This window comes from Colletotrichum navitas, assembly GCF_030913465.1.
Source record: "Colletotrichum navitas strain CBS 125086 chromosome Unknown LY79scaffold_6, whole genome shotgun sequence".
In the NCBI taxonomy this organism is placed as follows: domain Eukaryota; kingdom Fungi; phylum Ascomycota; class Sordariomycetes; order Glomerellales; family Glomerellaceae; genus Colletotrichum; species Colletotrichum navitas.
Window position 1 is genome coordinate 534,796 of NW_026850552.1, and position 53,225 is coordinate 588,020.

The window sequence follows — 53,225 nt, forward strand, 5'->3', positions numbered from 1 at the left end:
CGCTTGCTGTATGCATGTATGACAGGCAGGCTTTCTGCAACGACATTCCTTGAAAGAGAGAGAGAGAGACACACACACACACACACGGCATTTCGTTTCCATCCCGCATTCCTGCCTCCCACCTTTGTGTTATAAACAAGCCCACTGATTGCATTGACTCCATGACGGAGGAATGTGGGCAAGACTTTCCTAATCTCCATTTACCTACGGAGTACCTAGTTCCGCCTTGTTTCATGCTTGACTAAGAAATGGTTTGCGGTCTTTGTCCGGTACGCACTGGCACGAGATTTCGTCCGTTTTGTGACCGCTGACCACGTTGCCGAGGCCCCTTACCTTACCCGCCCCGAATACCACGCTGCCCAAGAGGCAAGCAACTTGGCAACATTCTCTGGCCGGCAAGCGTGTGACGTTCGAGAACGGTCCTTCCTCCCCGCTCGGGAAATCCTGCTACCTAATTTTTTTTTTCCCCATGTCTGAATCCCCTCCCTCCCCCCTCCTTCTCCCTCCCTCTTTCGGATGCCTGTTCGGCACCTGTTCGGTAACTGGTCTCTGGACCTAGCAGGAACCCCGATGCCGAGGAAGGCTTGCTTGTGAGTGGCTCAGGTGTCCAACCTTTGTTTGTTCTTCTTCCAAGTTTCCCTGCACCCCGCAGCAACCCCCACTTCGCACTCCGTCATTTCTTTTACCGTCCATCAAAGCCGGCATTCATTGTCTTCCCCGCGTTGTCTATTGACCCCAGACAGAGGCCATCATAGGTAGCCACTCAAAGGCGTTATACTAGGCCAGTTTGAGTGCGATCGACGTCTTCTACCTCTCCTCCCCAGTCCTTTCCCCGGAGTTATGCCGCCTCCACAGCAAGGGCCCATCCTCGATCCACGTGCACGACATGAGGATACAACCATAACCCTACGACTAGGTTACTTACTTGGGCTGGACTCGGAGAGCGAGCAACTGTCCCTGCGTCCTCATTCGATATCCCGTACGGTGGTGTATCCCATTGTAGAAGAGTACCATTCAACAGATGTCGGCCCGATGCACTCTGGTTGTCATAGTGCCTAGCATCTTGGCGGTCTTTTGGTCACGGATTTGTAAAGGCACTCTTGGAGGCAGCGTTCGTGATGAAGACATCGCGGTATAAGAAGGCTCCCGGCGACGGCCGTCACGGCAGCTCTCAGCATATGCCTACCGTCTCACACCAGCCACACTCTGATCAAGACTTCCGTTTCAAACAGTATCTTTCTACGGTTCTGACCATGGTCTTTGTTGCCTATGCGCTGGCGACATGCCTTTGCCTCTCTGCTCCGGCGTGGTCTGCGGCTCTGAGGCTTAGGGATGCCGCTCCGGTCGTCCAAGTCAAAAATGGATCCTACTCCGGTATCCACAACGCAGAGTTCAACCAAGACTACTTTCTCGGGATGCCGTACGCAAAGGTGCGTAAACTTTAACTAAGAGCAAACCTAAATCCGGTGACCACACGCTAATACTTAGCCGTACGGTGCTAAAGACTGCTGAGCGATTCCGTATCTCTGAGGGCCTGGACGCAACATGGAACGACACTCGCCCCGCCACGCAGTACCCCAAGCACTGCATCGGCTACGGTGGGGACATGATCGGCTACGAGTCCTCCGAGGACTGTCTGTACCTCAACGTCATTCGCCCGGCCGGCGTAAGCCCGGACGCGAAACTGCCCGTGGCAGTCTGGATCCATGGAGGCGGTCTGGTATGCCATCACCTGCCCTTCATCCTTTGCCGATACGCTGGCTAACACGAGAAAAGACCATGGGAGGTTCGGCCGACAAGCGCTACAACCTCTCCTTCATCGTCGATAATAGTGTCAAGCAGGGCACCCCGCTCATCGGGGTCAGCCTCAACTACCGCCTCTCCGTCTTTGGGTTTCCCGGCGGCAAGCAGGCCCTCGAGGCCGGCGCCACGAACCTCGGCTTCCGAGACCAGCGCCTGGCGCTGCACTGGGTTAACGAGAATATTGCGAGCTTCGGCGGCGCGCCGGACAAGGTCACCATCTTTGGCGAGAGCTCCGGCGCCGAGAGCGTTGCGAACCAAGTGTTGGCATATAACGGTAAGTTGCCGATGATCCGCGCGGAAAGAAAAAAGGCTGACACAATTAAAGGACGCGACGACGGCCTCTTTAGAGCGGTGGCCGCCGAGTCCGGCTTTGGAGGCGTCATCCCCCGCGGGTTTGGCGGCTTCAATTCGACCACGTTCCAGACGAACTTTGACCAGCTTGTCGGCAACATTACCTCGTGCGCCTCCACCGCCGGCACTCCCGAGTCCTTCGAGTGCCTGCGCACAGCGCCACTGGAGGAAATCAACGCCGTGCTCAACGCGACGGGAGCCCCCTTCTCTTTTACCCCCGTCAAGGATGGTGACTTCATCGCCGACTTCGCCACCAATCAGCTCGCCCGCGGAGACTTTGTCAAGGTCCCCATCCTCATCGGAGCCAATTCCGACGAAGGTACCTCCTTCGGGCCGGGTAGGGGTCCCAAAGGCCCGGTCAACACGGACGAGGACATGGCGTACGCTGTGGCCAACATCATCCCGTCGCAGGCCAGCGAAACGACGGGGAAGACCATCGATGAGCTCGTCAAAGAGGCCTTGGCGCTGTACCCCAATGACCAGGCCGTCGGCATCCCAAGCCTCGAGATGTGGCCGCACATCATCCAGCCCGGCGAAGACATTGCGGTTGCGCTGGGCCTACAGCAGCGCCGCGCTGCGGCCTTCTTTGGAGACGTGTATGCCTAAGTCGTCTGCTCTCTGTTTACCCTGTTCAATTGTTGACTGACTTTGTGAAAGATACATGGGGTTTCTGAGACGCAGAGCCAACACCGTTTGGGCGGAGAACGGCGTGCCGTCCTTCGCCTACCGCTTCGACATCAGGACGAACGGATTTCCAGAATATGTTGGCTCCACCCACTTTTCGGAGGTAAGCTTTCCCTTCAGCTCGCCCACTTCTTTTCATGGCGTTCCTCACGAGGCTGACACACGCCCCCTTCGTTCAGGTCTCCTTCGTCTTCGACAACGTCAACGGCCTAGGCTACGCCACGAACCCCTTTGGCGGAAACGACACGACGTATACGACTAAGGCTGTTGCAATGGCAAAGACCATTTCGACCGCGTGGGTCAACTTCTTCGTGTCCCTCGACCCCAACGGCGCGCCGGGCCTGGGCGAGTGGCCCGTCTACGACACTAAGAATGAGGCCGGGGTGGGAAGCGACATGGTCTTCGGCATCGACGGCCCCTTCGTGGAGACGGACGACTGGCGCAAGGAGGGCATGGACTGGATGATGGAGCACGCGCTGGACATCTTTGGGAACTGAGGGAAACGATTGCGTGATGACACCGCCGGCGGCGGCGGCGACGTTTTTCTTACACGGTATATATTTAACTACAGTTTCGAAACATAAACAAGCACACATGAATACATAACTCACTGGAGATCTTGAGATCCTGTCGGGTAGTCCAGCGAAGGGATGCTCCTCTAGAGGAGCGGGACCCCGTGCTAGCTAATCTGTCTGCTGTTGAGATTGGCCAGCGGTTCAAGTGTACGTTACAGAGCAAGAGCGCGCAAGCGGGCATCCTGTTCAAATGCCATGACACACTCTCCTCGCCGACTCGTCACCACGAGCCGGTGAGAATGTTTTCGCTTTAGTGTTTATTGCAATTTACATACAGGGTTATCAAGGCTCTATTTACACTGTTGCTCCTTATTCCACAACCTCTACCCTTCCCATAATAGGACTTGCGTTCCCAATGTCGCATGTCTGCCTCGCCCCTCCTGTATACGTGCGGCACTTCAAGGCGCCCCTCCGACAACCGCCGGGTGTCCTGCTGCATGGCCTCCTGCTCCCTTCACATACAGCAGCGGTGACCTGCTGGGTCCATCATATGGCGGCGCCAATGTACGGGTCTTCTGAATGTGCCCGCAACTCCATGTTTCCCTCGCCACGGTGCGTGATCACTACCAAGATTGAATGCCGGCCCCCAATTACGAGATCTAATCTCGATACATGTTTATTGAACCCGAAGTACCTATTGCCAAGCATTTTTTAGTAGGTGCGTCGTACTCCATCGCCGCAAACTGTCTCAAAGGCCGTTGGCGAGTGTAAGACCGGAGGAGACGGCCCAAAGACCCCCGCCTATTGCTGAAAACGTGCGGGCGGGCCAACCCGAATGCGAGCGGCGGCGGCCAAGTCCAAATCCAGACCCTCGATCCGGTGCTGACCCCCGAAAGGCCTACCAGTATTTCCGGTTGCCCCCCCCCCACCCTTCCTCGCCTGGGGGGTCGGGGTTCCCCGACGTGAGCAAGATTACTAATTACCTACCTACCCGATCGAGCTAAAACCCATCGTGAAGTACACGCCGAAGGAGTCATCCTGTTCCATCGGCAAGGTCTTTCGCCAAAGAGGGCTATTGTAAGCTGGGTTTGCTTAGCTAATCAGCGCAGGTGCTCGCTCTGTGAATCCTCGCGCGCCGAAGGATCACCATGACGGCGGAACGAGACTCCTCGGTCCACGGCATGATATGTACCTCGAACTGACCAAGCCTCATCAGCAAAGACCATCCACACCGACACAGCCGGAGATTTCGTGGAGGGAAGAAAAGAAAGAGGGAAAAGGAGAATGATGCAAAACAATAGTAACAAGACGCCCCCCCGCCAAACATGTCCTCCTTCCCACCCCCCATCATCCCGAGAGCCCTTCGGCCCGGCGCCAAGATCGCCTTCCTCTCCCCCTCGGGGCGCATAGACCCCGGAGTCATCGCCCCGCTAGCCCGCGCCGAGACCCTCCTGCGCTCTCTGGGCTACGCCGTAACGAACATCTACTCTGAGGTGGGGGAGCGGGCCCGGGGCGGCGGCGTCGACGCCTCCATCCGCAACCGCCTCGCCGAGCTCCGCACCGCCTTCGCCGACCCCACCGTCGACATGATCTTCTGCACCGTCGGCGGCTCCACCATGACCCAGCTCATCCCGTACCTCGTCGAGGACGTGGCCCTGCACGCCCTCGTCCGCGCGAACCCCAAGATCGTCGTGGGCTACTCCGACATCACCGTCCTGCACTGGTGCCTCCGCGCCCTCACGGGCCTCCGGACCTTTTACGGGCCCTGCGCGGCCCTGGAGCTCGGCGGCGAAGTCGACGCCGCCGCCTTCACCCCGGCCTCCGTCTCCTCCTTCTCCCCGTCCGTCTCCGTCCCAGAGGACCCGGCCGAAGGCGACGCCTACGTCCACGAGTTCCATCTCGCGACCCTCCTCCAAGCCATCTCGCACCCCGGACGGCCCCTCGGCCCCGTCCCCCGCTCCCGGTTCTACGCCCCCCTGATCCCCTCGTACTTCTTCCCCCCGCCGTCGCCCCCGCCGACCAACACGCGCGCCCTCCTCCCCTCCCCGGCCTGGACCTGGCTGCGCCCCGGCCGCGCCGAGGGCCGCCTCTTTGGCGGGTGCCTCACCGTTGTCTCCCGCATCCAGGGCATCCCGCGCATCACCCCCGACTGGCGCGGCAGGATCCTCTTCCTCGAGTCCGCCACGGGGGAAGGCGACCAGACCGAGGGGAACCCGCTGGGCAGGGTGCAGCAGGCCGTTGCGGACCTCGCGGCGCGCGGCGTGTTCGACGAGCTCGCCGGGCTGGTCGTCGGGCGGCCGTACGGCTACAATACGGAAAAAGAGAGGGTCCGCTACGCGGCCGCGTTTCGGGGCCTCCTTTGCCACGGCCGGCTAGCGGATCGTAAGTTTCCCATTCTGATGAATGTCGATGTCAGCCACACCTCGCCCAAGGTGACATTGCCGATGGACGTGCTGGCGGTGTTGGACTCGGATAAGGACGAGTTTGCCATCACGGAGGCTGCCGTGCTCTAGGAGCAGCAAGTGTTGTGAATCAGGGACCAAAGTTTGATAACCTTCAGCAAGAGGGAACGAGTTAGGGTATACAGGTGGCCGGCTAGCCTTTGGGTATTATTTGTATTACATGTTTATAGCATATCTCACCTAGGCATACTCATGCCCATCTGATTGCTTCCCGACTTTCCCGATATTTCCCAGTCATGATCGTGTTCTTCATGTGAGAGAAGAAAAAAAAAAAGAAAGAAAGAAAGAAAAAAGAAAGCGGGGGAATACCCCTTTCCTCAGTAGCGATCGACTACCTTTGTACCCCGCCATCCAGATCAGGCACAAAAAAACACTCTCGAGGAAATGACTCCAAACGCTTCGCTGATGCAATTTTCTGGGGGTTACCCGGTATGTATGTGTGTAAGATGAATGCGACCGTGTGCTGTTGTAGAAGTATAAAACTGTCGAGGCACTTGCTGTGTGCCTCATGCCGAGTCGTCCATTCTTGTCACCACAACTACTGGCAGATCGACGCTATGTAATGGTGCTTGATGTGGGCCCTGCAGCCGCGCATCGATAGATTCGTAGTGGTCAACGCCAAGAGGAGACTTCTGCGCCTAGTAGAAACCGTCATTGGTGTTGCTCCTGGAGCTGGGTGTCGACTGAGCCGAGGTGCTAGCATCACTAGGCGTGGGCGGCTCCACGACTTGGCTGCGAATCGTCATGATCCATTCGTGCTGCAGGAGCTCAACGGCGGATGCGCGCTGCTTGGGGTCCCTGGTGAAGCACCTCTTCAAGAAGTCGATCCCCTGGGGACTGAGCTGGTCGGGCGACGGCATCTGGGGAGGGTTGCCTTGCGCAATGTTGTACATGATGGCCCACTCGTTGTCCAAATTGGCCCAAGGACGGCGACCGGTTGCCATCTCAAGAATGACACAGCCCAGAGACCAGATGTCGACTGAACCGGCCCTGCCAGGATTCTCGCCCTTGATGACTTCGGGAGACATGTACATTGGTGTTCCCGTCATGGACTTGTTTGGCTTTGTGGAGGAGAGATCCTGCACGAGGGTCTTGCCTTGTCTGGCAATGACTTTGGCGGCCCCAAAGTCGACGTACTTGATGATACCGTTATGGTCGAGGAGAATGTCTGCTAACGGTTAACATGAAATCATCGATTCTAGAAGGTGGGCACTCACTCTCAGGTTTAATGTCGCGGTGGGCGATACCGCTCTCGTGGAGGTAAGCGAGACCCTCTAGCAGCTGCAACGCATAAACCATGATGACTTGCTCGTCCTCGATACGGCCGTGCTCCAGCAGGTTCGCCAAAGACCCGCCCTGACAGAACTCCATGAAAATATAGACTCTATCGCGGTGGACTTCGATACCATAGTAGGAGACGACGTTGGGATGGTCGAGGACCTCCAAGACACCCATTTCGTCCTTGATCTGCTCGGCAATGGTAGGGATCAGCTTCGGGTCCTGTAGACGGATTTCCTTGACGGCCATCAGGTGGCCAGAGTCCAGGTTCATGGCGGCGTAAACATTGCCAAAAGTACCGCCACCAACGAAATGGCCCTGTTGCCAGCGCATCGTGATGTTTGTAGCCGAGGACGAGAGGTAGGCCAGGGACCGGTCGACCTCGTTGTTTCCCTCGAGCACGCGGCCGAGCGCTTGTCTCTCGGCCTCCTTGGCCCTCCTAATCTCGTCGACCTTCTCGAGCTCCTCCAAACGCTGCTCCGTGATGTACTTGGACGCCTCGTGGTCGTCAAGCATCCGATTTTTATCGAGACGCTTGAACTGGCCGACCAGGGCCTCGATGCGCTCCTTCTCCGCCTGCGCCGCCAGGTTGGATCTCGCCCCCATAATATCAAAGTGCGAGATGAGAAGGGCCATGCAGCCGGCTACCTTGGCCCGAAGTCTGGCATACTCCTCTTCGCCCAGAGCCAGGATGTGCCGTCCTCTGGTCATGCCCATGGCAAACTCCAGAGCCAGGACCGCCCAACGGAACGTCTTTCGATCCGATGCGACACAGTCGTCGCAGATGAAGCTGACCCAGTCCAATGCAAGCTTGGTAAGCTTGAGGTTGTTCATTTGTTTCCGGTTGCTGTCCATGACAAGCAGCGAGCGCTGGCCGAACTCCGTCGCGAAGACGAAGCAGGTCTGGATGAGCTCCTGGACCTGTCTGCCCTCGGTCTGTTTGCGGATGATCTCTACGCTATCCATAAAGTTGTTGGACAGCTTGTATGCAACGCGCCTGATCTCCATAAGTCGCGTGTTGACTTTGTGCAAGTTGGATCTCTGTTCAACCACCAGATCCACGTGCATGTCGACGGCATCGATAAAAGCCCTCCTGGCGTTAACAAGCCGCTCTTGGGCGCCCACAGCGACCAGTCTCATGTGGCCCTTCTTCAGGTCGACATTCCGTTCCCGAACTGAGAGCTAGACCACATCGCCAAACCAGTGAGGGCTGCTCTCGGGACGTAGAATCAAGAGATATGGGTCGCTGGGGTCCTCTGCGAACTGCTCGGGCGAGCTGAGACCCAAGATGGACTGGATCGCGTCGTGTCTGTCCATCAGAGAGGGCGACGCCATGATGAAAATGCCCTCCTGCTCGTAGAGATCTGTGAAGACCTGGAAGTGGCCCGACACGATGAGCCTGTCGTAGAACTCTTGCAGCTTCTCCGGCGCGAATGCAATACTGAAGTCGGACGCGTTTTCGTAGTTTTCGCTCAACATCTTGGAGAAACGCTGCAGCATTCTTTGTCTCACCCGGACGGAATCCAAACACTGCTTGTACCTCTTACTCATCTCGGCGGTGCTCTCTCTCGGCTTGACCTGAAGCTCCTTTTCAAAGGTAACGCTCAGACGGTTGATGGCCTTGAAAGTCAGTGAACTGAACTGCTCAGCGACCTCGACGTCTCCGCCCAGAAGGTGGCTGCCGATTTCGTTGGCAAAGTCCCATTCCGCAAACAAGAGCTCGGCCTCCTTGAAGGTATTTTTATTGCCGCTCAACTTCCAATTGAGCATTTTGAAATAGTATTTGAGGGCGTCCAGCACAACCTGGTCAAAGGACTCGTCGATGCAGGGCGGAAGCTCCCAGCCGGGTTCCGGTTGCGTGACGGCAAGGCATTCCAGTTTGATGCGGATGGCCAGCTTCAAGAGCAACTGGAACTGACTGATCATCTGGTCTTGCATCATGGGATTTTGCTGTGCAGACTCCTTGACCTTCTTAGCGTAGGCGAGGCGTACTTTGATAATCTCTTCAATCAGCCGAGATGGGAAACTGATGAGCGTCAGAAGCTCCTCGATATACGGTGGAAGATGCCGCTTTTGGAAAGCGGCGAAGTTGCGAATGAGCGTCTCCTTGGATTTGTTGATGACGGTCGAGATGCCGGGCAGCATGCCCTTGTGAGCATCCTTGTTCTTCTCGTCGTCGAACTCCTCGTCGTAGAGCGACTTCAGGCCGTCCTCCTTCATCAGTCGGTCGAGGAACGACGATTCATCGCCGATGCCGTTGCCAACGGGCGAACGCTGTCGTGTTCGCGTGAAGTCCAGCTCTTCGTTGCCGACCCACTTCTTGAGAATGGCGAGCTCCGTGTTGATAAGCTCGTTGGTATTGTACCAGGCAATGATGGACTCGGATGCTTCCTGGAAGAGCGGGGAGCTGGCTGACTGGTGCTTTGCCGCCAACGAGGTCCATGAGGGGTACAAGCCCTCGGCCTTGTCGAGCTTCTTGACCACGTCCTTGACCTGTTCGTACGGCGGCTTCCCGGCCTCGCTCTCACCCTTGACTGAGAAGTTGATGATTTCGTCCAGGGTTCGGTCCAGCGTTGCGCGTGCCTCTTCCACCATTCGCCTTTGCACCGGGAGATGTCTCCCGCACACCTTTGAGCGAATACCCAGCCATAGTTCTGCCTTTTGTCCACTCTTACCAACTGCTTGCTCATTTGCGCCGATCAAGCGCTTCTTTTCCTGCTTGACAACGTCTCCGGTCAGGACAGCCTCCAACATGCCGTGCCACTCGAGGCGTTCCCGGTTGGAGGGGTCTTTCAGGTCTTCGTCGCTCGGCTGCAGTTCGTCATTGCCGTAAAACATGATGGTCTCCTGGTCGTATCTGTCGTCGAAATGACCCTCGGACGAGGGCGTCTCGCCTTCCGAGTCGGAGTCGCCAGCCTGGACCAGGCCATTTACACCGCTTACGTATCCGCCGTCGAAAGGGTATCCGTCGTTGTGGTCCTGGCGCAGCCTCTGGACGTAGGCCTTCTCCTGCTGACGGAATCTCTCGCTCGGACGAGGGCGGCCTCTAGACGATGCCCGAACGGACTCGACAAAAGAGGGGGCGGGCTGCGGCCTGCGGTGGGCGGCGGGGGCGTAGGTGTTGGAGGGCGTTCTCGCCGGGGCGTTGGGACGTTGAACCTTGGTGGCGGCAGTGCCGTTGGCGTAGGTAACATCGCCGTCGCTGACATTGCTTCGCAGACTGCGCGTGGTGCCGCCGTTGGCTGTGGCAGCCTGGACTAAGTTCGACATGGAGCCGGCGATGTGGCCTTCGGAGTATCTGGTAAGGGAACCGACCTCATCCTGGCGCTCGAGTGCGTGAGGGTCGTCCGGGTGGGAATCGGCAGACGAGGCAGAGTTGTCCGAGTCGACGGCAACGGGTAGGGGGCGGTGAGGCATGATCTTGTCCTGGCGCAGTTCGTCGTCTCCGTTGGAGAATCTCACGGCGCGAGGGGAGAGCTCGGTGGACATGATGCGAGGGCCAGCCTGTATAGGTATCGATTCGGATTCGTGCTAGAGGCGGGTCCCTGTCCTGTGCTGTCGTGTGGTGGTAGCGATGGTGGTCCACGGGCGTGGTCAGCCGTTCGCGCCGCGCTCTACCGCTTCAGCGCTGCAGCTGCTTGTGGATCCTCTGTCCAATCAAAAAAAAAGAGGGACGGGACACAGCAGCATGCAGAGGTGAACGGGGGGGCGTCGGGAAGGCGACGGAGGGCCTCAGTGCAATACGAGTCAACTGTTTGGGGTGCGAATGGAACGGAAATTAGGATGACAAGAGGCAACCGTATCCGCGACGGTTGAGTAGTTGGGAACTTGAGATGGATGGAGGGGGCTAGACCGGCTCGATTGGCGAATTGGGGCGGTTAACCGTAGCCCTCGGTGTGGGCGGGAAAGTGGGAGGAACGAGAATGGGAGCAGAAGGAGGGAAAAGTCCACTAGAGTAAGAAGAGAAAAAAAAAAGATCAAGAAAAAAAGAAAAAAGAAAAAGACGATGCAGTCGGAGCACCCGCCGTCGGAATGAGCTCGACGTGAAATTTGATATGGAGAGGACGGAGCGAACGAGGATGGAGCGCAACAGCGTCTGGACGGTGCTGGCGGGCGGGGATTGGCTAAAGATTCAACATGGGGAGAAGGACCCAGCAGCTGGTAGCACAAGGATGTTGATGCGGCGGCGGGTAGCCAGCTAGCGGGGACGAAAACCCCCCGAGGAGAAAGCAGCGCTAGCAGCGCGACCGAGAAGAATAGGTATTCGTATAGTAACCGCGGTACCTACCTAGGTAACGGTAGGTAGAGCAGGGGTAACTGTTTACAGCGTTCCAAAGGGGACAGTGCAATTGGGCCGCAGTGCAGATTGTAATCAGTGTATCCGTATGTATGCATGCAAACCCGTGGAAGCACTCGCTCTCTTCATCGAAGCCGAGTCGAGTAGGTAGTTAGTTGGAGCACCCTCTCTAGCCACCTTTGGGAAGAGCAATCGGATCGAAGAGACTATGGCACTACCTACGAATACTTACTGTACCCAGGTAGGTAGGTAGGTTTGGTACCAATGGTGGTTCAGAGTGTGGCTGCGTGGCACATACCCCCTTGCGGAACCATGCGATCCTCCTCCTTCCATGTGTGGCCGTGGCCATCGAGCCGTGGGCTGTGCGATCGAGAACAAAAAAGCCCCGACTCCATGTCCCCAAAAGAACGACATCTGACAGGTCCGCCACGCTGCCAGAACTACGGACTACCTAACTACCTTCGTGCCTGGTGCACACCCAGAGTTGTGTGGCGAGTGCCCACGTAAACCCCCCACCACGGCGCGATCCCCGTCGCATCCTACCTAGTGCACACTAATTGCTCCGTACGCCTCGACGTGGCGCGCCGCTCGTTGTACTCCGTAGTTCTTATTTTTTTTTTATTTTTTTTATTGCTTCCCTCGCTGGCGGGACGGACTCCCGGCTTGGGCCGTGCCTTGGGTAGTCAGTCGATAACACGACTGGAATAACCAGCCGGCACGCAGCCCTGTCACGTCCGTGTCTTGCGTCTCGCGTCTGGTGAGCTGTGTGGGCGAGAGCAGGAGCTACGAATACGCCTACAGCCGTGCTTGGCTGTTCCCCCTCCCTCCCATACCTGATGCCAATCTGACGCTATGCGGTCCATCGAACAAAATCCGGTCGCCAATCTTATGCCACTGAGTGAGGGGCTGCGGCATGGGCTTGTTGAGACGGAGAGGGAAGGACCTGCTTGACTGTGAAATTGAGACTAATTTGCGCCTACGCAGCTGGAAACACGTCCGGCCGAATTGTTAAGCTTTTGTGTGTGTCGCGCATCCTGCAGTGGCTGCCAGTGGCTGCGAGCTAGCTCCTCTCGTGGGAAGGGAGTCTGAGGTGAATCATCCATCAATCTGCCGTGCTAATCTCCTCAGGTAGATGGTTGCTCATTACACTGCCAATGCGCCCTCAACCAAATGACACTGTGTCATGATCGTGCAAAGTAAACGACAGAAGCATAATGATAATGGTAATGGCGAATACTAGTGACCTGGTGGTAGTAGTTCTTGCAATAGACCACTCGCTTATAATGTGGACTGACTGAGTGAGATGAGACCGCAGGCCATGGGGTAGGAGAGACCCTTAAGCCTTGAGCTACTGCCAGAGGCCTGGAACCGACGTGCTTGGAAAGGCAGGCATGTCGTTAGAGGTACTACAGGTAGGTCCGCGATGGAAAAATGACCGCGCCTGCGCGGCTAGGAGACCGCAATCGCTGGATGTGAGCCGTTCCGGCACTTCAACACCATCCCGCGGATGTCATACCGAGCACTCGGGTCCTGGACCGAGAGCACGAACCCCAATTCGCCAATCAGGGAGCTGGAAGCTTGGTCCGCATCGGACCCGCACCCTTCTTATCGAATGCCGATACCTTATCGGTCAAGGGAAAGCTTCCCCCGTCCCTCGGATGTCCATCCTCCCCCGCGCTTCGACACTCTAATCTTTCTCTTTTTACTTTCTTCATAGGGAGACTGCTCTTTCTTCCCTTCTGAACCACAAGAACACATCTCAATTCACTCCGGAAAGATGACACGATCTCGATTGGTAGCAGCCGCGAGGACGGCTCGGCCGCTCTTTACTTCGCCCGCCCACCAGGGCCGGTCCCTCGCCGGACTGACGGCATCCTCCACCACGGCCCCGGCCCGGAGAACGGCGACCGCAACGGTACGCCAACCAGCACAGTACCGTCTCTATTCCTCCTCCTCCTCCTCCGCCGCCGATTCCCGCAAGAACTGGAAGGAGAAGCTCGCCGCCTTCTCCAAGCAGGACAAGACGCCGCTGTACGACTTCCACATCGCCCACGGCGGCAAGATGGTCATCTTCGGCGGCCACCACATGCCGGTGCAGTATGCCGGCCTCTCCCTCACCGAATCCCACCACTTCACTCGCACCCACGCCTCCCTCTTCGACGTCAGTCACATGGTGCAGCACCGCTTCACCGGCCCGCGCGCCGCTGCCTTCCTCGAGACCGTTACCCCTTCGAGCGTTGCCGATATGGACGTCAACACCAGCAAGCTCAGCACCTTCCTGTGGCCGGGCACGGGCGGTATCGTCGACGACACCATGATCACGCGCCTCGGTGAGGAGGAGTTCGCCGTCGTTTCCAACGCGGGCACCCGGGAGAAGATCTTCAAGTACCTCACCGAGCAGACGGCGGGGCTGCAGAACCCCGAGGGCAAGGAGTTCTGGTGGGAGGTCCTCGAGGGCTACGGGCTGATTGCCCTGCAGGGCCCCCAGAGCGCCGAGATTCTCCAGGAAGTCGTAGACCCGGCCGACGGCGTAGACTTGACGAGCCTGCACTTTGGCAACACTGCTTTCGCCCGGCTGAGGTACCAGGTCGACGGCCAGTGGAAGTCGACATCGGACAAGGCCATGATCAGCCGCGGAGGTTACACCGGCGAGGACGGCTTCGAGATCTCGTTCAAGTCGACCAATGGCGAGGCGGACCCGCTGGCGCGGACGCTGCTCCAGGTCGGCGGGCCCGAGAGGCTTCAGCTTGCGGGCCTCGGCGCGAGAGACAGTCTGCGCCTTGAGGCCGGTATGTGCTTGTATGGCCACGACATTGATGACACGACGACGCCGGTGGAGGGTAGCCTGTCGTGGATCATCCCCAAGGAGCGGAGGACCAAGGGCGGCTTTCACGGCGCAGAGGTCATTAACAAGCAGATCGTGCCCAAGAGCAAGGGCGGCACAGGCATTGAGAGGCGGCGCGTGGGTTTTGTGGTGAGCGGCGCGCCCGCCCGCGAGGGCGCCGACATTTTCACCAAGGACGGCGAGAAGGTCGGTGTCATCACCAGTGGCTCTCCCAGCCCCACGTTGGGCAAGAACATTGCCATGGGCTACGTCAAGGAGGGTCTGCACAAGTCGGGCACAGAGTTGGACGTGGTGGTGAGAGGGAAGAAGAGGGCGGCGACGGTGGCCAAGATGCCATTTGTCCCCAGCAAGTACTTCAAGGGGCCGACTCCGGCGCCGGCGTGATGGCTGGCGGGGGCTGTATCAAGAGAAAATTGAAAAGATATCCCGGCAGTTCCAGTTCCAGTTCCAGCGCCAACCCTACCCTCGTCTCATCCTCCTCCTCCGCGTGCGGCAGGCAACATTATCCGACGTAGAGCACTGCCATGGGCCTGCGCCATTCAGAAATAGATTCGCATCTGATAAGATTGATGTCGGGTAGAGTTTCACGCCCACAATGCGTGGTCTGAGACATGTAGCCACTTCTTCATGGGAGGCCATCACGGAAGCGCAAAGCGATGACGACCCTCAAACGAGCGGCTTGATGATCTAGCAGCGATAACCTGGAGTGCGGCAAACATGGGAGAGGTTGACCGGCAGCGTATGTTTCACAGGATCGTGTTGCGTTTGAATGTGAAGGAGAGGGAAAAAAAGGGAAAGTAGGAACGAGCGCAGAAATCTTGTGGTGTTTGGCGAATGGAGCCAGTGCGCTAGATCGGATCCGGATTAGTTTCGGGTCGCTTGGCTGAAGTGGGGCATTCTGGAACTGGACTTTGGAGGCATCTGAGCCGAGTTTCGTTGTGCTTCGACAACTCTTTCCCCCGGTTACACTTGCCCTGCCGTTTAGTCAGAATCCTAAACTCAAACTTCAATGCGCGGTTAGTGGCCGTGAGCGGACTCGGTATTCTTCGCTGAGAGAGATTGTGTGTTTTGCCAAGCTAGCCAGGACGTCCAATGGTTCCAGAATCGGCTCGTTCACGTCGATCTAACTGGTTGTTGTTACACTGACAGGCAGGACAGGACCCCTAAAAAGGGATCGGACGTGCTGGCCAGTCAACTGACCAACTGAGGGGAGCGCACCGCACGGCAGCTCTGGCAAGGCGGGCTCATGTGACGTGTTTTGATAGGCCTTCCGTCGAACTTTGTCATCCTGCTAGCTTTATTCTGTCGACGTTCCAGAAGGGTTCGGCCAGCACACCAGCAAAGAGCAAGGTTGACTGGCTGGTGGGCATGACGTCAGAAATGCCCGCTGAGAGATCGACACCAGCCGATGGTATGAGAACGAGTATCGAGAGCATGAAGACATGCCTTGGCGCTTCCAGGCGGGAAAAATGAGAAGAAACAAGAGCAATCCATGCATGTATCGTGTACCGGAATCACGCGGACCCTACGACGGGAACGGCCAAGCCAAGCAACGGTCTGAAGTAAGCGCCGGATTGACTCGTGCCAACCAGCCTGCGGCGATTCTGAATTTCCGTGCAAACCAACGATCACGCTGCCGATACCCATCTGACGACCTCCAGGCCTGCATGGCGACAAGAGGGGATGAGATGAGCCACGGGGGCCGGTCAGCGGCCTTGATACGGCCAGCAGAATACCCGACAGGCTCGCGTGCGGTGCTACTATCGAGGGGAAGACTGCCCAGGCTCACGGGGTTGGCTGTCTCAGCCATGGAATGGAGTGCCAGTGGGTGTCGTAGGAGAAACACACGTGTTGGAGTCCAACAGCTCGATTGGCTCGCGCTGGACGCTTTCAGCCTTGTGGACCGTCCTTCGTGTTGGTGGGTGTTGAATGTGAATACGACGGGGGGCAGCGAGTTGTGTCCAGTCAGGGTTTCATTTCTGACTGTGTGTATGGACCTTGATGGTCTTTCTGTGCGTTGTTTCCAGCGACCTGCACGAGGACTGCGCGAGGGGGACTGTTCCCCCTTTTCGACATGCATCTCTGGAGGAGATTGTACACACTGTCCTGCATTAAATAGAGCAGACGACGGCGCTCACGCTGTCTCGGTGTTCAAACAATACGCCTGTGATGCGTTCCTTCACTCCTTCCACGCAGGTCCAACCACACAAGTCAGCAGCAGCATCCGAAGGATTGGACGCCACCGGAATTGATCACTTCCCACTTCGGCCGCCAACTTAAGAAAGGGCTAGGTATCGAAGCAGCTGGCGGGCAGCGGGAGGATCACTCCTTAGGTTCAACTGGTTTTTGGTAGGTGTAGGGTTTCCCACCACCACTACCTATTGCCTTCGCAGAAATAGGGCAGCTGGGTTATTCCCAACAGCTGTGACTGTGACGTGGGCCCCGGTCGGATGCTCCCTCCCTCTTTCTAACCACGGCATCCGAGAGAGTGACCCCGGCATCTACAGCTCCCCGGACCCCTGTTGACCACCTCGTCCAGTCCTGGAATCCTGGAACGTGGGGGAAAAGAGAAAAAAAAGAACGCAAAGTCACGCTTACGTAGAAGTCAAGCCAGTTCCTGCCGGGCTCATTAACCCAGTCCGCGCCGCGCATCACGCTTCCATTTATTTCCTACGGGAGCAAAGCTCTGGACCGGGAAATCGTGATTCAATAACCTCGAATCGGCCCCTATCGTCATTCATTCAACACGCTGCCACTCATTCCCAAGCTTCCTGTCGCGCGACGGTTCGCTTTTTTTATACAATCCCTTCACCGTCACAATCAAAAAACACCCGCCTGTCGTGCCCTGCGTCCAAGCTACGGCATCATTGGATCCTGCGTCCTCAGCTCCCAGCAATGCGGTCTTTACCCGCAATGGTGGGCTTGCTGCCGCTGCACCTCGCCCTGCTTCAGCAGTTCCTGCATGCCGTCCTTGCGACACCTGTCGCCAGCGGGCAGCAGATAGTTCTCGGCCCCGAGGCTGGAGACGCAGTTGCCGTTGCTCCAGAAAGCTCCCGTCGTTTACACGGGAAGTTTCTACACATCACAGGTATGTTCAAATCCTACCGGAAGGCACCCCACGGCGGCGCGACCGTCGTGGCTGCAGTCCCCATGTTCAGGGGCACTCGGCCATCGCTGTAGACCTTTGGATTTGGCAGGGGCTAATAAACGCGCATCTTAGACTTTCACCCTGACCAGTTCTACAAAACCCATTCCTCTACCGAAGAAGGTCTCGCCTGCCACCGAGGTGATGGATCCGCCGGCTACTACGGCGCGGAAACCTCCGACTGCGATGCACCGAGCTCCCTTGTGAATGCCACTTTCGACTGGATCGCCGCCAATATCGTAGACGATATCGATTTCGTCATCTGGACCGGTGACACTGCACGTCATGACAGTGACGAGGAAATCCCTCGTAGTCCTGCGCAGGTGCTCGGTACCAACCGGTTTGTTGCCGACAAGTTTGCCGAGACCTTTGGCGACCCGAAAGACTCTACGCGCATGGCCGTTCCCGTAATCCCTACATTTGGAAACAACGACATCCTTCCGCACAACATTCTCTTGCCGGGACCCAACAAGTGGCTGGGATACTATGCCGAGATCTGGAAGCGCTTCATCCCCGAAGAGCAACGCCACTCATTCGAGTACGGTGGCTGGTTCTATGTCGAGGTGATCCCCAAGAAGCTGGCAGTCTTCAGTCTCAACACGCTGTACTTCTTTGACCGAAACGCCGGTATCGATGACTGCCTGCAACCTTCCGAGCCGGGCTTCAAGCAGCTGGAATGGCTTCGCGTGCAGCTAGGATTCCTACGTGAGCGCGGCATGAAGGCTATCCTCATGGGCCATGTGCCGCCTGCTCGGACGGACAGCAAGAAGAACTGGGACGAGACATGCTGGCAAAAGTATAATCTTTGGATGCAGCAGTACCGCGATGTGGTTGTGGGTTCGCTCTACGGCCACATGAACATCGACCACTTCATCGTGCACGACACCAAGGAGATCAACATCAACATTCTGGGCGGGTACGCAATTGATGACGATGTCGGACGTGAAGCACTTGAGGACGAACTTGGGATCCAATCGGCACAGGATTACCTGACAGAGCTGCGACAAGGCTGGGCGAAGCTTCCTCCTGTCGACGTCAATGCGCTGGAGGAGGATGAGTCGTACGAGTTGGAAGCACAGAGCAAGAAGGGCAACAAGGACAAGAAGAAGAAAAAGAAGCCTGGAAAGGGCTTGGGCGGCAAGTATGCGGAGCGATACCACCTATCTTTCGTCGGCCCCAGCATCGTGCCCAACTACTTCCCCACGCTCCGTATCATGGAGTACAACATCTCCGGCTTGGAGGACGCAGCAGTCTGGACAGACTCCTCCACCAAGGCGGCGCCGTCAGTGCTACTCTCGGCCGACGACGATCACATCCACGAGGACCTGAAGCACGACATAGACGCCGCCCGGAAGAAAAAGAAGGAAGGCAAGAAAGGGAAAAAGGAAAAGAAGCCGACGCCCAAGGACCCCAACCTGGTCATCCCGCAACCGCCACCTGCAGGCACCGGCCCTGGCCCGGCCTATGCGCCCCAGCCCCTGACCTTCCTTGGATACACCCAGTACTTCGCAAACCTGACCTATCTCAACAACGACATGACGCAAGAGACCAAGGATGTGTCTGGGACAAGGTGGCGGGACGGCATTCACAAAGACAAGGACCCCAAGTCCAAAAAGCCAAAACCGCATCCCTTCGCGTTCGAGGTTGAGTACAGCACCTTCACGGACAAGATCTACAAGCTGTCGGATCTGACGGTACGGAGCTACGTCGAGCTGGCGAACCGCCTCGCCAAAGAGAATGCCAAGGGCAAGGCACTTGCTGAAGACTTTGAAGAAGAAGAAGAAGAAGAAGACGAAGACGAAAAAGAAGAGTTGGACAATCAGAAAGGCACATTAGACTTGGAGGAAGAGGACGACGATGGGGACGAAGAAGTCGTAGATGATGAAGATGGTATAGAAGCAGAGAAAAAGAAGAAGAACGGCGGCAAGAAAGGCAAGAAGGGGAAGAAGAAGAAGAAGAAGCACAACAAGGTCTGGCTGCATTTCCTCAAGCACGCGTTCGTCAGGACTGTGCCCCAGAAGAAGCTCAAGAAGTTTTAGAGCATTGCTGGCCTAGAGAGCTGCGGGAGGTTGGGGGAGGCTTTCGTCAGGGGTCATTGCCTGCATCTGGCATCGGGTTGCGTGTTTGTTGTCTCGTGTATTCTTGCATGACTTGATGAAGGCACATTGGCGTTTTGTGGGGAAAGGGGCATTGTATCAAAGGGTAGCGAAACTGATCATCATCTTTCTTGTTTTATGTTTGGTCTCCTTTCTATTATTTTCTTTGCACATTTCGAGCCGAGCCGAGTTGCTAGTCGACCAGGCAGGCCTTGCTGTAGCATTTGCAAACCTAAAAATCTGCTTGTTTCCCGAGACGTTTTCTTCTTCAGTCTCGGTGGCGGGGTCAGGACCAAGGGCACACAGTAAACATGCATACATAATCTCGCTAGCTTCGATAGGGGGAACGCATCGATGGAGTGCAAAAAAAAAAGAAGCATTTACTGTCATTTCATATCTTTTGTTCTACCACCGATTCCCCCCACTTCCGTACCGTCCTGCCGCTCGGTTTTGGTGCGCCGAGAGCCGAGCTTCGGCGAGCAGGCACAAGACCTCTCTCTAGGCTCCGGTACGTACAGCAGAGGCCGGCTCAATCGCTGTCGCTCTCCGCCGCCGCCGGGGAATCGGAGAAGCCGTTCCACTCCTCCTCGGATCCGGCCGCGTCGCCGCCCTCACCCTCGCCCTCGTCCTCGTCCTTGATATCGAGCGCGCCGGAAATGTCCCAGCGGTCTCCCTTGGCCGCGCGGCCGACGTACTTGACGAACCGCAGTGTGCCGCTGTCGCGCAGCACAAGCGTCAGCTTGTTCCACGCCGCGGCCTGGAAGAAGAGGATGTTGTCATCGTCGCCGCTCGACTTGTAGACGGCGGCGTCCTCGTCTTCGTCGCCGTCGTCGCCCGCCATGTACACCTCGTGTCCGCCGACCTCGAGCTCCTCCTCTGGCTCGGGCTCGGGCTCGTGCTTGCGCTTGGCTTTGGTCTTGCCCTTGTCCTTATCCTTGCCCTTGCTACGCTTCTTGCCCTTCCCATTCGGCTTCTCTTCGGCTTCTTCTTCTTGCTCTTGGTCTTCCTCCTCCTGCTCTTCGGGACTTCCCCCTTCCTCGTCCTCGTCGCCCCAGCCCTTGGATGGTGTGATGCCGAGGTTGAACTCCAGGCGCGGCTTGCCCTCGTGGCCCGTCGCAAGGGTGTAGTCCTGACCCCGGCGGAAGCGGCGAGCGAGGAACTCGTGGCTCTCGACAATGGTGCCCGTCGCGACCTGCAGCCACTCGCGGAACTGGCGTGACGGGAGGAGGTGGTCCAGCAGCTCCGTCAGCGGGTTCTCCTCCTGCGAGCTGCGCAGCTCGTCGGCGGCCGCGGGCTGCTGGTACAGGAAGCGGTGCTTGTGAGGCGGGCGGGCGACGTGCCACGCCGACTCCTTCTCGATGGCCGTGCTGGCCGCGGGCAGGGGCGCCTTGTCCTGCGACTCGATGTACTCCCGCAGCCGGGCGGAAAACTTCTTGGACAAGATATTGGAGAGCGTGATGCTCGAGTTCTCCTCAAAGTGTTCCGAGATCTGCTCGAGCGTGTCCGGGGTGAGGTACGTCGGCGCTATGTACTTGAGCAAGAACTCGAGGCCGGCCTCGTCGAAGCCTTCCAGGCTTGCCCTAGGTTTTTCGACCTTGACGGGCCTCGCGGGCGGGGTATCGTGCTGGTCCGGGTTGCCCTGAAGCTGCATAAGGCCCGAGTTCCTGACCTGCTTCTCCTCTGCGCCCTCGACATAGCCGTCCTCGCCGACCTGTGGAATGTGGAACCAGCCGGAGATGGCCATCCGGATGCGCCCGCCGTCGCGCTCGAGCTGCTCCTTGGTCTCGGCGTGGTACACCTCCTCAACGTCGTGGAAGGACTCGCCCGGCTGCACAGCGAAGAAGGACAGCTGGTTCCACGCGGGCGGGATGACCTTGGTGTGGTCCGGCGCCGGCGTCTTGGCGATCTCGCCGTCCTTGCCCTTGCGCTCGTCGACGGGGAACAGCCGCAGGGCGCCGCCCCACTCGGGCTTCCATGGCGTGTCCGGGTCTGTGAGGTAGAGGATGTAGCTGACCTTGCGGCTGCCGATGACGTCGTCGTGGCAAAGGAGATAGCAGCCGGGGGTGTAAACATTGATGGCCATGTCGGTCTTGCGGCCGCTCAGGGGCCCGCATCCGGTAATGTGGGAGACATAGTTGCGGAAGGTTTCCGAGTAAATGGCGTCGCGCAGGGAGAGGAGCGAGGGCAGCTTGGCGAGGGCGTCGTCGTCGAGACCATCAAGGTTGGCGAGATCCCCCGACTGGTGGATCTTGTAGATGTCAGTCTCCTTGGGGGTGAAGGAGACGTTTTCACGGATCTCGTCGCGGACGGAGCGCAGGAGGTCGTCGTTGACGAGGCCGTTGATGACCGAGTGCTTGTAGGGGCTCGAGGTGGCGTACTGGTGCGTGTACGAGTCGAGAACCTTCTTGTCGAAGAGGCCCTTGCGGAACCTCGACTTTGCGACGTCGGGCGAGAGAGCTGTTGGCGTCGGTGTTAGTGGACGGGTGGGCGGGCACGGCAAGCAAGCAACATCGCACTGGGGAGGACCGGGGAGAGGGCTGCTAACTCGTCTTGAGTTTCTTCTTGGACGCCTTTTTGTCGTCAATCCGAGAGTCGGCCTTGCGCTTCATCTTGGGCGGTTTCAATTGCAGCCTCTGGAGGGAAACCGGCTTACTGCGAGAAGGAAAGGGAAGAAAAACAAGGGGGAAAATCTGGTTTGGCAGCCTCCAGGTTCATGAGCAGCATCTGCTCTCGGGACCCGAACGTGGGCTGAGGTCCCACATAATTTTTTTCCCAGCTGTGTTCGCGCCAAATCGTCCCATGGGCGGCGGTGGCCCCTGCAGTGTGCTCCTCCGGCCTCCACGTTCAGCATGGCGTCTGGTCTCCCTCTCTCTCCCTCACACCGCCGCCGCCGTCAACTTGCGTCCGTCGGTGTGCGCAAACACCTCCGGATTTTGGTCGCTCCTATCAATTGTGCGGCCTATTTGTCTTCATTGGCAGCAAAAACCTAGGGGGGTTGCGAATCCGAGGACGCTTCTCGGCTCTGAGACGTGTTCAGGGACTTGCATGACATATCAAGCGCCGTTGCGAACCGCCAACCTGGCTGGCGAGCGACCAATGCCGTCGTGCAGACGGTCTGTATCCGCCATGCGCTTATTCATTCCAGGCGCCCGAGGTTACATGTGCGCACTTTGAAGCAATGCACCAACCGGATGGGCATGCGTCGGGTTTTGTTCTCAGTTCTGGCCAGTGTTTTGTTGGTCCGTTCTCCCACCGGCCGCCTCTGCAACCCTTAATGTGGCCGCATGCCTGGGCCCCGGTCTTGCCCACAGTCTTCCCAGCGCGGCAGCGGACGCGGACCCCTCGGACGAGCTATCACCGACCGCCGACCCCGCGCCCCACATTTCTCGCGCCCCTCCATCCCCGCTGCAGGAGCAGTGTTGCCCCTCGCAGAACGTCATGCATCCCGTGAATGAATGCCGTCTGAATTTGCGGGTTTCCAGTAGAAACTAGGACGCGGGCAGCTTGTTTCTCTCGTTCTTCCCTCAACACTCGAAAACCCCTGCCTAAAGCCTCGTATCGTACGTCTTACCGAGCCGCAAGACCTACACCATGTCTGCTCAACTAGACATCGCGGCCACTAGGGCCAAGTTCCCGGCTCTAGCTCAGGATCAAGTCTTCTTCGACAACGCAGGCGGAAGCCAGACACTGGGCACCGTTATTGACTCGTGCGTCTTTTTGTCATTGTAATCCGAGTGCAACACCTCGCTTACACTCGCCAGCATCCGGGACTATCTGTCTCAGACCAACGTTCAGCTGGGCGCCTCATACAGGGTCGGCCAGCAGGCAACGGCCGCGTACAGCGAGGGCTACCAGGCCGGCGCAAAATACATCAATGCATCCCCTGATGAAGTCGGTAGGAACCAATACTTCAACGTCACACCTGAGGTGAACGGCTCACTGACATCAGCGTCAGTCTTCGGGGCTTCTACGACCCAGCTTTTCCGTAACCTTTCTCATGCCCTCGCTTTTGATAAAGGTGACGAAATCATCGTTTCCGCAGTCGACCATGAGGCCAATATTGCTTCCTGGCTCGACCTCGCCTCGCGCCAAGACCTCAACGTGAAATGGTGGAAGCCCGCCGGCGCGCCTAACCCGAAACTCACTGTCGAGAACCTCGAGCCCCTGCTCTCGGAAAAGACCCGTCTCGTGGCCTTCACACACGCCAGCAACATCCTCGGTACGATCCACGACGTTGCTGCCATCACCGCCACCGTCCACAAGGAGACGCCAAAGGGCCTCGTGTGCGTTGACGGTGTGGCCTACGCCCCGCACCGGCCCCTGGACGTACAGGCACTCGGCGTCGACTTTTACGCATTCAGCTTTTATAAAGTCTATGGCCCGCACACGGCGATGCTGTACGCCAGCCGCGCCGCGCAGGACTGGCATATGCGCTCGCTGGGCCACTTCTTCAACCCGTCCGGCTCGCTCGAGGGTAAGCTTGGGCTCGCCGGGGGCAGCTACGAGCTCGTCTCGGCCGTGCCGCGGGTGCTGGAGTACCTCGGCACGCCCGATTCTGAGGGGTGGAAGTACAAGGTTGAGCAGGAGAGGCTGCTGCAGTTGACGCTGCTCCAGTACCTCAATGGTCGCGACGATGTGACGGTGTACGGCGAGACGGATGCCGGAACGGAGTGCCGAGTACCAACCATCAGCTTCAGGGTGAAGGGGTGGGGCGCCAGGGAGCTTGTCGCAGCTGTGGAAAAGGACACCGACTTCGGCTTCCGATGGGGCCACTTTTACTCCTACCGCCTCGTCAAGGAAATCCTGGGCCTCGACCCCGCGGATGGGATTGTGAGAGTCAGCATGGTGCATTACAATAGCCGTAAGCCAGCAAGACCCACCCTCCCCCCTCTTCTCGAACTCACGGGTGATACTGATTCTTTCCAGTTAATGAAATCAAGAGCTTCGTGGCAGCCTTGGACGAGGTACTGCGAAAAAAGGAGTAACATCGTAAAATACGTTAGATTAGGATTAGAAAGGTCAATAACTCCAGCCTGCCATTGGAAGGTTGCTGTCCGTCTGATATCTATGTACGCTAAATATAAAAAACCCAGGGCTCCATTGCTTTTCCCTTATAACAAGAACAAACAAGAACTGCAACTACGCAAGGAAAAAAGGTCATAAAAACATGGCCGTAAACAGGGCGTCTGAAGGCGTCTGAAGGCGTGCCTCAGAGCTTGCCGTTCTTCTTATCGACGGCTTCCCTCAGAATCGAGATGACTGCTGCGGGGTCCTGTGCGCCAAAAACAGCGCTACCCGCGACGATCACGTTGGCACCCGCATCAGCGGCCTGGTGGACGGTGGACCCCGTCAGTCCGCCGTCGACCTCAATGTTGAGCTCAGGGTACTTTTCGCGCAGGGCCTGGACCTTGGGCAGCTGCGAGGCCATGAACTTCTGACCGCCGAATCCGGGTTCGACCGTCATGATAAGAACCATCTGTGGAGATGCCCCTGTCAGTCTAATGCGTGTTCGCGCAGACCCCGTTTTCCGCTGTAACAGGACCTCGTAAAACCCGACTATGGGATGGGAAAACACTCACGTCTGGCCTCTCGAGAGGATCTTCGCTCTCAAGGAGCTCCCACACCACGTCGACGGACGTTGCAGGCTTAATGGCAACACCAGCCAGCATACCTTGTTCGTGAATAAAGCGAGTAAGCGCGCGGGGGTTCGTCTTTCCGTTGGATTGGACCTCTGGGTTATCGGAGTCGGAGGAGAAGGCGGCCTCGTAGTGAAAGCAATACAGGTTTGCCCCGGCGTCCTTCATGCCTTTTACCCATTTCTTGGGCTGGACCGGCGACATGCGTTAGCCGGACTGCATTTCTGTGCAGGACAGCGCACAACTGGGTATGTTGCCACCCAATTGCGTTTGCTAGGAGGGGGGTGGGTATTCTTACCTCGGAAACCATCATGTGGCAATCGAAAGTGCCCTTGCCCCATGCCTCGATGGGCTTATCAACATGGCCTCTAATCTTAGCGACAACGCCAGGCCCCCATGAAATGTTGGGAACAAAGTGGCCGTCCCTAAAGTGACAGGATGATTAGCTTGAAGTCTTTGGAAAAGTGAGAGCGTCGGTTCTGCGACCAGCTCTCTCTGTATCTCTCTCTCTCTCTCTTATAGGAGAGAGAAAGAGCTGGTCGCAAGATGCTCGTGTGCTTATTTTTCATGGCGGCGGGGTATATGTACATAATGTCGACGTGAAGCCAATCAGCTCCTTGCTCAATGGTTTTGGAGCATTCATGGCCAAAGTTGCCAAAGTCGGCCGCGAGAATCGAGGGTGCTACAATTGCCTTGGGTGCCATTTTGTCAGCCGCGAGCAGGTGGTTTGTGGTAAAGAGTAGAGAGTTGGGAGTAGAAGGGAGGGGAAGAGGGAGGTGTGCGTGGGTGCGGGTTATGTCGCGGGTGTGTCTGGTTTTTGTTCGTGGGCAGACAACAGCGGCACCGCCCTTCGGCGTTTGTGAAAGGGTTGGAGGGTACACGATCGGACATGCGGCCGGAAGCTGTGGTAAGCTATGGACCCTGAACCACGAGAGCTCTCTCTCGGTGGGGTTTCTGTTGGGATCCTCCCACACTGGAGATTCTAGAATCACTAACCATTGAGGGGGTTTACGTTTGGGTGTGGGGTGACGCCACCCCCACCGAGCAGTGGGCACGTACCGCCCGTATGTTAAGCTCCGGAGTATGAATACATTAGATATTTTAGGTGCCTTTCTGGGTATGTATCTGTATGCCCCCACTTTTCCCATTGTGCCGGCGGAAAACGAGATAGGTATGGAGCCGACCCCCTGACGTTACAAGAGTGTCATGATGCGCCTCGGGTGATTTTCTGCCACGAGGGCTTGCTCGTCAGACGGTCACACACATGCCGTAGGTCTCTGTCGCGCATCACCTTGTTGGCAATACCGGGCCACCAAGACTTGTCTGGATGAGGTTTTGTGGAACAGCCGAGGTAGATACATAATGGTTTTTAGGCCGAGAGCGTTGGCCGATTAAACAACATGCAAGGGGAGAGGGGAAAAAAAGACTCCCGGTCCACTCTAAACTGCCTGAGCAATGCTTGTCCCCGTTTATACATACAAAACAGCCCCTCACGAGGCACCGATAGCCATACTAGTCGCCATAGAAACACTTTCAGTTCTCAAAGCTGTACTTAAGCCAGCCGCCCAGTGCCTTCAAACTCTCCCATCGGACGTTCTCGTCGGCTTCTCCCATTAGCTCCATGATTCTTGTTTTCAGACCGAGCTTCTCCAACTGATATCGCTTTTCGGGCACCTCCTTAACCAATGCCCCAACGTCGTTGCAAGCAATTGCCAAGACGGCCTTGTCGTTATCCCACGGCTTCTTCATGATCTCGGCTAGCTTACGCGTGATTGCTCCATTCTCGTACTCCAGGATCTTGCGCGCATTTTCAGCCCAGAACACCTGGCTTCTGTGAGGCGGTGACCAGCGAAGGTGGCCGGACTCGACCTCGGCAACGTATTCGTCGAATGTGGTCTTTGTCTTGGTGTACTCCTCAAGGAGGTCCTTCAGTTGCTGGGCGTCCTCGAGTAGGTCAGGGTCGGTCAAGTGGCGGCCGCTTAGGTTCACAAGGAGCGAGGGCAGTCGCGCAAGCACCGCCGTAGGGAGCAGAGATTTCTGGTTGTTGCTGAGTAGGTTGAAGAGCGTCGAAACAACCAACCTAGTCGTCTTTTCCTTCGGGGACAGACGTAGGAGCTGGGTGTACAGCAGAACAATGTCGTATTCGCTGTCACAGAGTTAGCTTTCAAATAATCTGCAAATGGGCTTGGACGTACTCGTTCAATTCGTCGCCGATTTGTTCGGCCTCAAAGCTCATTTGCCAAATCACCAGCAGAACATGGTACAGCAACTGCAGACCAACACCACCGCCGAGCGAACCCTCAAAGCCTGGCGCTCTTGTGGGCGCAGTGCCACTCCATATGCTTGCCGACGAGCTGCCGTTACTTCCAATACCGGCCGCTGTTCTGAGAATCTCAATCAGAGGCGCAATTGTCTCACTCCTTTGGTTCCAGAACTGCTGCCTAGAGGCATGCCCGTAGAGGATGGAAGAGTACTCCTGGACGGCAATGTCCTGGAGACCAGCATCGGAGCTCTTCGCGAGGCCAGATAAGTACGAGAGAAGTACGGGGATGGCATTCTTGGTTGCCTGCGACTCGTCTCCCGCGAGCGACATGAGCTTGGTCAAAGCCGTCGAGGTGAGCAGTGGGATCGGATCCTCGGTATTGTTGGAGTGGGCGAGCAAGGGTAGGAAGTGTTTGTAGGGGTCGCTGCTCTTGAAGATGGCCTTGGAGAGCGATGGTACACCTATAGGTTGGAGATAGTGGCATTAGTTGGCGGTTTCAAAACAACGGCTAAACCTCAACGTCGATACGTATCAACCAGAGGCGCGAGGCGAAAGAGTAAAGGGTATCACAGGAATTGTCCCCAAAGCGATGAATTTGGCTAGGAGAAAGGTGCAGGACATACTGGGCAAGAGGTCGGCCAGGAGGACGAGAATGTACTGAACGATTTTGGCTTGCTTCCCCGCAGACTCGAGCACGGAGGGCTTCCCCGGTTCGCCCACAAAGAGGGAGCGGTAGCCGTCGAGGTCTCCTTCTACAATTTCCTTCCTCGCTTCGGGGTTCTTCGCCTTGTCGACGGCACGGATGCGGGCCAGGTGGTCCTCAGTGATGGTGCCTGCTCGAACAGCGCCATCCCAGGGGATTGGCCGCTGGCGGATGTTGTCCTGCAGCGAGCCCAGATACGTGGGGGTATCGAGCGACATGGCGGGCGAGTCGAGGGAATGTAGAGACCCAGGCGACTTCGATTTGAGATGGACCTGCGTCACCAACGGTTGTGCTGTTGAGAATTCGGAAAGAGGGGATGGATTCGACGTGCTGAGGGTCGCAGGTGGTTCGCGGCTGCAAACTGTCTGTGACGAACGTAATGCTCTCAAGCCGCAGCCGCAGCCGCGCCTGCCCAGTTTTTGGGGCAGTTCCCTGCTCCAAGTCACTGTGTCAGGTTGAAGGCACTTGATTGGCTTGGGGTCCAGTTCTCCATTAGCCACAAGCCGAAGCTTTGTGTGCCCCACCACAGCTTGCCTGTGGCCAATGAAGACGACCTGCTGCCAATGTGATTGTGGCGGTGCGCTCGGACCATTTTACCTTCCTTCACTCGAACCGATTCAAGAAGCTTGGCCCGCCGTCTCTGCTAGGTAGGTCCTCCGTACTCGAAACAGCATAGCGGCGACCCATTCTGCCCCAGCCTCCAACCACTCGATTTTCTCGATCAGTAGTTGTCGACGATACTCGGTTCGCGATATGGAGCCAGAGCTGGCTGCTCCTCATCCATTTGCTCTGCACGAATTACCCGTATTCGAAACCGATTGCTAGCCTACGCCATATGCAAGGCACGAGTCCCTTGAATATCATATGACGGAGGGCGTCGTTAGCCAGGGCATCACCGTCACTCTGTGATGGGTCTTGGGCTCCTAGCCTGCCGGCATGGCTTCCGTCGGTCGGCCATGTCAAAAGTTGCGGAACCCACGGACTGGTACCTGCTGAGATGTTATCACGACGTCGTGTAAAGAATTAAGACAGTCGAAGCGCGACAGCTGTCATCGCGTCCAGAGTTCAAGACTAGTCTCATTGCCAGGATGCAAATGAGCACGATCTCATTGAAGAAGCTTCATGATGGGATGGCCAAGCGTAGGTGACCAATGACTATGCAAGAGATCCGAAAGCGTAAAGAAAGTACACGGAGACAAGGCAAACAAGCATACCTACATACACACGCTCTCTCCCCTTTCCTCTCTCTCTCTCTCTCTCTCTCTTTACTTCATACGGATACACTAGCTAGGTCGAGTAGCCTAAACAGGCTTTCTCTGCCTATCGATTGTCGTCCAGTGGACAGACCGACCCCTGCAGGTAAACATGTGGAAACGAGGCGCTCTGGGCCGGGCCAGTCACAAAAGCGAAAGTGACCCGTCTGCCAACTCACACAGGCATCCCCCCGCACCGGGCCAGTCACAACGCTTTGTCTTCCGGGTGTCTTGGTCTCCCGGTACAGGGAACCACCTCTCGGCGCCCGATCTTCAGGAACCAGAGCAGAAAACCGTAGCAACAGTGATGGAATCGCGCAATCGAGACGTATCTTCAGAGTCCCCTTGTCAAAGATTGGCCAGCTAGCAGGCTTCCAAGTGAAGCTAGATCCCTGCGAAACATTGCATTAATCGAGGTAGTACTGTGGGATTGTCTGTGTGGGTGCGTCTGTACCTGTGTAGTGACAGCGGCAGCAAAATTAAGAGGTTGGACTCGGACGAAGAGGGGAGGTTGGGAACCGACCCGCGAGGGGAGGGGAAAAGACCAAAAAAAAAAAGACTGCCTCTCTGCCCAAACCAAGTAATACGACACTTCCGCTTCGTCCGCACTCTCTCTCTCTCTCTTAAACCAAACCTGCCTGCAGATTTCGTTATTTCTTCCGATTTCTTGGTTCTTCTCTCCCTACCCATCTATCTACACCCAAGGACATCACCCCAACAACTCGGTCATTGCCGACACCTACACTAACAGGCTAGGTCGGCCAGCACACGCACACTCATACGACTATTACCGCCTGACACTCGTCTTTATTTTTCCCGCTGACCATTAATACCTCATTGTTTTTGCTACAACACGAAACCGCATTCCTCTTGCTCCTTCTCTTTATCACTAGGAGACGCTCGCGAGGCTACGAGACAGTTCGTTCCACGGCATCTTCCCATTCATTGAGCTGACCCACCAGACAAGTGTGGGCGAGAGCTCACTTACAATCCCCACCTCGCCGTACTTTCGGCTTCCTCACGTTCATGGATCTCGATATGAGCCGGCGCAAGCACTCGGTTGCAGCCCCTCTGGTCGTCGCCGGTTTCCTGCTGCTGGCGTCCGCACCCACACTGGTTTCCGCCCACCCTTACCCTCTGCAAAATGTGGCCAACAACCTATTTTATGAACTTGGAGACAAGTTCATGAAGCGCGACTGCGTCCAGCGTTGCGGTGTTGACTCTCAATACTGCTGTGGCTCTGGCGAACAGTGCTACACAGTCGACAATATCGCTGGCTGCAGCACCATCAACGGTGGTGGGGGCTATGGCATCTTCACCACAACCTGGACCGAGACCAATACCTTCACCAGCACTATCACAACAGATTGGCCTGCGACAACAAACGTCGGAGGAGGGGGAGCTGGAGGCACGTGTGTCCCACAGCACGAAGGAGAGACAGCATGCGGCAGCATTTGCTGCGCCGTCTATCAGTACTGTGCCTACGCAGGGCAATGCGCCCAGCGAGCTGGCTGGGGTGGAGGTATCACCACCGTTACCTCTGGAGGCGTAACAATCACTACTCAATTCTCGGCCCCCTATCGCATCACAAGCACGGCAGCCACAGGCACCTTTGCATCGGCAACCGCGACTGGAACTGGAACCGTTGTGCCCGTGACCAACGAGGGTACTGGCGGAGGTTTGAGCGGCGGCGCAATCGCGGGTATTGTTATCGGCACTCTCGCTGGCCTTGGTCTGCTCATGCTGCTCTGCTTTTGCTGCATCGCCCGTGGTCTCTGGGGCCTCATCTTCGGCGGCAAGAAGAAGAAGGAGCACAGCCGTGAGCGGATCGAGGTCGTCGAAGAAAGATACTCACGCCACGGCAGTCGTATGCCCTCGGCCCACTCCCACCGCCCCTCGCATGCCGGCTGGTTCGCGGGCGGCAGCCGTCCTGCACCCGCTGCGCGCCGCAATGAGGAGAAGAAGGAGGGCGCCAAGTGGTTGGGCCTGGGTGCCGCCGCCGCGACGTTGCTGGCGCTGCTGAACGTTAAGAAGGACAAGCCAGCGCGCAAGCCGCGGTCGAGCTACACGGATTCGTACTACTCGTACACGGGGACAAGTCCCAGTGAGTCTTCATCGGATTCTCGGACTCGATCGGATCTGACGTCCTACCTAGGCAGTTCCAGCTCGGGTGGAAGAACTCACCGAACCGGTCAAACACGCGGTACCCGCACGACACGACACTCACGGAGGTAGCGAAGCATCCTTCTCTTGGAGGTCTTCCCGGCCTCAAAATATTGCATAGGTATTCGGCCGCTTTCTTTATAAGGCCCTGCCGAAGCCCAGAACATGCTTCGACACGTATATAAATTGGTATTATTGTCTTTTCTTGCTGTTCTTTCTATTGGCGTTAAGGAGATGGTCGATATGAATCTACGTCTTGATTCCTGACGACTCGGGAGACGGGACACAACGCCGTACGAGAGACGAAGAGTGGAATTCGGCGACGATGAGAGAACGAAAGGTTGATTGAATGAGAAAAATGACAATGTTGGGGGTGGACAAGGTCAAAAAGGAGGAGCTACCTAGCTTGGAGACGGCAATGATGAGGAGTGTCTTGAGGAGGTGGAACATCTCTTTGCATACTGAGCGTTTTCCTACCTTTTCTTGTTATTTTTTCCTATGGTGTGGCTCTCTCTCGTCTTGGAAAGCATTACACAGCACAGCCCAGCCTCCCCGCATAGCATGTACGATGTCCAGAATGTTTTGATGGCATAGACGAAATTTTGGTAGGCAGACTCTCGGAAGCAGTTTCCAGAAGCGCCTGTAACGCAAGGAATGAAATAAACATCTCTAGTCAGGTCAATCATGTTCTCGAATTGTGAAGTAGGTAATATTGGCTCAAGCTTGCTCATGGCACGGCTCTCCTGCGGCCCAAGTCTGTTGGATGAACCAAAAGTCGGGATGAACGTACCGCGCCCGCGAAACCGGTGCGGTGCGGTGCGACCTGCTGTTCGCCCGTGTGCATGGAACAAACTGTATTTCCATGCACGTACTGTCTGCGCTTGCTGCTGTGCCCATCCCTGCTGGGAATAGTTTGAGGATTCGACGAAAGCGGCTCTGCTGCCCGGCAGGCCTCCTGACTCTCTGTACGGTCCGAGTCTCTTTAGTAGGCCTTTGACGCATCAGTGGCTATAACAACCGGACATCAAGGATCATGATCACAAAAACCAATGTTGTAGTGAGGGCCATTGCCGAGTCAGTTGGACGAGATTCGCTGATACCGATGCACACCACATTCAATCTTCCCTCTATAAGCCCACTAAGCTGATCACATAATCATGTTGCTAGGTGCGGGAGATGGTCTTTTCTTGTTCATTTCTTTACGCTTACGTGGGTATCAGTTCACCATGAAATGTCTTCAGGCAGGTAATGGCTATCGTAAAGTGTTGAAGGGGGTAATATCCGCTCGGCGAAAGGGAGCTGGTAACGTCTTGCTTGACTTTTTGATGTGATTCGTACGGTAACCCTTGGGCTACACGATGCAAAAAATGGAACCCCGGCCACGCCTGTGTTGAGACCCAGAACCCAGTTGCTCTTTTGGATAGTCCTCGGAAAAAAACATGACCATTTGACTTTTGTTTGGATTTCCCCGCTCCCCTCCATGCCCAGCTTCCTTACATCAAGAATCCTTAATTTCTCGGGATTCCGGAGATGCATTTAAGCGTCCTCCTCGATGTTGCCCTTCTCGGAGACGTACATGCCGTCCAAGAACTTACGGATATCCTTGTTGCGGACCTTGCAGATCTGCTGAATATCGGCGGCAGACTGGGAGACAGCCTCAAGAGAGTTGCCAGTGAGGACGAGCTCATCCTTCTGAGCAGTGGAGACGGCAACGTCAACACCCTCGCGCATGACGACGCGGCGGACGAGCTTCTCGCCGATGAAGTTGCTGAGATACGTCAGTCGCCTGTTACATTCATGTTGTTACACCAACAGGGCGAACATACCGGATCTCGACCTCCCACAGACCAGTCTCGGAGTTCTTGTCCAGGTTGACGTTGATGGGGAAATGGGCATAGACGTAGCGCATCTTGTACTTGAAGCCCTTGGTGACACCGACGATCAGGTTGTTGATGAGGGTGCGGACAGTACGGAGGGTGGCAACGTTCTTTCTTGAGCCGTGGTGGATCTCAATGTTGATGGTGCCCTTGACCGGCTGGGAGAAGTTGACGGCCAAGTGGGACAGGTCCTTCACGAGCTTGCCTGCAGACGGTGTCAGCCAACTCAGATTCGAGAGTCTCTCGCCGTGAGGCGCATAGCACTTGGTATCGAGGTACCGCCAGTCACGACCCTAGGAGGGAGCGCAATGACTGGAAAGGAGGGGAGACGTTGTACTTACCACGGGGGCCCTCGACAGTGACGACGCGGGACTTGATGTGAACCTTGACTGTTGGAGAATCCAAGTCAGCATGCATTCAATTGCCTGCCACTACTGCTCCTTTCGAGCTCATCCACAGTCTAAAACTTTTCAACCCAAAAACCCATGCCGCGTCGTCCGCCTCGAGCGCTCGCTGGTCCCCCAGTCTGCCCATGGTTTACAACCTCAGACCGAGGTCATCGGTACCGAAACAAAGAGACAGAGGGAGGCCGAGGCCCGAAAAGCGAATGGCGACACGAGGTGTTATAGTATCCCAAAGTTCAGAATTCGGCGGAGCTCGCAGGGGGCCGCATCGTGATTGACGAGTGGGGTGGGATTTCTCGGTGTATTGTGTGCTTAATCGCTGCGTGTCTTTCGAAGACGACGCTGACGACGTCGGCTTTTCTTTTCACGTACCATCCTGAGGGACCGTCAGGCTCTCCTGGGAGTGAATGTATCTCATATTGACGTCGGGGGGGAGAGGAGGGTTGTCGACTGGGCGATCTACTGGGCGACGGGTCTGTTTCGTTGGGCGATGGACAACTTTTTCTCAAAGGCCAAAGGACGAACTTTTCGAGCTCGCTCGAGTTGCGATTGGGAGCCCAGCGGTGCGCCGAATGATGGGGGCTCGCAAGCCCTGTGTGGTCTGTGCGTACTTTTAGTGTCGAAAGCGGTAGGCGGTGGAAAGGGTTGCTAAACCACCATTTTGGCTCTGACTCGGTAAAGCCACATCACTCCTGCAACCAGCCACAGGGTGGCTAGTACAAGGATGCCTATCTCACGTGTAAACTCTAGCCAATGAGAGGGGCCATTCCTGATAGCTCCAATTGTCCGCCCACCTTGATTGATAGCTGGCTCGGCGCAATCCAGCAAGCAGCGTAGAGAGATATACGTCAGCCACGAAGCTCTCCAACTCCCCTGACTTCGGTGCCAACCGCTCTAATATACGCCCCCATCACCAGCCTCCAGCCCACGACCGGACACTTCGCAGCTGGAACGACGTCCATTCCTTTTCTCCGAACCAGTACGAACACCTTTCGCGCGCGAGATCCGGGCATCCCCGCATAAGCCAAGATGTCGTACTTCTTCTCGACTCCCGTCGACATCGACATCGTGTTGGAAGACGCTGATGAGCGGTCTATGGTGGACGTCAAGCTCGATAAAAACCGCCGCGAAAAGGCGCCGCTGTATATGGATGGCGAGAGCGTCAAGGGCGCCGTTACCATCAGACCTAAGGACGGCAAGCGGCTAGAGCATACGGGCATCAAAGTCCAGTTCATTGGCACGATAGGTAAGTTGTTGAACCACTACCATCTTCGCGTAACCAAGTCGAAGGCCCCCTACCCTCCCACCTGACACTGACCACAACGCTCAGAAATGTTCTTCGACCGCGGAAACCACTACGAATTCCTTTCGCTTGTCCAGGAGCTCGCCGCCCCTGGCGAGCTGCAACACCCGCAGACGTTCGACTTCAATTTCAAAAACGTCGAGAAGCAGTACGAGTCGTACAATGGCATCAACGTCAAGCTGCGTTACTTTGTCCGCGTCACCGTGTCCCGCCGCATGGCCGACGTCATCCGCGAAAAGGACATCTGGGTCTACTCGTACCGCATACCCCCGGAGATGAACTCATCCATCAAGATGGACGTTGGTATCGAGGACTGCCTGCACATCGAGTTCGAGTACTCCAAGTCAAAGTATCACCTCAAGGACGTGATAGTCGGTCGCATATACTTCTTGCTGGTCCGCCTCAAGATCAAGCACATGGAGCTGTCCATCATCCGGAGAGAAACGACGGGCGCGGCACCGAACCAATATAACGAGAGTGAGACGCTGGTGCGGTTCGAGGTAGGCTCTCCGGTTCGGCCTTCTAGGATGCGCTGCATGCTGACTGTTCGGGCAGATTATGGACGGCTCGCCTTCGAGAGGAGAGACCATTCCCATCCGCCTCTTCCTTGGCGGCTTCGACCTGACCCCGACCTTCCGGGATGTGAACAAGAAGTTCTCGACCCGATACTACCTCAGTCTGGTGCTCATCGACGAAGGTCAGGAACCCTCCCCTCCCTGCCGACGCTGCCCATTTCATCTTGTCAGACCATGCTAACAACAAGACGGGTCAGACGCACGGAGGTATTTCAAGCAATCGGAAATCATCCTCTATCGCCAGGCCCCGGACGCGGTCGCCGGTCCCAACATGATTATGGCTGCCGCCCCGGAGAACCCCAAGCTCATGGGCCCTCCTCCCCTTCAGGCATAGAGACCTCTGAAAGTGGATGGTGTGGTTTATAAGTAATGTGCCGTGCTTCTTGTTGTTGATGATGATACAGGGGTTCTGGGGAGCTGTCATGATAGGTAGTCTTCGTCCAGTCGGTTACGCGCAGTTTTAGCATAAGGTCACGGCGTTTTGGGGTAAAGACAGAGCTGGGTCTGCTGCACTGATACGAAAAATATGAAATTTATTCTGCCCTTCCACTGCGAAACCTATAAGCAAACAAAAGCCAAAGCCCAATCCATGCAGTTCGTAAGGTATCTGGTGTCCAGGATCATTCTTTGTGTCCGGGATCATGTCAATTACTTGTACAGCTCTTTTCCTTTTCGTTCTTTTCTTGTCTTTCGTTGGTATCCTCACCTGGCAGGCTCCTTGACGCTACTACAAAATATCCATGACATCGTCGGCCTCAAAACCGAACTGGTTGTTCTGAATGGCGGCGATCCTGTCCAGCTCGTCTTGGTACTGCTTCCGCAAGTCGGTCAATGTAACGACCTTGCGTTTGCCTTGGAAGTTCGTCGTCTCTCTTGCATTGGGCGGGGGCAGCTCCTCCGAAAAGATCCACGCCTGCTTGGCGTCGACGCAGCTCAGGGCGTTGATGAGTAACAGGTACTGCTTGGTCACGGGCGTGTCAAGAATATCCTCGCCTATCAATTTGTCGCCCTCGCCAGCATGCTGTAGTTTCTGGATACGGTCGAGCAGCACGGTGGCGGCCCCGCGGTAGTCGTTGTGCTTGATCCTCCACGAGTAGAGAATCTGGTGGTACGGGATGCCGCTGAGGACATCCATTGTTGATTTGCACCTCTGGGCCAGGATCTCGTCAATCGAGTCCTGCAGGCCGGGGAACGGCAGTGACATGAGTTCGCTGTTGTGGTAGGATTCACACATCTTGTCAATCAGCTTGCGGAGGGACGAGAGCTGCATAGCCTTGTCCTTCATGGCCAGAAGACTTGCGTGGGCGACGTCGAAGCGTGAGAGCACCGTCGCTGCGTTGAATTGGCGGCTGAGCATCTCGCTCCTGACTAGCGCAGCTTCGGGGCTGGCGTGAGAATATTGAATGGCAAGACCAGCAAACTCGATGACGAAGGAGTAGGCCTTGACTTTCTCGAAGAGAGCTACGATATGGCAGTGGTACCGAGCTGGTCCCTTGTTGAGCAGGTTCCATTCGGTGTCATCTAGGAGGCCACTGCTGTGTCGGTCGACATCGACATCCTTGACGCCTGTATCTCATGTCAGCAAGGCTTTAAGGTACAGGGAAGGTCGGACTTACTCATACCAATCGCCGCTTTGCGGAAATGGAAGGCGGCTTGGGCAAAGTCCTTCAGAGCGAGGAAGACGCGGCCCTGGATGTAGATGGCGAAAGGCGTCTGGACACAATAAGGTGTGAGCTCCAGAGCAAGGTCAGCTCGCTCTCTTCTAATGAGGGAGCACTGAATTAGAGTCGGCGACACTTCGACGTCGCTGTTGGAGGCACAGAGATCTGTGACGATATCCGTTATGCTCGCTGCGAGGGGTTCGTTTCGATTGTCACCGAAACCGAGAAGGTGACCCACGTTGCCTTCCAGCGCAGTGACCGTCTGATACTCATCGCCTGATCGCTTGGAGGCACTAGGCGAACCAGAGAATGAACCATTGCGCTCGTGCTTGTTGCCGAGGGGAACAGTGATCTCGGTCTTGGATAGCCAGCGGAGCAGCTCTAACCGGCGAAGGGACTCAAGGAATTGTCTGAATACGGTGCCAACGTCGAGTCGCTTGGAGAGCATGTCTTCTTCCTGCTCCCAGTCGAACTCCATGTGCACCAACAACAAAATCTGGCTAAAGATGACCGTCCATTGCAGGTCAATCGTCTCTTGAACAGCCTTGACGATCAGTTTTCTTCCAAAATCCGTCAGAGGTTGACGGGCTTTGCGGCTTCCGGACTCGTCTGTGGCCGCAATCAAGCTAGATAAGCTCTCGTACAGAGCCATCGTGACGCCGATGTAGTTCTGTCCCAGGCTCTCAATGACCTGGGCGCAGTCTTCTTCGCTTACAGTGCGCCACAGAGCAGTGGTGTCGAACAGATATTGGATTCTTTCGTAATCCGTCCTAGGCGTCTCTTCGAATATTTCCGGTCGCAGTGCAGCCGTACAGACTTGTTGGATGCTGTCGGAAATTGCATCGAGGAAGCCAACTCCTGTAGCCACAAGGTTCGCCACCCTTTCGGTGCCCTCCTCCGGTCGCGAGAGGTTGTAATACAGCCGCTCTAGCGAGCTACATTCTCTGACGGCAGATATGACGTCTGCACATACAACCCATGTCATATCGGAGTCCGCGTCAAGGACCAGAGAGACCGCTTCGCCACGCTGCTTGTCCAATTCGATGAGAAGGCGGTAGAACCTCCGCCATTGGGTCTCGCTGCTGGCTCGAAACTGCTCGTAATCCATGCCACCAGCCGAGTTCCGGTCCAAAGATGCTGTGGAGGCGAGTATGGAGCAGATTGACTCTGCCAAACCCTTTTGGCTTTTCGAGCTTCCGCTCTCCTTCTGTGAGTAAAGTCCCTTTTCGTAGATGGACAGAGCTGTTTCAAGGGTAGCCTTTGTGAAGCGGCCAGGCGCAAGGATAAGTTCCAACCACTTTTCGGTCGGATCGGTGGGGTCCGACGGCCCAGAAGTTGGTGCTGTTGGGTAGCTGGTATCAATGTGAACCGACACCCACCCACTTTCCCAAGACTCGGCGATGCTGTCCCTGTTGAGGTCAAGCTCCTGAACCCTGTACGTCATGTTGTTCTTCCACAGCGTCCACAACTGGATCCCGCCATCGGCAAGATTTGAGAGAACAAAGTCCGCCAAGGTCCAGACATCTGACAGAGAGGGCGACGAAGGGACAAGCGTTGTGTCTGGAAAAGCGTCTTCTACGTAGACGGTGTCACTATCGCGGGCCTTGATGTTCCAGAACTTGAACTCTCCAGCTCCAATGGGCGAATATGTAGCACATATACGGTTGCCTGTGCCGTCACCAACCACCTGCAGAAGGTTTGCTTGCGTCGGCTCAATCTGCCACTTGCCGACCTCCTGAGGGTTGCGGTCGGCGTTGAGAATGTCTCCAGTGAATAGTATCTGACCGGTTCGCAAGTTCCAGATGCGCATGCGGTGGTCGAGACAGACTGTAAAGAGAAATGCCGCATCATCGAGGCCGAGATCCGTCACCTGTATCGACGTCGCTGCGCTTGCATCCATGTGAATGTTACGGTATCGGATGGTGTGGTTCTGTTTGAAGGGAAGGTAGCTGCGAATGCCTTGAGCCCAGCCTTGCGAGTTATAGATGGTCTCTTTCCATGGGTTGTTCGTCGCTAAAAAGTGTCAATCACGAGCTCGATTGTAGGGGAAAACGAAAACTTACAATCATGGGTCTTATTCCGGTCCAACCGCACCAGCCCTCCGTCGTGTAAAGATATGACGACCTGGTCGGTGCTCGCAGCGACCATGCGGTGCGGGTGCTTGAAACCGAAAACCTTTGGCTGGTAGACCTTGCAAGCGTCACCCGGGCCGGCCTCGATTGCGGAGCGCTTCCTGAAGAAGTCGGGTCGTAGGGTGAAGGAGTATAGGGAGTTGGACTCGTCGAGCACGAACATGGACAGCGCATCGTGTTCTCGGGGATCGGCGAAGGCCACGCATGACGACTGAATCGGCACTGTGAATCTGAAGTTGAGGATGAGAGGTGCATCGACGACCTTCTCCTGGCGGCAGGTGTCGACAACACGGAGGCTCAGGACCAGGCCGTCCTCCAGCAATCTCCACAGGAAACTGCGCGGTGCGGCGTGCCATTTGCGGTGGTAGACCGACGAGGCAGACGCCAAGCTCTTGAGACGAAAGGTAACCTCATCTTCGCTAACGTTTTTGTCGCCGTTCGTGAGCTTGCGGTCCGCGCCCCTGCCGTTCGACGTCAGCGAGGGGACACGGATATTGACGATGGACGAGGCGGAGGCCGGTTCGAGATTGAGACGAGTCTCTCGGTAGAGGTATTGCGTGTCTATGGAATCCATTGCGATTTCAACCCTGTCCTGTGGAAAGCCTCTAATGCCGTCGAAGAAAGGGAAGAGGCCGCAGGAATGGCGGGTCAGGCTCGGCGCATTAAGCAATATTGCGACAGCAAAAGGTCGTCGCGATTCGAGTTGATGGAATTTCCAGTTGAAGACTCCAACGCGCTGGTGGGGCTAATCCCAATACAGCAACCAGCTTGATACAGTGCCAATAAGCAGTGTTTCTAACTTGCACGGTGTGTTTGTTGGCGTGGGAACAATAGCCAAGAATCGTTCACGTCGCCGATGCCTTGGGCATTTTAGGTATTGACGGGTCAAATCCATCGAGTTTTTCCGTCTCAAGCTCATTCTTTTTCTGTCTATTAAATGTCAAAGGCCTAGTTTGCTTCCGTCGAAGGAGAAATGCCACAACTCCATCATAAAACCTGCCGTCCAACGCCAGCACTAATGCATGTCATCTTTCCCAACCAGGGCGTATCAAAGCTCACTCATATGCGCATAACACCGTTACAGCCACTCTCGACAAGTCACGCATCATTTCACACCGCCTAATCCTTCTCCAGGTCTTTGGGACTAGGGTCGCCAATGCCGTCTTCGTTGATCGCAAACAGACAGTCGCTCTCGGGCAAGCATGGACTGTCGTAGATCTTGGCGATACGGGTCTCGGCACGCCCCTTTCTCAAGCTGATTCGTGTCGTGCTAGCGTGAGCAATGATGTTACCGCCAACTGGCTTCTTCGGGTCGGGGTTGAACATAGCACTAGGTCCGCCATCGACCTGAGCAACGACCTGGTTCGTGATGACGACAGCGATACCAAACTCGTCAGCGAGACGCTGTAGTGTACGCATAAACTTGGCAAGATGGGTCTGCCTCGAGGACAGTTCACCTCTGCCCAAGAAGTCGGTTCTGTAAAGTGCCGTAGCAGAGTCGACAATGAGCAGGGAGAACCGCGTCTCGCACATCATGGCGCCAGCCTGCTGGAGGAGCTGAAGCTGATGATCAGAGTTATACGCACGCGCATAGGCCACGTTGTCCAGTACTTCCTCTCCGGAGAGACCAAATCGGTTGGCGACGGCAAGCAGACGAACAGGCCGGAACGTGCCCTCGGTGTCGATATACAAGCACTTGCCCTCGCCACCCCCCATGTCGAAGGGTAACTGGCATGTCACCGCAAGCGTATGACAGATCTGACTCTTTCCCGTGCGAAACTCTCCAAAAAGCTCGGTCACCGACCCGGTTTCGATACCACCGGCAAGAAGGGTGTCGAGCTGTTTCGAGCCCGTTGTAATAGAGATGAGCTCACTGCGTCGTTGATGCATCTCAGTGGCGGTCGTGAAGCCCATCGGAACAAGTTTCGAGGCTGCACAAAGGATAAGAAAAGTTCAAGAAAATTGGAGTAGTCAGGCTTACCTTCGGCAAGGATCTTGGTGGCCTTCTGCTCGGAAATGCCCTTGATCTGCTCAAGCATTCGGCGCGGGGTATACGCGACCGACTCTACCGTGTTGAAGCCTCCATCGACCACCATTTGAATATCACGCTTCGTCAAGCCTGCGACTCCCTAAGACGACGCCGCATCAGCATTTTCCGTTCAAGGGGGCGATTCGCAGGATATTGTACCTCAAGTGCAGAGAGTGGCGTTGGCGCGCCGGGCCCAGTTCCGACGCCCTCGTCGCCATTGTGGCTTTCCTCGTAGCCGTCCGGTTCGGCCATTGCTCTTCCAGGTGTGGTAAAATGTGTCACTGCCTGGTTTATGCGTGAGGAATGGCTGCGACCCGTCAAGAGTAAGGTGGTGCATGCGGACAGGAGAATATCGATGGGGGGAGGCGAGCGGATTCTTAAGACGCGTCGGCCAGGACCGTGGGGTGGCGATGTGCGGAGGAGAAAACACGCCAAGTCACGTGCTGCAATTAAGTGTTTTGCTTGCCCCGCTGTGTGCCTGGAGTTAGCGTCCTACCAGGGGGGGCCGGCCCCCTTGGCTTTTGCTTACGATTACCGAATCCATGTGGTTCATCTCACGTCGGTAAAGCGAACGAGCTTTTATTACTGATATACGCAAACCAGCAACTTTTTTGGTTAATGAAGATCCCTTTTCGGAAAATCTGGAGCTTTCTTACTTCATTTTTGTTTTGCTTTTTACATTTACTTCGCCTAGCTCCCATCTACCACTCTTTCATCCCGGCTCGTCAGGTCGGCGCAGGTTTGTAAACTTGGGACAGCTTTCTTTTTCCGACTTTCAAAGCACCACCGTCTTCGGGGGACTCGGAGAATTCCAGCTCAGCATCTCTTGGTATATCGCAATTCATACGGGGGAAAACTAAAAACTATTAAAAAAATGCGGTGTGATGAATGATTGATTAATTCGCTAGCTACAAACACAAGAGAACTGGGATCCCAAGACATTTCAACTTAGCATCGCAATGCGAAAAGAGAAAGAACCGCTGTACAATTGGCCATGCAGAAACAGAATCGTCAATGATGCTTCTTCCTCGAAGCGCAATCCCCGTTCGTCGTCTTGCCGATGTTGTTACAATTGTTCGTTGTGTGGTCACAACATTGTCGTGGTTGTCAGACTCGTACGTGCGGTTTAGTTGACTTGGATGCGGCGGGCCTCATGCTTGGGCGCCTTGGGGACGCGGATCGAGAGGATGCCGTCCTTGAAGCTCGCCGAGACGGAGTCCTGCGAAATCTGGCCGGGGAAGTTGAAGACGCGGCTGAATTCGCCGACACTGCGCTCCGAGACCCAGTACTTGGCGTTGTCGACCGGCTCCTTCTTGCCGGACTTCTCGATGGAGTTGTTCTTGTTACCATCTTGCTCATTCTCGTCTTCGACGGTGGGCTGGCGGGACTTCTCGTTGCCTTCGGTGATGGCGCCGCTCATCTCGGCACCGTTGCCCTGGAGGAATCCCGCCGGGGGAGTGCCGGCGGTGTACGATCTCTCGACGCGGCCGCGGATGTGGAGGGTGTGAGGGTCGGTAAACTCAATCGAGACATCGTTCTTGTTCATGCCTGGGAGCTCGCCATACAGCTCGTACGCGTCCTCGACTTCGCGAACATCGAACTTTGGCTGGAAGTTGGGGATGTGGTTGCGGTGGGTGCCGCGGGCGCCGCCGTTGCTGCCCGAACCGGTGGTTCGGGAGTAGTTGTCAAAGTCCTCGAGAAGGCGGAAGAGAGGGGTGAAGGAAGCGTCGGAGGGGGTGTTGTAGAAGTTGCGAGGGAAGAAAGCCATTTTGACGTTGTTCGTTAGAAGGTTGTAGTGTATACGCGACTGTGTCGTGATTTTTTTTAGATGTAGGGGAAGAGTTCGCAAGAGCGATATGTGTTTTGAAGTATTGAGCGGTGTCGAATTGCTTTTCTTGTTGTCTTTGTTTGTTCTGATCTGGTGAGGAGAGAAAGGCCTAGACGAGAGGGGATCAAGACGGTCGATTTATACACTGAGGGTCGGCACTGATGTGACTTCCTCAGAGCTCAGGAATCATCGCTGGTGGGTCCAGAAACGGGATGCGAGGTGCTTCGAGAAACACCTCGTACATTGCAGAAGGAACGCCATCCGTCTGGAGCCTGGTTCTGGAGCGATTCTGGCAAGCAGATGCGTTGGTGATGAAGCCGTCGCGATGCTTCTAGGAACTTCGGGGCTCGGAAGTCGCTGGACGCTTCTAGCACCTTCCACTGTTACGACACCAGCAACGGCCGTCTCTCACCAGTAGACCAAACACATACACTTACAGGAAACATTTGGAAACTCAAGTCCAGTGTCATTGCATCAAGCCCAGTCACAAGATTCAATCATCGCATCATTTTGACATCACTAAAGCACCCCATGGCATGACCTTCGAATGCCGTCGAAGAGCTTTGCATGGTCAAAGCCTTTTTTGGACGGGCATGTTCTCCTTCCATTCTCACTCGCTTAATTTTTAGAGTTCCGGGCCCCGAACTGGGGTCGAGGGTGCCCCCGCAACCACCGTAGCGACGCGTCCAGCCAATCAAGCTCCTACCCCGGCGTCGTCAAGTGGACAAATGGATGGATGGTCCGTGTCCATTCCAACCGCCCCACTAGCCCGGCCGGCTTTCCAGAGTGCTCTAGGTACTGCCCCTCCCCTTGAAATCCAATGGCCAGGTCTAGGCGCTTTGGTTTCGGCACCTAACACCACTCTCCCCCTCAATTAACCTCCTTATCTCCCTAGAGCATGTTTACACCATTTGCAAACGTTTTCATGATGTCCGTGTATCATGCACGCGTCTGCGCCGAGAAAACACGGGGCAGAGAAGTACTTGTGTGTCCGCTATGGGCTCAGTAATCTGGGTCTCCCCAGAGGGCTTCCTATCTTCGACCTCAGGAGATTTCGCTTCCGGGAAGACGGGCAGGGGACGAGAGACCTCGCTGTAATACGAAAGTAGGCCCCTCGGTAATCAGTTTGACGGCTACGGCCAACAAGATGGAGAGCCGAATGCACCATAGGGCCTTCGAGGGATTTCTAATATTGCCTGCCGCTCGAATGGGGAACCAGTCCAGCATGCTCGGTAGCCCATTGTGGTGTAAAGACGATACACCCTTGCGCTCAGCTCCCCTCATGGTTACACGCCGCTTTTCCAGTCAGTTCTAGTCACAGCGGATGGCTCTCTGTAACAATCTCACTATCAAAAGACGCTCTTAAAGTTTGGTTTTCCTTTCCATTTCTCTTCGTCAGCGACAACAACTCACAAACAAGCCTGTAAATTAATGAGCAACGTACCGTTACCGCAGCGAAACCGCCCGCGCAAGGCATTGCCCCTGATTAATTAAGGTTCAGAGCTGAGCTGTGATCATCAAACAAGGTTCATCCCTTCCGAGGGTTAAGCCACAGTTGTGGAGGTCGCCACAACAAAGGTGCCACAGTCGATCGACGACATGCCTTGGACTCACGGTTCGCAATGGAGGCGCCTGATTCAACTGGTTCCCAAACGTCTTCGCCTGTATCAGCAGATCTGTGTAAAGACTGGCTGGTAAGTCCGGAACCGGTAGAAAACACGCGCTAAGCCAAACAACGCCCCCGCACTTTTTGCATTATGAAAGGTGTAGATGGAGCTCTCACACAGAATTACAATCAGATTAGGTACGGTGAGAACCAATGTCCAGATAGCCATATATGAGTATCGATTGCCATAGCCTCTACGCGCCCATTACCCAAGTAATATGAACAACCCTTTCTCAACCTTCAAGAGCCGAACCCAGATAAGCCTGATAACCAGGAGAAAATGCTTCAGAGTCGTATCACCCGCATAACGAGATCATCTTGATTCGGCTTATTGCTGGTACTGTGGCCTCATGGGGGGGTAGCCTGCAATCATGGCCATACCGGGGCGCATGGCAGCCGGCCCAGATCCAGGCCCGGGACTTTGCACCCTGTTGAAGAGTCCAATCAACCTCCTCCCAACCGATGGCTCCAGCTCCGTACCGTCTCTTGCAATCTTGACTTCCCGGTTCGAGTTCCAGGGGTTTCTCAGCCCTCTGGTTCGGTAGAAGGGCAGGCGTGCGGTCGACAGCCATTCGAGCTTGAACGGCTTACCCCAAGCCTTCGTGGTGCCATCCACTTCCTGGTTCCCGCTCTTCCGGCTGCTCACGTCGCTCTGGTCCACTTCGTTCTCCTCCTCTTCATCCCCGCTGTCTCCCTCCTCGCGTTCTGCTTCCCAGAAGATTGTTCCTCTCGACGAATCGTCGATAATTCTGCCCTTGGGTGCAAATTCCGTGGGTTCAGTTGGGATCGCCTTGGGCAAATCAACATCGTCCACAGAATGTGCCTTAGGAGCAAACTCGATCGCGGCATCCGGGTCTTCGTTGATCTGAGAAGTCATTCTTGCATATCCAAAGTATTCTCCCGATTTATTCGCAGAAAAGACAAGATACACGTTATCAACCGCCTAGACATGTTAGCGAATGCTCCGGATTGGAAGGAAACAGCACGCTTACATTGAAGGCAGAATTGAGAGTTTCTTCGTTGTGAGACTGGGTTGCCCAAATGCCTGTTCTGACACTGAGCTCCAAATCCTCCACTGTCAAACTCTTCAGGATGAAAAATTTGTCCTTCTGGGATGCCGTCTCTACGGCGGTGGTAACTGTTTTGGCCTCGTTCGTTTCGGACGTTGCCTCTTCTGACGCGTTCTCCTTGTCTGCAAGCTGCGGTGTGGCATCGTGAGGAGTTTGCGACCCAGACGATGCTGCTGGACCAGTAGGTGCCGTAACACCAGTTGCGCCTTCGACGGTGCTCTTGCGCAGGCGGCTGACTAGACGTACGGACTGGAACTTGGAGTCGTGTAGTTTCTGCTGGGCCGTCATACAAGTGTGCTCGTCTTTGAAGTTTGCGAACGCGCAGTTGCTCTTCGATATCAGGAATAGGGACTCGAGGCCGTTCGCTTCCTTGCACACATGGTGAACTAGGTGCATCAAGTCGGTCTGGGGTGGGAGGTTTCCGATCCAAATCGCGTGGCCTATTTCTATTAACGACTTGTATCCAAAGAAGCCGCGGCTCGCTTACCACTTTGACGCGGCTTTCGCGGCGGCCCTCGAACGATACCGGACCGGCCGTCATCCGTTTCTATACTTTCGGTCAGCAACAACTTGCCTTTCAGTACCCATGTCTCACGAACATACCGCTGGGCTTGTGGCTTGAAGGAACATGTGCGCTATTGGGATCAACCCCGTTCGAAACTTGCGGCATGCCTCTTGGGTCACTATGTGCCATATTCCCTCCCATGTACTGCGCGGACACCATTGAGTTCGGGATGGCTTGACCCTGAGCATAGTGACCGGCCGGAGAATAGTAGTATCCTTGGGATATGTGACCGCTTTGCGGGTGGTTCATAATCATCTGGTTCGGGTAGTATCCCATGTTCGGTCGAGTTGGTTGCTGGCTCGGGGAAAGCTGGTTGACATAGTAGTGCTGCATATGCGGATGTTGTGGCATGTAGTAGTGCGGATTCCCCATGGGCATCGCGGCTTGGCCAGAGTACTGGGGAGCCATCTGAGGCATCTGCGGCATCATAGACGGCGAGGATGTTGCGGGGCTGAACCGCTGCTGCTGATGCTGCTGTTGGCCGCCGGGCGCGTAGAGATTGTGTCTCATGGCAGCCTGTGGCAGCGCGTTCGCCATACCGTTCATGCTGAAGGCGCCGGGGCGGCCGGCTGCGGGTTGCTGTGCCATGTCCAGCTGGGAGGAGAAGGCATGCTGCTGTGGGGGGGCGTACTGCTGGTGCTGCGGATAGGGGATAGCTTGAGCCTCCATCCCTGGTTTTTCGTCAAGGTAAAGCGACGAGACACCTACAGCGTTCGGAACTTGATGAGAATCCACGATAGGATACTCGGGAGCGCCGGAGGGGGATTGAACATCTCCCATTGGTAACGTGGTGAAGTGACCTTGGGTCGGAGTTTATGCCGTCCACAAACTGTCAAAGAGGAGTTAGCAAGGAAAGCTTCTGAAACCGGTGGTCGGGATCAACGGCAGCAGAAACGGGCCCGTCTGTTTGTTTATACCTTTGGCGAAGCACTAGTCCAAGCCTCAAGAGTTCTGAATTGACAAGTTCCAGCAGAGCAAGCCCGGACGGCAAGAGAATGACGGATGGAGTAGAATATGGCGGGTGTGTGATTCTAGGCGCCACACACAGAGAGATTGAGCTATTTGCTGCGCAGGATCGAATGCCCACGTTGTGGACAATGTGGCTAGTTTGCACAGCCTTTGGAAAGGGGGGTTCCTCTGGCAAGTCACACTTCCGAGCGCCCCAGGGTATATGTGGCAGCTAACCCTGCTCTGATGAAGACTGCAATGCGTGTGCTCAATGAAATTCCTGGAAGGCGATCAGCTCGTCTGGGCGTCCAATACGAATGCAGAGAAGAGCCCGAAGCAGGGGAGCGTAGCCTCTCTAGTACCGGGGTGAAGGGGGACCTGCCAAAGAGGACGGGACGAAGGGACGAGACGCGAGGGGCCAGATTAGGGAACTCCAGGCATGCACATCGTGTGGAGAGGCGCGGCTTCAGTGTGGTACAGTTGCCACTAAAGGAGGGCTGTCTCTTACCTGAAGTTCGGGGACCGAGGCAGGGGTTGCTCCTCCAGGCTGCCAAAGAGGACTGGAAGGTCTAGACTTTGCGGAACGCTAATCAGACGCAGCCAAAACGATCGAGAAGTAGAAGATTCTTGAGTAAGATGAAGGATGCTAGCTGGACGCTTTTCCGAGTGTTGTTCAAAGCAAGGGCAGATGAGGCAACGAGAGGCCAAGAAAGAAAGAATAGCGACGCCAGAGCAGATCGAGTGAAGAAACTCCGCCGGTGGAGTGACAAGTTGGCTTAAGCGAGTGAGCGCTCGGCGAAGGCTCCTGGTATGATCCGTTAGAGTTGCTGCTGCTGCTGCTGCTGCCGCCGCGTGTTTGAGTGACCAAGGCAACACAAAGATCTTGTTTGGTCGTCGAACGTCCAATGATACTTATGGGGGAGGAAGAGAAAGACCCAACATGAGACCCGGAAAGCAGAGAGAGGATGGGACAAAACCACAGGGCAGAGAAAATATCGAGTCGCCGGTAGAACGGTGGCCAAATTCCCAAGGAGAGGAAAGTCTTACGAAGGCGAGTATGGGTCCTCCGGAAAGCCCAGTCTATTCCTGAGCAATACCGGGGCTCTGGGCAAGAGACGACGACAACGACGGGGTTCTGATGTGGTCGAGAGTACCGTTCAAGTATTTGTGGGATGCTCAGAGGGAAGACTGCACGGACTAGTGCCAATGTCGAAGCCGGAGGAGCTGCCAAAGGAAAAGCAGAGGCGAGCCCCGAGGAACTGGCAGTTGGTCGTGTTGAGAACAAGTCTGGCATGCAGGTGCTAAACGGTCGGATACTCTGCTCTGTGTCCAGTGTTACAGTGGGATACCTACGCCGTCTGAGAAAGAGGCGAGTATATGGTAGGCAGCGTAGAATACTGGCCTAGGCACACCGAGCTGTTGGAAGAGAAAAGACAAGACGATACGGGACTGGGGTGACTGGCAAGGCGAGATGGGAACGGCCGGGCCAGGCGATGGGTTAAGTGGCGTTCAGGAAGGCGTGGGCTTAGAAGGTCCGAGGTGTAAGTGTGGAAAGTCAGCACGGAAACGAAAACCCTGCAGCCGAAGAGCTTCTTGGTCAGTTTGGGCAAGGGATGTACAGTAGGCAGCCCAGTTCAGCCCAGATGAAATGGGGTCCAGGGACGGCTGGAAGAAGGAGGGGGGGTGATGGTAGAAGAGGCGGGCTTGGGGACCAGCGGGTAAGGGGACACCCTGGACGTGGGAACGAACTGATGTGCATGGCCGGGTACCCGTCCTGGAACATACAGCAACAAATTGGATGAAGAAAGGATGGGATTTTTTTTTTCTTCGATTCTTGGCTGCCGCTCCGGGATGTGTAAGGGACGGATGGCCCTCGCACTTGTCCGGGCTACGGGGCAAATTCCTCGAGGCAGCCTGGGTCTTGGGAAACAAGGATGGAAGAACAAATGTACAGTATAGATGAATACATGCAATCGGACGATGTGTACAGTAGGTACTTTAGGTAGAGAAGAGGTTGTTGTAAGAAGACAGCATCAAGAAGTGTGAAGGCATCTGTGGGCAAGGAAGCCCATCCCTCGCCCCTCCCCTTCTCAGCTTTCGTGGCCAGGACGAGTTGAACAGAGGAAAAAAAGTGAGACGACGTAGAGGCCAGTAGACTGAGCGAGTGGAGGACCATTTGCCACTTGACCCGCTGGACCGTTCCCACCGTCAGGATGGAGGCATCCCGGTTGGGGTATGAGTGTGTGTGTGTGTTCTACACTACCTCCTTCTGGTGCTCGACTCTGTGTCCAAGCGAAAGCCAAAGTGCGAGAGACGAGACATGGGCCGCGCTTGACCACTCGTTCGATCTGGCTCCGTCTTGTTAGTTCCGTGTTCTGGCCCGGCCCCGGCGCCCAGCCACATCGGTCTTGGGGTTCATCTCCAATCAACCCGACTCGCCTTCGGTACGTATCTACTGTTCAAGGGTTAGGTAGGTACTTCTCGTGGTACGTATTACCTAAGTAGGTGCTTGGCCTTCGCAGGCAACGGTACCCACAAGGCTTCCCTCCATGTTGTGTATCACTGCCATTAGAACCTTGCCCTTATTCTCTCTGTTGTCATTATTACTGTTATTTCCGTGTTGCTTGACGAAAGGATCGCCACCCTCAGCTCACCAACGCCTTGTCCAGCGGACGAATGCCGGGAACTGTGGGCGCAGCAAGGAACGTGTGGGTACACTGTGATGTACAGTACGCCCAACGCCAGACTCCGAGACCCTTCAACGGATCATCGTTTGCCTTTCTCATTGCTTTTTCTCATTGCTTTTCGATTGGGCTTTAGGGTACTGACGTACAGCTGCATCGCATGACCCTGAGGCACGGCAGTGCTGGCCAAAAGCAAGTATTGAGCAGCAGCTGCAGGCCTGGCGGCACAGACAGCCCTTCTCCCCTTGGGTCGAGCAACCTGTAGGCTCTCGTGATCCGGACCTCGTGTGGGCTTGACATTACCTTATAATCAATATGCCAGGTTTAGCCTCGTGTTATGTGTCGGACTAGCTAGGGACTCTGGGGGAGGCTATACGCTTCCAAAGCCAACCATTACAATGAAGCAATGTCTTACCCGGCGGTCGCTGGAAGGGGTCGTTGAATGCTATGTCGTTGGCAGAGTGAGTGTACGAACGCTCAAGTCGGCAGCAAAGCTTGTCACTCTGGCTACGCCAAGTTGGGTGTGTGGGAAGACCCATGTCTCTCTTTTTCATCCACTAATACGACACAGTCGTCACGATAATTTTAAATAAGGGCTGGGCACGCCCACTCGATTGCTCGCTGCGCTCTTTAGGCCCCCTTGAAGTCATGACGTGTTGGAAAGTGCCAGTCCGACCGGGCGGGGATGACTGACTGGTTGGCGACTATTCCGGGTTGACGCTCGCCAAAGCCCTTTCGTCCACCGACTCAAATGCACCAGGAAGCTGGCCAAGCGCCCAGCGGCGCGAAAATCTTTACCCCTTACCAGCCAAGATTGCCGACGGGTGCTAGTGGACCAACAGAACAACATGGGTGCGCACCAGAGGAGAGGGCGGAGTCTGGGTTTCAATACTTGTCGCAGCCCATCTTGCTGTACCGTTAATGTGCATCATCCGAAGAAGGTCCAATGCCAACTATCCTCCACTAGACGGATACTCCCAGGACTGCGGTCACGTCTGAAGTCATATAGAGATTCACTTTGCAGCGCGGCCTGGACTGGCAGTCAGCCGCATGTGCGAAGGCGAGCTAGGTATGTATCCGTGTTGTGCGGGGAGCCCGATGGTCTACTCATCTCCCCTAACCCAGAGCCGCCTGTGTAGTGTAGGCAGCATAGGTACCTGGGAAATCTCTGGACAACAGACCACAAGCGGCCCCCAAAGAATGTTTCTTGCGCGCGCACAACACCAATTTGGAAAGTGTTGCGGGTCCCGTCGAAGTGGTAGGTAGTAGTATATACTACCGTAGGAGCAGCCAGTCAGCAAAGAACGAATGGATCATGAGGCGATTATGAGCAAAAACATGTTGTTAAGGTCGAGAATCCCAACAAGAGGCGGTTGCAGTCCATGTGGTTAGTGTACACTACTTCGTACCTAGTATGCGGGCGTGCATCCGCAGGTAGAGGGAGGCCGGGGGAATTGGGGCCGAGGCGAAGCGTTGGAGTTAGAGGAGAGGACGAATCGTACGGAGGGCGCAAGAAACCAACTGAGATGGAAATGTTAGATATCACGCTGCGTCGGGGGGTAGTGCGTGCGACATGGATTGACTCGAGGACGGGAAGACGCAGGGAGGAAATGGGGTTGCGGACAGGGGGCGGCGATTCCTCCGCCGACCAGTCAGTGGACGCACGATTCAATCGCGACTGCAGCGTGGGGCGGGCGGGCGGGCCACTATCTAGATTGTTCACCATCACTCGTCAGCACCCATCGTTCCTGTCCTGTCCTGTCGCTGGTCGGAGACGCGGACCAGGAAAATGGGCGGGTAAGAAAGTTGGGCGTGGGCCGACGCCGGACACCATAAGCGTATCTGTCTTCCACAGTGGGTAACCGGACCGGCCTGACTGACAGGGTACACTACCTACACGGTTCCACGCATCGATGCCTCTCTCAAACTGTTGTCTCCAACCGGCAGGCGATAAGTTCACTTAAGTGCCTAGATAGGTATCGGGCATGATGCTCATACTGTGTTTATTTGACTGTGTTAGCGTGTCATTGTGGATACCTGTGCGACCTTGAGAGGTCCCCGTCCTTATGCCTGAACCCTCCTCCCCCTCCTCAATCCCCCGAAAATCTCTTGTACTATGTAGCCACACATGGTTCCAACCTGGGCGCACCAAATTTTTACGACGTGTCCAACATGGGATTCTCCAAACTTTTCGATTCCCCCCCCTCTTGCAAACCCCACTTACGTGGCGGATCCCTGTGCTGAGTCTTGGACAACCCTTGCCTTGATTTATCCTGGTCGCTTCCTTCGCGCCTCGCTGGCGAGTCCTGGCCTCGAAATAGCATTTCTTATCCCACAAGCACACCGAATGCTCGTGGCAAAAGGATCATCACTGGCCCCAAGAAGCTTCTTCCTCGCATCCGATTGTCCAATCAATTGGTTTCGTCCCGACTCTTCATACACAAGTACCACAGCATTTCAGGATTCAAACACCGACGACCGAGCTCTGCATCTGACAGAAGACCCTTATCCATCATTGTTCCATTACAAGCTTCGGGTTTAGGTAATCAGCCGTGCTGCCTCTGATGCAGTACGTATCTACGTACAGATACCTACGTAGTAGGTAGGTAGGTAGGTACCTACCTATGTACCTACCAACATGCATTAGCCGGATCTTTTGCTCCGGATCAAGTACCTATGTACATACAAGTGCGCTTCTCTCATTTTTTACACCTCGGGCAGCTGTCCTGGAATACAACCATTAAACTGGAAGGTTGGGCTGAAGGCTTTGCCCCGGACGCCTGGGAACATGTATCCATCTCCGGGGCAGCCAGGTCAAGAATCCCGAGCCGCCGTTCGATACGTACAGGTACATTCTTCCGTACCTAGGTAGTGTATGTAGGGGCGGCCGAGGGTAGCGGCCTGTCGGCCGATATGCTTGCCTCATTGTGTCTGTCCCTGTGCGACCTCAAGAGGCACCCGGGTGACAAAAAAGATGGCCGCCTTTCCT

At 55.8% G+C, this 53,225-nt stretch overlaps 20 protein-coding genes across 20 annotated transcripts; 8 read left to right on the plus strand and 12 right to left on the minus strand.

Moving 5' to 3' along the window:
• Positions 1-1,253: 1,253 nt before the first annotated feature.
• On the plus strand, positions 1,254-3,335 carry LY79DRAFT_507203 (carboxylesterase; the record flags this gene model as incomplete). The annotated part of the gene is made up of 6 exons (XM_060553801.1): positions 1,254-1,430; positions 1,505-1,720; positions 1,777-2,077; positions 2,129-2,750; positions 2,812-2,941; positions 3,018-3,335. 6 exons carry the CDS (start codon positions 1,254-1,256, stop codon positions 3,333-3,335), a joined length of 1,764 nt encoding a protein of 587 aa, XP_060418741.1.
• A 1,343-nt stretch (positions 3,336-4,678) lies between these two features.
• Positions 4,679-5,866, plus strand: LY79DRAFT_587126 (LD-carboxypeptidase; the record flags this gene model as incomplete). Its single annotated transcript, XM_060560729.1, has 1 exon — positions 4,679-5,866. One exon carries the CDS (start codon positions 4,679-4,681, stop codon positions 5,864-5,866), a length of 1,188 nt encoding a protein of 395 aa, XP_060418742.1.
• A 99-nt stretch (positions 5,867-5,965) lies between these two features.
• LY79DRAFT_325149 (uncharacterized protein) lies at positions 5,966-6,442 on the minus strand. The gene has a single exon (XM_060552445.1). It carries the CDS (start codon positions 6,323-6,325, stop codon positions 6,065-6,067), a length of 261 nt encoding a protein of 86 aa, XP_060418743.1. The 5' UTR covers positions 6,326-6,442; the 3' UTR covers positions 5,966-6,064.
• Positions 6,443-6,453: 11 nt separating this feature from the next.
• Positions 6,454-10,582, minus strand: LY79DRAFT_587127 (uncharacterized protein; the record flags this gene model as incomplete). Its single annotated transcript, XM_060560730.1, is given in 3 exon segments — positions 6,454-6,983; positions 7,033-8,275; positions 8,285-10,582. Coding segments are annotated over 3 exon segments (4,071 nt in total).
• A 2,585-nt stretch (positions 10,583-13,167) lies between these two features.
• Positions 13,168-14,619, plus strand: LY79DRAFT_507122 (glycine cleavage system T protein; the record flags this gene model as incomplete). Its single annotated transcript, XM_060553791.1, has 1 exon — positions 13,168-14,619. The coding sequence occupies one exon, from the start codon at positions 13,168-13,170 to the stop codon at positions 14,617-14,619; it is 1,452 nt and encodes a 483-aa protein (XP_060418745.1).
• Positions 14,620-17,339: 2,720 nt separating this feature from the next.
• On the plus strand, positions 17,340-19,840 carry LY79DRAFT_539901 (uncharacterized protein). Its single transcript, XM_060556838.1, has one exon. The coding sequence runs from the start codon at positions 17,776-17,778 to the stop codon at positions 19,417-19,419; it is 1,644 nt and encodes a 547-aa protein (XP_060418746.1). The 5' UTR covers positions 17,340-17,775; the 3' UTR covers positions 19,420-19,840.
• A 165-nt stretch (positions 19,841-20,005) lies between these two features.
• Positions 20,006-22,085, minus strand: LY79DRAFT_666328 (Oxoglutarate and iron-dependent oxygenase degradation C-term-domain-containing protein; the record flags this gene model as incomplete). Its single annotated transcript, XM_060563203.1, has 2 exons — positions 20,006-21,933; positions 22,022-22,085. 2 exons carry the CDS (start codon positions 22,083-22,085, stop codon positions 20,006-20,008), a joined length of 1,992 nt encoding a protein of 663 aa, XP_060418747.1.
• A 130-nt stretch (positions 22,086-22,215) lies between these two features.
• LY79DRAFT_325245 (uncharacterized protein) lies at positions 22,216-22,960 on the plus strand. The gene has a single exon (XM_060552447.1). The coding sequence runs from the start codon at positions 22,276-22,278 to the stop codon at positions 22,648-22,650; it is 375 nt and encodes a 124-aa protein (XP_060418748.1). The 5' UTR covers positions 22,216-22,275; the 3' UTR covers positions 22,651-22,960.
• LY79DRAFT_325227 (aminotransferase class-V) lies at positions 22,860-24,748 on the plus strand. Its single transcript, XM_060552446.1, has 4 exons — positions 22,860-23,183; positions 23,238-23,371; positions 23,432-24,337; positions 24,403-24,748. The coding sequence occupies exons 1-4, from the start codon at positions 23,068-23,070 to the stop codon at positions 24,459-24,461; spliced, it is 1,215 nt and encodes a 404-aa protein (XP_060418749.1). The 5' UTR covers positions 22,860-23,067; the 3' UTR covers positions 24,462-24,748.
• On the minus strand, positions 24,686-25,816 carry LY79DRAFT_666330 (ribulose-phosphate 3 epimerase; the record flags this gene model as incomplete). The annotated part of the gene is made up of 4 exons (XM_060563204.1): positions 24,686-24,952; positions 25,056-25,301; positions 25,411-25,537; positions 25,701-25,816. The coding sequence occupies 4 exons, from the start codon at positions 25,814-25,816 to the stop codon at positions 24,686-24,688; spliced, it is 756 nt and encodes a 251-aa protein (XP_060418750.1).
• Positions 25,817-26,645: 829 nt separating this feature from the next.
• Positions 26,646-28,296, minus strand: LY79DRAFT_506996 (V-ATPase subunit H; the record flags this gene model as incomplete). The annotated part of the gene is made up of 3 exons (XM_060553778.1): positions 26,646-27,258; positions 27,308-27,836; positions 27,999-28,296. 3 exons carry the CDS (start codon positions 28,294-28,296, stop codon positions 26,646-26,648), a joined length of 1,440 nt encoding a protein of 479 aa, XP_060418751.1.
• An 807-nt stretch (positions 28,297-29,103) lies between these two features.
• On the minus strand, positions 29,104-30,189 carry LY79DRAFT_325385 (uncharacterized protein). Its single transcript, XM_060552448.1, has 2 exons — positions 29,786-30,189; positions 29,104-29,715 (listed from the first exon to the last, which is right to left on the minus strand). The coding sequence occupies exons 1-2, from the start codon at positions 30,019-30,021 to the stop codon at positions 29,349-29,351; spliced, it is 603 nt and encodes a 200-aa protein (XP_060418752.1). The 5' UTR covers positions 30,022-30,189; the 3' UTR covers positions 29,104-29,348.
• Positions 29,926-31,729, plus strand: LY79DRAFT_325393 (uncharacterized protein). The gene is made up of 2 exons (XM_060552449.1): positions 29,926-31,435; positions 31,491-31,729. The coding sequence occupies exons 1-2, from the start codon at positions 30,358-30,360 to the stop codon at positions 31,613-31,615; spliced, it is 1,203 nt and encodes a 400-aa protein (XP_060418753.1). The 5' UTR covers positions 29,926-30,357; the 3' UTR covers positions 31,616-31,729.
• Positions 31,730-33,030: 1,301 nt separating this feature from the next.
• LY79DRAFT_666333 (ribosomal protein L6) lies at positions 33,031-34,193 on the minus strand (the record flags this gene model as incomplete). The annotated part of the gene is made up of 4 exons (XM_060563205.1): positions 33,031-33,262; positions 33,321-33,576; positions 33,713-33,760; positions 34,148-34,193. 4 exons carry the CDS (start codon positions 34,191-34,193, stop codon positions 33,031-33,033), a joined length of 582 nt encoding a protein of 193 aa, XP_060418754.1.
• Positions 34,194-34,496: 303 nt separating this feature from the next.
• LY79DRAFT_539919 (vacuolar protein sorting-associated protein 26) lies at positions 34,497-36,169 on the plus strand. The gene is made up of 4 exons (XM_060556839.1): positions 34,497-35,021; positions 35,106-35,578; positions 35,634-35,775; positions 35,851-36,169. Exons 1-4 carry the CDS (start codon positions 34,805-34,807, stop codon positions 35,985-35,987), a joined length of 969 nt encoding a protein of 322 aa, XP_060418755.1. The 5' UTR covers positions 34,497-34,804; the 3' UTR covers positions 35,988-36,169.
• Position 36,170: 1 nt separating this feature from the next.
• Positions 36,171-40,325, minus strand: LY79DRAFT_599325 (nucleoporin Nup120/160-domain-containing protein). Its single transcript, XM_060561820.1, has 3 exons — positions 39,378-40,325; positions 37,270-39,327; positions 36,171-37,219 (listed from the first exon to the last, which is right to left on the minus strand). The coding sequence occupies exons 1-3, from the start codon at positions 40,018-40,020 to the stop codon at positions 36,381-36,383; spliced, it is 3,540 nt and encodes a 1,179-aa protein (XP_060418756.1). The 5' UTR covers positions 40,021-40,325; the 3' UTR covers positions 36,171-36,380.
• Positions 40,326-40,565: 240 nt separating this feature from the next.
• Positions 40,566-41,727, minus strand: LY79DRAFT_666336 (Rad51-domain-containing protein; the record flags this gene model as incomplete). The annotated part of the gene is made up of 3 exons (XM_060563206.1): positions 40,566-41,377; positions 41,428-41,575; positions 41,635-41,727. The coding sequence occupies 3 exons, from the start codon at positions 41,725-41,727 to the stop codon at positions 40,566-40,568; spliced, it is 1,053 nt and encodes a 350-aa protein (XP_060418757.1).
• An 874-nt stretch (positions 41,728-42,601) lies between these two features.
• Positions 42,602-43,243, minus strand: LY79DRAFT_666337 (hsp20-like protein; the record flags this gene model as incomplete). Its single annotated transcript, XM_060563207.1, has 1 exon — positions 42,602-43,243. The coding sequence occupies one exon, from the start codon at positions 43,241-43,243 to the stop codon at positions 42,602-42,604; it is 642 nt and encodes a 213-aa protein (XP_060418758.1).
• A 1,699-nt stretch (positions 43,244-44,942) lies between these two features.
• Positions 44,943-47,745, minus strand: LY79DRAFT_325769 (YT521-B-like domain-containing protein). Its single transcript, XM_060552452.1, has 6 exons — positions 47,522-47,745; positions 47,313-47,433; positions 46,643-47,243; positions 46,527-46,586; positions 45,962-46,479; positions 44,943-45,912 (listed from the first exon to the last, which is right to left on the minus strand). Exons 2-6 carry the CDS (start codon positions 47,382-47,384, stop codon positions 45,298-45,300), a joined length of 1,866 nt encoding a protein of 621 aa, XP_060418759.1. The 5' UTR covers positions 47,385-47,433; positions 47,522-47,745; the 3' UTR covers positions 44,943-45,297.
• A 430-nt stretch (positions 47,746-48,175) lies between these two features.
• LY79DRAFT_325686 (uncharacterized protein) lies at positions 48,176-49,005 on the minus strand. Its single transcript, XM_060552451.1, has one exon. The coding sequence runs from the start codon at positions 48,844-48,846 to the stop codon at positions 48,226-48,228; it is 621 nt and encodes a 206-aa protein (XP_060418760.1). The 5' UTR covers positions 48,847-49,005; the 3' UTR covers positions 48,176-48,225.
• Between the last annotated feature and the right edge of the window lie 4,220 nt (positions 49,006-53,225).

What these genes read in the sequence shown, in the direction of transcription:
- LY79DRAFT_325149 (XM_060552445.1), bottom strand. Translation starts at nt 6,325, where the DNA reads ATGAGGCACACAGCAAGTGCCTCGACAGTTTTATACTTCTACAACAGC.
- LY79DRAFT_539901 (XM_060556838.1), top strand. Translation starts at nt 17,776, where the DNA reads ATGGCCGTTCCCGTAATCCCTACATTTGGAAACAACGACATCCTTCCG.
- LY79DRAFT_325245 (XM_060552447.1), top strand. Translation starts at nt 22,276, where the DNA reads ATGGGCGGCGGTGGCCCCTGCAGTGTGCTCCTCCGGCCTCCACGTTCA.
- LY79DRAFT_325227 (XM_060552446.1), top strand. Translation starts at nt 23,068, where the DNA reads ATGTCTGCTCAACTAGACATCGCGGCCACTAGGGCCAAGTTCCCGGCT. An exon ending in CTGGGCACCGTTATTGACTC is followed by an intron (nt 23,184 to 23,237) that starts GTGCGTCTTTTT and finishes TACACTCGCCAG; the next exon opens with CATCCGGGACTATCTGTCTC. An exon ending in TGCATCCCCTGATGAAGTCG is followed by an intron (nt 23,372 to 23,431) that starts GTAGGAACCAAT and finishes CATCAGCGTCAG; the next exon opens with TCTTCGGGGCTTCTACGACC.
- LY79DRAFT_325385 (XM_060552448.1), bottom strand. Translation starts at nt 30,021, where the DNA reads ATGGGTAGGGAGAGAAGAACCAAGAAATCGGAAGAAATAACGAAATCT. An exon ending in CTGCCGCTGTCACTACACAG is followed by an intron (nt 29,716 to 29,785) that starts GTACAGACGCAC and finishes GCAGGGATCTAG; the next exon opens with CTTCACTTGGAAGCCTGCTA.
- LY79DRAFT_325393 (XM_060552449.1), top strand. Translation starts at nt 30,358, where the DNA reads ATGGATCTCGATATGAGCCGGCGCAAGCACTCGGTTGCAGCCCCTCTG. An exon ending in GTACACGGGGACAAGTCCCA is followed by an intron (nt 31,436 to 31,490) that starts GTGAGTCTTCAT and finishes CTACCTAGGCAG; the next exon opens with TTCCAGCTCGGGTGGAAGAA.
- LY79DRAFT_539919 (XM_060556839.1), top strand. Translation starts at nt 34,805, where the DNA reads ATGTCGTACTTCTTCTCGACTCCCGTCGACATCGACATCGTGTTGGAA. An exon ending in CCAGTTCATTGGCACGATAG is followed by an intron (nt 35,022 to 35,105) that starts GTAAGTTGTTGA and finishes CACAACGCTCAG; the next exon opens with AAATGTTCTTCGACCGCGGA. An exon ending in TCTGGTGCTCATCGACGAAG is followed by an intron (nt 35,776 to 35,850) that starts GTCAGGAACCCT and finishes AAGACGGGTCAG; the next exon opens with ACGCACGGAGGTATTTCAAG.
- LY79DRAFT_599325 (XM_060561820.1), bottom strand. Translation starts at nt 40,020, where the DNA reads ATGGATTCCATAGACACGCAATACCTCTACCGAGAGACTCGTCTCAAT. An exon ending in CCGGAATAAGACCCATGATT is followed by an intron (nt 39,328 to 39,377) that starts GTAAGTTTTCGT and finishes GACACTTTTTAG; the next exon opens with CGACGAACAACCCATGGAAA. An exon ending in CAAAGCGGCGATTGGTATGA is followed by an intron (nt 37,220 to 37,269) that starts GTAAGTCCGACC and finishes CATGAGATACAG; the next exon opens with GCGTCAAGGATGTCGATGTC.
- LY79DRAFT_325769 (XM_060552452.1), bottom strand. Translation starts at nt 47,384, where the DNA reads ATGGGAGATGTTCAATCCCCCTCCGGCGCTCCCGAGTATCCTATCGTG. An exon ending in TTCAAGCCACAAGCCCAGCG is followed by an intron (nt 46,587 to 46,642) that starts GTATGTTCGTGA and finishes CCGAAAGTATAG; the next exon opens with AAACGGATGACGGCCGGTCC. An exon ending in CTCTCAATTCTGCCTTCAAT is followed by an intron (nt 45,913 to 45,961) that starts GTAAGCGTGCTG and finishes TAACATGTCTAG; the next exon opens with GCGGTTGATAACGTGTATCT.
- LY79DRAFT_325686 (XM_060552451.1), bottom strand. Translation starts at nt 48,846, where the DNA reads ATGCCAGACTTGTTCTCAACACGACCAACTGCCAGTTCCTCGGGGCTC.